Source organism: Temnothorax nylanderi, unplaced genomic scaffold, assembly GCF_030848795.1.
Source record: "Temnothorax nylanderi isolate EJ_2023f unplaced genomic scaffold, tnyl_v1.0 TNYL_tig0332_pilon, whole genome shotgun sequence".
Lineage (NCBI taxonomy): Eukaryota > Metazoa > Arthropoda > Insecta > Hymenoptera > Formicidae > Temnothorax > Temnothorax nylanderi.
The window spans coordinates 101,979-174,067 of record NW_027249394.1 but is presented as its reverse complement, the minus strand read 5'-3'; the positions used below and the strand labels follow the sequence as shown (position 1 = coordinate 174,067).

The window sequence follows — 72,089 nt, the reverse complement described above, 5'->3', positions numbered from 1 at the left end:
ATTCGTGGCAGTCCACTGTTTACAGTGTGGACACTGAAAAAACTTTTCTACGCGACCTACCAAATGTATATCAAGGCCCACCGAAAATCACAAGTAGGTGCTGCCAACGATTTTCGGCGTGGTTTTTGATATTGAATTTAGTTTTGAAATAGTATATTGTGCACCAAGGGGCGAAAGTAGCGTTTTTCAGACGAGTGTGAAGTTTGCCGCCCGAGCCGAAGGCGAGGGCGGCAAATCACACGAGTCTGAAAAAGCTTTCGCCCCGAGGTGCAGACGATATTTTTCACAATACGTTTACGGAAAGTTCGACTTCTATGCCTAGAGAGAGGCGAGAGTGGTCAATTTCACGCCAAGGCGGCATAGCGGGCGGAAAGTAACCACTTTCCTCCCTAGGGAGGAAAGTGACCACTTTCCCTGTTTAGCGGGTGGAAAGTGACCACTTTCCCTGTTTAGCGGGTGGAAAGTGGTCACTTTCCGCCCTAGGGAAGAAAGGGTTACTTTCCGCCCGCTATGCCGCCTTGGCGTGAAATTGACCGCTTTCGCCCCTCTCTACAGGCATGGAAAGTCGAACTTTCCGTGGAGGTGTTGTGAAAAAAAACTTGTGACATGGAAGTGTTTTTCAAAGAAGTTGGGCTCGGAGATATGCCGAATTAATTTGTAGGTGAGTTGGTTCAAGCCGTGTGACGTCACGCGGACCGACGCGGCCGTTGCACGCGGACCCTCCCCCGCGGCGCGGCGAAAACGCGAACGCGGGTCCCCTCACCCCGCGGCGCCCGAAAACGCAGTTTCCCCTTCCCCCTCGACCCACGGCGCCCAAAACGCGGTACCCCCTCCCCCTCCCCCGCGACGCCTGAAAATGCGAACGCGGGTCCCCTCACCCCGCGGCGCCCGAAAACGCGGTACCCCCCTCCCCCGCCACACGGCGCGGCGAAAACGCAAACGCGGTACCCCCTCTCCCCGGCGGTGCCCCCCTCCCCCTGCCCCGCGGTACCCCTCCACCCCTCACACCCTCTCAGGCTTCCGGGGTAGAACTAACATAGTTTACCTACTTTCTTGCAATACGGCTTACCGACCGCACGAGTGATAAACACGTGAATCTGCTGTACATGCAGGATTCGCGAGACGACAATGTTGGACAAGCATTGGACTTTGTGTGGATCAAGCACCTATCCCGTTTCGTTAGCTCGCAAATCAATAAATATGGACACACAAAGTACTTTTGCGATCGGTAAGTACCTATACTTCTTTTTAATAATATATAGAATATTTTATTTTTGTGTAAAAATTTACAATATTTGTGTTTTTTTTTGTAGATGTCTACATTATTTTAGTTCGAACGACAAGTTGCAGTCTCACACGGTAGACTGTGCAAAGATGAACGACTGCGATATCCGACTACCGAGCGAGGACGACAAGTGGCTCAGCTTCAAGAACCACAGCAGGAAAGAGCGACTTCCATATGTCGTATACGCCGACTTGGAGTGCGTGCTGAAGAAGACAACCGGAGACGGAACACGCGTCATACGCCTATCAACATCATCGGGTATGTAGTATAGGATACTACGTACAGTGCTCGTATAATGAAACGTTATCAGTGTATCCATTTCGTCGCGATAATGACTGCGTCGCGTGGTTCACCAAGGAACTGAAAAGATTGGCGCATCGCGTAAAGGCTATATTATCTGAGAATGTTCGCATGGTAGATCTAAAGCGAGACGAGTGGGAGACATTTCACAGCGCGGCGCAATGTCACATTTGCGAAAAACCGTTCGCGCCAGATGATAATCGCGTACGCGATTATTGCCACCTGACCGGTCGATATAGAGGTCCCGCACATTCGAACTGCAATCTGAATTATAAAGATTCTCACTTCATCCCAGTAAATTTTCACATTTTATCGAGCTACGACGCGCATTTTATTATCACGGAGATAGCTGCCGCGTTCGAAGGCTCGATCGATGTACTACCGATAACAAAGGAAAAGTACATCTCATTCACGAAGCATGTGAAAGATACAGCCGAAAGATCAGATTCGCGAAGCGACATAAAATTAAGATTTATCGATTTGTACAAATTTCTTAACACGAGTCTCGCAAAATTGGCATCCTTCCTCGATAATGATAAATTAAAAATTATACGTTCAAAATTGTCCGCGTTATCCGACCACGATTTTGAATTATTGACGCGAAAAGGTGCCTTTCCATACGAACACGTGGATTGCGTCGAAAAGTTGGAGGACTCGTGTTTACCGCCGCGCGATTCATTTTACAGTTTCTTGCCCGGTGACACCGTATCCGAGAGCGATTACGCGCACGCCGCGAACGTTTGGCAGCGATTCTCCGTTCGAACCCTAGGCGAATACAGCGATCTATACCTCAAAACCGATGTCTTGCTGTTGGCCGACATTTTCGAAAATTTCCGCAACAATTGTATCGCGAGTTATGGACTTGATCCCGCGTACTACTACACTTTACCGGGTTTTACGTGGGACGCCATGTTGAAACATACTCATGTCAATTTCGAACTGCTCACCGACATTGACATGGTCATGTTTATCGAACGCGGTATTCGCGGTGGCCTGAGTCAATGTTCAAACAGATACGCGCGGGCCAACAACAAGTACATGCAGTCGTACGAACCATCGAAACCGTCGTCGTACCTGGTGTACTTCGATGTCAACAACCTGTACGGCTGGGCGATGTGTCAGCCACTGCCCTACGCAGATTTTCGACGTGTCAAATTTCGACTTTAGCGCGATCGCTTCGGATTCGCCTACGGGTTATATTCTCGAGGTCGATCTCGAGTATCCGCAGGATAAACACGACGCGCACACTGATCTACCGTTCTGTCCGACGCGCGATAAACCGCCCGGCAAACGGCAGGATAAACTTCTCGCCACGCTGTACGATAAGAAGCGTTATGTCATCCATTATCGCAATCTGCAGCAGTGCACGCGCCACGGCCTTCGCGTCACAAAAATACATCGCGTATTGCAATTCGCTCAATCTGCGTGGCTCCGCGCTTACATCGAACTCAATACAAAATTTAGAACACTGGCCAAAAATTAGTTCGAGAAAAATTTATATAAATTGTAAAGTGTAAGATTGAGCGTGACTAATGATTAGATTACCGTGCAGATCGACCGGATTAACCTCTGCACGTGGTTGCCGGCTCCCGTTGCCGTGGATGCCGGTTCGCTTGTCGTGGCTTGCAGTTAAGATCGCGGACGCGTGGCCGGGATCGCAGCCAGGAAAATTAGTGAGGGCCCTCCTCGAAAGCTCCAAACGCGGTCGACAGTCAATCCGCGTTAATTGTCTAATGTTGCATATTTGTGAGTCGTTGGCGGAAGCGTGCCGCGGGCGGTGCGCTTCGGCAGATATGGTTGTATAGTGTTGCGTAGTTGTGAGAATCGGCGCTCGTCGTGCGCGGAGGAGCATCGTGCGTGCGTTGTGTCGAGAGCTTCGCGGATATTTTGCGTCGTGTGTGCGAGCAAGTATAGTAGGTATAGTAGACCAATTCCACCCCGGGGGCAATGAGGGGGGGGTGAGGGAGGGGGGGTATCGGGTTTCGCGGGTGGGGAGGGGGAGGGGGCGGAGTATCGGGTTACACAAGGGTATCGGATTTTGCGGGGGGTGAGGGTGAGGGGGAGGGGGCGGGGTATCGGGTTACACAAGGGTATCGGATTACGAGGGGGTGAGGGGGAGGGGGGGTATCGGGTTACACAAAAGTATCGGATTACGAGGGGGTGAGGGGGAGGGGGGTGACCTTGACATACCACCGGGATGACTCACCGGGATGACTCACCAGGATGACTCACCGGGATGACTCACTGGGATGACTCACTTGGATGACTCACTGGGATGACTCACCCGCGTTCGAGTTCGAGTTCGCGGTCGCGCCGCGGGTCCGCGCGGGGGGTCCGCGTCGCGCCGCGGGTCCGCGCAGGGGGGTCCGCGTCGCGCCGCGGGTTCGCGCGGGAGGGGTCCGCGTCGCGCCGCGTATATATCTAGCTTCTATCAGCATTGTAGATAGCAAATCATATATTTACACGCCGCGGGAAATCCTACCTTAGCAAGGCGGCGAATCTCTACAAACTCGCTACGCGGTTCGCGTAGACAATCAGCGCCTCGTCCACGAGGAGAGATCGGTCCCCCGTCAGGCGGAAGAGGTCTTCCCGCGCGCGGCCAGGCGCGGATATCGTGCCGAAAAACGGAAGCCGGGGCGCGGGAGGAGCGCCTTCAAACGTCTCTATAACGTCTTCAAACTGGGGAGCATCGGGCCCCCCCAAAATTTCACTGTCTTCTATGTCTTTAGGTATAAAAGGTTCGCGCGGAGACATCACAAAATCACAGAACACGTCGGAACACGCGTTCGTACACAAAAAAACTCGTAAAAAAACACGTGTACCACTTTGCGCTGACTCGATGCGACTGAATTCAATGACGGTTGCAGAACGGAGAAGTCGCCAGAGAAAAAAATATAATGGCGGTGTATAAAACTGATAGCAATACATCTCGCATTACACCTGCGAGCGTAGACGTCCGCTGGAGCATCGACGCGCGGAGCGGCCGGATTTACAACGGCGATGAACGATAGCAAAGCCGCGCGGCGTCAGCTGGAAGAGACGCAACGTCACAATCCACTATGGGACGTTTCGCCTATTTTCTGGCCAAAAATGGCAAAAATCAAAGTCGAAGTTCGTAATGTTTAACGATTGGAAAAGTTTCTATAAACATTAGTGAGACACGGGGAAAAATTTAAGATCATTTGTTCCACGCAAAGTATTTCTTCTGTCGCATTTTGTGTTCGAAAGTGTGTAAAAATGTACCTTGAAATCACGAAAGATTATTGTTACTTTGATCTTTTTTTTCTCCTCCAATGTTGAAGACGTACAAATCACTGCTTGAAATACTTTTTTAGCATAAGTTAATGCTTAAAAATAATAAGAATAAATTAAGCTTTGGCCATTCTGGAGGAGAAAACTTTAAACTTGAATTAGAAAAAAGTAATGATTTTATCAGTTTCTAATGTTTAAAAGACTAGAACTTCCGAATAACAAACAATAACAAGGCGATCTTTGGCTTGAATATTAGGTGGGACTCTACTCTTCCTAAAACCGTTTCGTAAATCACCGCCTAGAACCGCCTCCGGGAGATATAATTTTTTAAAGTAAAGACAATCGACTATTTTTTCCTAAACAAGTTCGTGATTATGCTAAGCGATATCACAGTGGGACGTTATATAAGGGTTTTTGAGGTTGCTGATTTTGAATATGACATTAAAAATTAGAAATACGAAATGGCGGATTTAATATGGCGCCCAAAAATATGAAAAACTGCTTCTTTGCATAAAAATGAAACCAGGGGGTTTCTAAGGGGTTTTCAAGGTCGCTGATTTTGAATATGACTTTAAAAATTATAAATACAAAATGGCGGATCCAATATGGCGCCCGACAAAATTATAAAATTGTCGATCAAAACTTGAAATTGAAAATGACTGTTAAAACTTATTAATTAATAACGACTTATTCAATATTTTTGTCTTCCATTTCTATATTAAGATCGTCTAAATAAAATACTATATTTTCAAGCTCGAAGTTGCACTCGTCTTCGTCTTCAGTTTCGTTAGTAACATCTAAAATATCATTATTTTTTAAATTAATGTCAAAGTCTGTATCATTAATAACTAATAAATCTATAACCTCTGGTGGAAAATGTTTACGCTTTGTTGTATTAATTCTTTTTTGTAAGCTAATACTTGAAATTATAATATCGGAACTTGCTAAGGCACGTTTAAACATATCTGTCAAATTATCAACTCTACTTGTTTTTCATCTATCTATCTATCTATCTATGAAACGTAAGCGGTGTCCGAGGGGTTTTTGAGTTCGCTAAATTCTAATTTGAAATCAAAATAAATGTATATAGAAAGTATATAGAAGAAATGCAAAGTATATAGAAGAAATGCAATCGTTATGATGTAAATATGTGTATTTCGTGCCATGTGGGTATGTCATCCATTCCTAATCTTTAAGATCTCCGGTAAAGGGCTACAGCCTACTCGTGATGATTCCTAAATGGAGGGTAAGGAAGAGCCCCGGTGCTGTAAATAAACCCTTACCCGATGAAATTTAGGATGAACGAGCAGCACTGAGGAGAATGGATGAATATACACACAAAAAACAAGTAGAGTTGATAATTTGACAGATATGTTTAAACGTGCCTTAGCAAGTTCCGATATTGTAATTTCAAGTATTAGCTTACAAAAAAGAATTAATACAAGAAAGCGTAAACATTTTCCACCAGAGGTTATAGATTTATTAGTTATTAATGATACAGACATTGACATTAATTTAAAAGATGATGATATTTTAGATGTTACTAGCGAAACTGAAGACGAAGACGAGTGCAACTTCGAGCTTAAAAATATAGTATTTTATTTAGACGATCTTGATATAGAAATGGAAGACAAAAATATTGAATAAGTCGTTATTAATAAATAAGTTTAACAGTCATTTTCAATTTCAAGTTTTGATCGACAATTTTATAATTTTGTCGGGCGCCATATTGGATCCGCCATTTTGTATTTATAATTTTTAGTCATATTCAAAATCAGCGACCTCGAAAACCCCTTAGAAACCCTCTAGGTTTCATTCTTATGCAAAACAAGCAATTTTTTATATTTTCCGGCGCCATATTGGATTCGCCATTTTATATTTATAATTTTTAAAGTTATATTCAAAATCAGCGACCTGGAAAACCCCTTAGAAACCCCCTAGGTTTTATTTTTATGCAAAGAAGCAGTTTTTCATATTTTTGGGCGCCATATTAGATCCGCCATTTTGTATTTATAATTTTTAAAGTCATATTTAAAATCAGCGACCTCGAAAACCCCTTAGAAACCCCCTAGGTTTCATTCTTATGCAAAACAAGCAATTTTTTATATTTTCCGGCGCCATATTGGATCCGCCATTTTATATTTATAATTTTTAAAGTTATATTCAAAATCAGCGACCTCGATAACCCCTTAGAAACCCCCCAGGTTTCATTTTTATGCAAAACAAGCAATTTTTAATATTTTTGGGCGCCATATTAGATCCGCCATTTTGTATTTCTAATTTTTAATGTCATATTTAAAATCAGCGACCCCAAAAACCCCAATATACAGACGTTCATCTCATAAAAACGAATCTTTGATATTTTGGCCAAAAAATAGGCGAAACGTCCCATAGTGCAATCGCGCCATGGAAGGTCGCGGACTTTATATTGCTCCATACAAATATGGACAAGGACTGTATCTCGGCCCGCACAAACGCGGGCGAGGAGTAGCGTTAAAGATTAAAAAGAAAAAAAAAACGTCAAAAAGACGTTAAATATGCCCACGGGTATTACGACTAACGTACAATTGAGTCGACTGGCAAGGCGAATGCGCGTACCGTTCTTCAGAGGTGTTTTCATGCGTGATTCGTTACCGATCGTCGATGGCATACGTCGAAACGAGAGCGGTATCGTGAATTTGGACGATGCAGCGGGCCCCGGCACCCATTGGGTAGCGTACGCCAAGAGGGGAGATCGAGTCGTATATTTCGACAGTTTCGGCAATCTTTGACCACCGAAAAAACTGGTGCGATATTTCGGACCGAGCGTGACGAAGATCGAGTACAATCACACGTCTTATCAGCGATACGATCAGAGCATCTGTGGACAATTGTGCTTGCAATTTCTCCGGACGATCGACGACGATCGACGCTAATTTAAAACCTGACGACGCGCCTTGCGGAGACTCAGTGTTCGTCGAACAGCTCCCGTCGACATGTCTATAACGTTCACACTGACCGGGAAGAGCAGCATCCTCGCGGAGCACTATTTTCCCGCCGTGGATCTGAGCGACGGTGACTACGAGCTAGGTCTAACGTGTTTTGAGACTTATCATACGATTCTGAACGTGAATTCATTGAATAATAAATTTTATTTCGACGAGGATGACACGGAAATTACGATTCCTGAGGGATCGTACGAGATACGGGCCATACACGAGTTTTTGAAACGTGAAATTTCACGGAAACGTCCGCGACGCGTGGTTCGTTCCAACGACGACGACGATCGTATGTCGGTCGCGAATATCGCGCGAGAGGAGACCGTTTGCGCGAACGGCTACGAAGACGAGGTCGCGGAGTACCCGATAGTGCTCCGCGCAAATTACAATACGATGAAGAGCGAGATCAAGTGCGCTTTCAGAGTGAACTTTAACAAACCGAACAACGTCGGATCGCTGCTGGGATTCTCGTCGACGCGTGTATTGCAGCCGGGACAGTGGCATGAATCGGACGCACCGATTAATATTATCAATGTAAACATTATCCGCGTGGAGTGTAACGTGACCGCGGGTGCGTACAGCAACGGTAAACGCGTTCATACGATACACGAGTTTTCACCGAGCGTACCACCGGGATATAAGATATCGGAAACGCCGGCGCAGATCATTTACCTGCCGATCATCGCGCGGAGCGTTACTGATCTGACGATACGCGTCGCTGATCAAGACGGACGATTGCTCGATTTTCGCGGAGAAGAGATCACCGTCAGATTGCACGTACGACGGCGAGAGCGATAACGCGCCAGTGTATGCGTGAGCGTGAGTGTGCGCGCGACATATGAGATGCTAGTGTTGAACGACTCGGAGCACGCGACAGATAACAACAATAATATCTTTACGGCTGCGCCGATCGACGATATCGTCAAGTCGACATTCGGCGGTGTTAAACAAGCGACGAGAAAGAAGCTCAACGCGTTGAACGTTAAATTTTTACAATCTCTGGGATTCGCGGTGCGAAACATCTGAACGATGACTGAAATTCTCAACATCGGAGGTAAGCCGGTCTTTGACGATCGCATCGTCAAAATCGAAACTCACACGTACAACCCGTACGCCAACACAACGTTTGACTATAGCGACGAGATACGAATACTCATACAACAGCAGGATCTGTATACGCTGCCGTGCGAAAGTTTTCTCTACGTCGAAGGAACATTGACGGTGACCAGAGCAGCCGGTCAAGTCGATAACGTGATATTGGGTACTAATTGCGTCGCGTTCATGTTCGATGAGATTCGATACGAGCTTGACAGTATGGAGATTGATCGCTGCAGAAACGTAGGAATAACCAACACGCTCAAGAACTACGTTACGGTATCGTCCGACAGAAGCGTGATCCTGAGAAACGCTGGCTGGGATCCACAGAATAACGCGAACGAATATTTCAATTTCTGCGTACCGCTCAACTTGTTACTGGGATTTTGCGAGGATTACAAACGTGTGTTGATCAACGCTCCTCACGAATTAATCTTGATACGATCGCGCAACGACAACGATTCCCTGGTGGGAAGTCTCGCGTTGGAGCCTACTATCAAAATACTCAAGATACAATGGCAAATGCCTCACGTGGTATTGAACGAGATCAACAAGCTGTCGATGCTGCGCGCCTTGGAAAACGGACGATATCTAACAATAAGTATGGGTTTCCGTTCGTGGGATCTGTACGAGTATCCCCTGTTGCAGAACACGACCAAGCACTCGTGGGCCATTAAGACCGCGACTCAGCTCGATAAACCGCGATACGTCGTCTTCGCTCTGCAAACGGGTCGGAAGAACGTCATGTCCGCCGACACAAGCCGATTCAACGACTGCAACTTGACCAACGTAAAACTCTATTTAAACTCGGAAGTTTATCCGTACGACGACTTGAATTTGGACTTTGATAAACACAGATGGGCGATTCTGTACGATATGTACGCGCGTTTCTGCAAGGGCTATTACGGATACGAATATCTCGAGCCGAGTCTCACCGTTTCGACTTTTCTACGTAACGTCCCGTTTGTAATCATCGATTGCTCTCGCCAAAACGAATCCGTAAAAAACGCCACCGTGGATGTCAGAATAGAATTCGATTGCATGGAGAACGTACTGCCGAATACCTCCGCGTACTGTCTCATCATACACGACTGCGTGATTAAGTACAACCCGTTGACGAACGTGGTGCGCAAAATAGTCTGAGTGTCTTTTTCACTCCCCGATACAATTATTTAGAGGGACAAGGGAGGGAGGGGAAGTATAAATCAGGGTGTCGCGAGACGGTTTGCAAAGTTGCGCGTCATTCCTCTAGATTGACGCATCGACGAGAGAGAGATAAAGAAATCTCGTCATGTCCGTACCAACGTTCGTGGACCTGCAAGGATTCCTCGTCGGGATGAAATTTGTCGTGAAAGAGGTGGCGGTACTGAGAAAAGGCTGCGTTCTGTCGCATCACATCTTTACGTACCCTATGCCGTGGAATCTCCTCACAAAATCCGACAAATCGTGCGCTACCTGGTTGATTGCGAATCACCATGGATTACGATGGGAAGACGGAAAGTGCCGTACAGCATGGTGAAACGCCTGATTACATCGGCCGTGCTTGGTGTAGAAGAAGATGATAAAGAAGAAGATGACGAGATGCCGACTCTCGTCAAGGGATGTCAGAAACGAGAATGGCTGGTGGATCTGCTTGAGAATTATGCGAGAAAAAACCTAATCGTCGAGACTCTGGATGCGCATTACGAAGCTATCGAATCTTTGAATAAACTAGATGTCACCAATACTATGCGCTGTGGAAAACATTTTAAAAATTGCGCATTACAAAATGTAATAAAACTATTTAACTGGTGGTCGCGCGCGACGCCATAAAGATTTGCCATCTTTTTAATAAATAAATAAATATATACATATAACTTTTTATAATTTTTTATTTCTTACTCCCCCTCCCCTCCCCCATAATTACCGTTAGAGTAGGCTTTACTTCCCCCTCTCCTAAAAAATTCCATTGCGCAGTTCTATAAACATTAATCTCCCCTTTTTTTCCCCCACCACATTATTACTTTGGAATGTCGCGTATACTTGATTAATTTTATATGATCAGTCTTGTCGCGATCGCTTGTACTAACGGTCAACTTCTCAGAGCCGAGAGGAAAAAATGTTCTCCTTTGAAGGAAGCAGCAGCAGCAGCAGCAGCAACAACAATGGTGGAAAACGCGTGAATTATTACGTGCCGATTCGCGACGTTGAAACTCAAACGTATGAGAACAGACGTAATAGGTAAGTTTCGTTTAAAAAAGAAACATATAGAGCTTCCCCCAGTTTTTATATCTTTGCAAATTGTAATACTGACGAAAAAAACTAATTTCATTTCTTTTATACAGCATTTCGTTGGACCGTCGCGCGGTTCGTATTGTTACGTGCGAGCAAATTTAACTCAATCTAAAAATAGTCAGGAATGTTATCGATATTGAATAATTATCCGATTTCCGATGGAGAGACGGCTCTCAGGCCGCAGCTCGCAGGGCATAGAATTACACTTATTGTTAAGACCTTCCTCCTTCTTTAAGATTCAAAGACAAAGAAGTGGTGAGAAGCTCGCGCGGGGGGTTCTTGCCACTTGAGTATAAATAAGCGCGAAAAATCATCGTCAGTAGTAGTTGTTGTTGGGAGTTAGTAGTTTGTTGTCAGTCAGTTAATCATTTTCTTGCACTCATAACTTAATCAACCGACAATCTTAATTCGAGCTAATACATTTAAATTCTGACTTCAGCAAATCTTAAGACAGATCTTAACAACAATTAAGTTGAAATCAATTAAACCAGATCTTAAACAATAGTTGTAAGAAAAATCTTCCTGAATAAAAGGTAATTTTAATCTTAATTCTTGAAACTAATTTTTACCAATAAAATCCTTTAAACCACAACTCTTAGCTGTCGCTGCCAATCAGCGTGGCAACAGTAATTTCCAAATATTCTTGTCGCTGCCAAAAAGTGTGGCAATAGGAAATTTCCTTCCCTTACCTGTCGCTGCCAAAAAGTGTGGCAACAGGATTTCCTTTAATCCTCATTCATGCCCAGAAAAGGGGGCAAAAGATTCCAACTCAAAAGGATTAAATTTCAGATTAAACAAATTATTCAACTTAATCAAGATCCTTTTCCATTATTTCTAAAGTTAAAGAAATTAGAAACTGAAATTCGAGATAATAAAATTCGAACCTTTATTCCATATAAATTAACCCCTTTGGATTTAATAATAGATTTTCCAAATTTTAATTTAATAAACAAATCTGACCCTCGTTTTAAAACTTATAAAATTCGTTATCTCTTCGGACTGGATTAATCGCACAACCTGGTCCAAATCCCGGGTAAATTACTTAAATGTTTTGACCCAAAAACGGACGAATTAGCTAAATTTTGACAGAACGTGACATAAATTTTTGGTGACAGCGGTGGGATACTAAAGGTTGTGTGAAAAGGAACAAAGTAAATAGTGACAAAAGTAAATTAAACTAAGATGAATCGTACGCTACGTACTCCACCTTCCGAAACGGAAACAGCAACGGGTACTGGGACAGGAGAGATGGACATCGAAGAGTTACGAAGGACCTTGGCTCACCAACAGCAAGTAATTCAACAGTTACAACAATCACAAAGTTCACGACCACTGAATTCAGGAATGCCGGTCATAAATGAAGGAACACTAGGTAATTATTTGCACTTTTCAATCAGAGATGCATTAGAAGCAGTACCAAATTTTGATGGAGGAAACATTCCTTTTGTATATTTTGTCAAGGGTTGTGAGGAAGCACTCAGCATGATCACGTCGACACAAGAAATAAACTTAGTTCGTGCAGTGCGTAACAAATTAAAAGGGGACGCACATAGATCAATTCTCGGGAAAACTTTCAATAAAATGCAAGAATTAGTAGAATTTTTGAGAACTAAATACGGGCCTAGGGAAACAGTTTATGAAACTCAGGGACGATTAGCTTATTTATATCAGAAAAAGGACGAAAAAGTAGTCGCGTATGCAAATCGTATCCGGGAATTAGGGAAGCGAATACTTGATGCACAAAGAAGAGAATCAGGACAGATAAGTCCAGAATTTCAAAATTCAATTGAAAGTCACCTAAAAACAAGCTTCTTACGCGGTTTAAATAAAGAAATTATAATATCAAAAGAAGGAATGTTCGAAGAGGTTGAGAGTCGCGCAATCGATGCTGAAAAGGAATTAGAGACAATTAAAATGATAAGGAGCGTTGTGCTTGCTGAGAATACACCCGGTGAAAAACGAGCATCAACACGACGTATAGAAGCTGAAATCGTAACCTGTCAATTTTGTCATAAGAAAGGCCATACAGCAGATCGGTGCTGGCAAATCAATAAATTTCAGGGAAATAGTAAGAACGGAAATCAAAATACATCTGGCTATCCGCAGAACAATATTAATAATAATAATGTTAATAATAATAATAATAATCAAAAACAACCAATAACTTCAGGTATACAACAAAACTCAAATAATCAAAATTTAAATTCAACAATAATATGCAGGTATTGCAAAAAAATCCGGGCATACATTAGAAGAATGTCGCAGGCGTATATATAATAATAATCTCCGCCAGAATTCACAAAATCAGGGAAACGAACAGATTCCCCTGAGGACAGGGGCGACCCCGGGAAATGCCAAAATACGTCCCACACGAGTAGTATCGGGGGAACCAGAATCAGACACAGAAGAGTAAATATAGCTGACATTGAAGATGTACCATCTGTGAAATTAAATAGTTCAAATTTTACAGGAAATTTAAAATTCTTAGTGGACAGTGGATCAGGCCCAAATATAATTAAAGAGAATTTTATTACACCTGAAACCATAGTGGACAGAAATGAAATTCTGAAACTTAGTGGAATCACAACGCATCATGTGACCACCTTAGGGCTGGCACAGATAGATATCTTAAGATGTCCAGTTGCATTTCATTTAGTCGAAGATAATTTTCTGATACCACAAAATGGGATTTTGGGTTCAGATTTCTTTAAACAATTTCAAGTAAAAGTTAATTATGAGCAAAATCAATTAGAATGGAATGATACTTATATTCCCTTTGAAGAAAAAGAAGAAACTTTCATTATTTTTCCGAGATGTATTTCACAAATGCATATTAGAGTCGCAAATTCAGAACTAAAAGAAGGATATGTACCGCAATTAAACGTGACAAAGGGCATTTACTTAGGAGATGCTTTAGTTACGGTAAAAGACGACAGGGCATATCTGCAAGTAATAAATACGAATGATAAAGAAGAAAGAATATATGTACCTACAATCAAAATATATGAGTTTGAAACAATTGAAAAGCAAATTTCTAATTCCAATACAAACTCGGACTACTTAGGTAGTTCCATTCATAATTCCAATTCAAACTCAAACTCGGACTGCTTAGGTAGTTCCATTCATAATTCAAATTCAAACTCAAACTCAAATTCTAACTCAAACTCTGATTTCAACTCAAGTTCAAACTCTGATACAATTCTAATTCCGAATTCTCAAAACTTTAACTCAAGTTCAAGATCTTGTTTTCACGTGAATAAAGAAGAAAGGAAAGCAAAAATAATTAAAGCATTAAGACTAAAACATTTAAATACTGAAGAACGATTACATGTTGAAGAATTAATTGAAAAAAGTTCAGATTGTTTTCACTTGCCTGGAGAAAAACTTGAACATACAAATGTTTTAAAACATCGAATTCCAACGGTAAACGAAATACCAATACATACACGACAATACAGATTTCCAATAATTCATAAAGACGAAATAAATAAGCAGGTAAATGAATTATTAGATCAGAATATAATTAAGGCGTCAAAATCTCCATATAACACGCCTGTGTGGATAGTCCCTAAGAAGCCAGACTCAAAGGGGAATAAACGGTGGAGAATGGTGTTAGATTTCCGCGACCTAAATGATAAGACAGTAGGTGACGCATATCCACTTCCAAACATAACGGAGATATTGGATCAGCTGGGCGGCGCAAAATATTTCTCAGTGTTTGACCTTGCTTCAGGTTTTCATCAAATCAAAATGCATCCAGCTGATAGTCATAAAACAGCATTTTCAACGCCATATGGACATTATGAATTCGATCGAATGCCTTTTGGATTAAAGAATGCACCGGCAACCTTTCAAAGATTAATGGATTTAGTGCTTACAGGAATGCAAGGTAACGACATTTTTGTGTATTTAGATGACATAGTATTATACTCAAGTTCTCTTACAGAACATGCAATTAAATTTGAAAAATTAATTAAACGATTACGCGAAGCAAATTTAAAGCTACAACCAGATAAATGCGAATTTTTGAGAAAGGAAGTTACTTATTTAGGACATATAATAGGGGAAAATGGAGTCCGTCCAGACCCTAAAAAGATAGAAGCAGTACAAAATTTTCCAATTCCAAAGAGTGCCGAAAACATAAAACAATTTCTTGGATTGGCTGGATATTATCGTAGATTTATTCAAGGATTTTCAAAAATAGCTAAACCATTAACTAATTTATTAAAAAAGGACATTGATTTTAAATGGGGGGACAAGGAGCAAGAAAGCTTTGATATATTGAGAAATGCATTATGTCACGAACCAATATTGCAATATCCTGATTTTACTAAACCTTTTCTTTTAACAACTGATGCATCTGGAACTGCAATTGGTGCAATTTTAAGTCAGGGACAAATAGGGAAAGATCAACCAATAAGTTACGCTTCAAGGGTATTAAATGAAGCTGATAAAAATTATTCTACAATTGAAAAAGAATTATTAGCAATAGTTTACGCTGTGCAACATTTTAGGCCTTATCTTTATGGTGTTGCGGCCCCAATTAGTATTACGAAATAGATTAAGAAATACTGTTTAAAGAAAAGAATGTAATAATAAAGAAGAAAGACCGAGAATAACAATAAGGAACGCGACCGCGAAAGTCCGATAGAATTACGCAAGTCGAATCAGAACGAGATGAGTTGCGCGATCGGCCCACATACGACTGAGCAACTCAGCGATAACGAAGGACAGGACGAGGATACAAAAGGAAGCGACAAAAGGAGACGAGAGGGCAATGTGAGTCAGGGAGCAGACCAGTAACGGGCAATTTCTGTAATAACGGTCAACCAGAGTTAATTATACGGTCAGTTTATTAAAAATGTCGTGTGTTGTAATCATTAATAATCCCGCCTCCTCCGTGGACCGAAAGAACCCGGTGCCCCTAGCCACAACGGGGTACAACAAATGGTGGCAACGTGAGGGATCCAGTGGCAAGAAGACGGGAACGGCAGCTGAAACAGAAAAATAAGTGAATCAGTGAGGCAGTGCGACATCCTCGACGGAGACACGGCAGCCAGATTCAAAAGCAGCGGACAACACGGTAGCGGCCGACGAGGGACAAGCGAGCAGCGTAACCCGAGAAGGCACCGACCTACCTCGACGGAGGCTCACCGACAGATAAGGCGGCACGAGCACCGACCAGCAACATGCGACTAGCGACCGTAATGTAAGTCGATTAATCAAATTATGTAAAACGCAATTACCGTAGATGTCGGAAAACAAAAATCCACCTGCGGAACTAAACCAATCGTGGCTCCATAGCGAGACGTCACGACGAGCGCGTAGAAATAGGCCGTTAAGCCCCGTGCAAACGACCGAAGAAGTCATAAGTGATAATCGCGAAACCGTGCGTAGAAATTTAGACGCGTACTACTCAAGCGAAGTAGCGTAATCGAACCGAACAGCGTAATCGAACGCGAACAATTCGACGATTCTGTTGTAATTTTAGACGCGAGAGTAATAGGACAAAATAACTGCCCCGACGAAGATAGACTCCACCCCTCACACGCGCACACACAATCCGAAGACGCGGACAGTACGACCAGTAGGCTAACACACAGACGAGAGTTTTCATTAACCTCGTATGATAGCAGCGTATTTAATCCGCACGAGTATTATTCTGCCTCGAGAAACGTGAACGTAATCGAGATGGCGGAAGCAACCAATAGCAACCACGACGCGAATAACGTAAATGACAACGCGCAGATAACTCCAGAAGACGTAAACGCAGAAATCGACCGCCTTAATAGAGTGTTATCTCAAAGGAGAACACCGGCGAATAATCGTAACCGAATTCCCGGATTACAACCGGACGATAGAGATGCCATTCTCGACGAGATATTAAATGGAATCCGCAACTTACAAGACCGCGTAAATCAACTAGAAACGGCGAATCCTGAACGCCGCGAATTTGTCGCGAGACGCGAGCCAAGTAACCTCCCGTTCGAAGTAACGCACGGACGAACGTCATACGATATCCGGAACCAAGCGGAACGCGCTATCGGATATCTACGTTTAAAAGAGGCACGAGATATGATACCCGAGTTCGACGGATCCTCGAGTAAGTTACAAGAATTATTAAGCGCCGCGTTATATGCAATAAAAAACATAAATCCTATGGAAGAAGGAACGCTATTAGAAGCAGTATTATGCACAAAGCTAAAAGGAAGAGCGATGATAGATTTTCAAACGCGAGAGATAAGAGATTTCGCACAACTAAAGAAAGAATTAGAAGTTTGCTATCTGAGCCGCAAAAGCACAACACACTTACAACTAGAGTTTAATACACTTAAGCAAAAACCCGGAGAAAATGCAAGAGCATTCGGATTAAGAGCAGATAAACTAGCAATGAAGCTATACGACTCCATGATAGAGGGAAGAAATCACACGATAGAAAGCAAGCGAACTATATTAGAAACGATTCAACAACAGGCATTACAGAATTTCCAATTAGGATTGAGAGACGAGATCAAGTTACTTGTCCGAGCTCAACATTTCGCAACCTTGCAAGAAGCGATTGCCGGAGCAAGCGCCGAAGAAAAAGTAAACGGGCCAAGTGGAATTCCGCCGCGTCCCAAAAATAATTATGCGTACTCGCCGCAACCGCGCGATAACCGAGCGATATTACAATGCCAAAAATGCGGAAAATACGGGCATCACGGAAGGGAATGCCGTACCAGTAGATATGCGAACCGTTTCTCCTTACCGAAACCCGATAGGACACCCCGCGTAAACGCGATAGATAAAGTCTGCAATTATTGTAAGAAAGCAGGACACATGCGCGAAGAATGTTGGCTGTTAAATGGTCGACCAAATAAAGAAAGAACAAACCACCACAAACCTAATAATCCGAGAGGACAAAACAAAAACTTTTATCCGAAAACGAATGGACCGAGAAAAAAAGACAGCAATTCAGCCGCGAATAGCGATGAAGAAGACAAAGAGGACACAAAGCAGCGCCGACCGGCGTTAGAGTATCAGGTGTCACACATGACAAACAAGCCGCGGAAGCATGCAGGGCTGGACTTGATCACTCTGCCCATGCGAGAAGCGAAGCGCGAAAAAATAAATTTACTGTTTGATACCGGAGCGGCCGTATCAATAATAAAAGTAAAACATTTGAAAGGCGAAACAATGATAGAAGAGGATAAAATGGCCCTTACAGGAGTAACAGGTCATAAAGCCCATACGATTGGAAAATTTACAGCGACTATAGATTTGAAAAATAGAAAGATCAAGCACACGATATATGTCGTCAAGGATGATTTTCCGATTGAATACGACGGGATACTAGGCGTAGATTTTATAAAGAAGCATCAAACGTCATATAGTTACGAGTCAAGCTCAATACGCATAGGGAAAAGCACATTAAAATTATATCCGTATAAGAAAATGGTTTTAAAACCGCGAAGCGAGACAATAGTACAAGTCGCGACCGATAAAAATTCACTAGGAATAATACAGGCAGAAGAGACAATGCCAGGAGTGTTCATAGGAAATTGCCTAGTGATGCCAGAAAACTTTCTATGTCCGGCAAGCATACTGAATACGACTGAGAAGACAGTCGAAATGCTAATGCCGCAGGTGACATTAGAGGAGTTAGAGCAAGAAGAAGCAGAAGAGATAGAAGTAAACCAAGTAAACAAGGCAGAAGAAACAATGCCGCGTAGCGAAAGAGTCGAAAAATTGATACGCACGCAACACTTAAATGAAGAAGAAAAAAAGCCATTATGGAAATTTGCAGAGATTACAGCGATGTATTGCATGTGGAAGGAGAGCCACTGACATGCACTGATATCGTCGCGCATAAGATTACCACGAAGGCGGGCAGCGTACCGGTCAACCCAGGCAGCATGCTGATATTCGCTGAATGTTCGTTTTGTGTTAAATATGTTTATTGTTTGATTCCAAACAGTCAGCTAACAGTTCGAAAAATTCTAAGTTTAAAGAGTTAGGATCCAAACGTTGGACGAATGTTACAAGTATATTACGAATGAATGTTACAAATATATACAATACTATATATATTTTTATTATTATTTGTGCTCGAATACAAATGTTTTCGGTACATTTTACTTCAATATTTAAAAGATAAGAAATGAGGCATAAATTTTTTCCAAAACGGAATCTAAGACTTTTAATAATTTACATGTATAATTAAAATCAAATATTTTTTAGCTATTTCATATAGAAAAATCTCAAGTATAATAAAAAGGTACTTAAAAGGTATATAAAATATTTATAATAATTTACAATAATAATAGCGAATTCGGGCGCTTGCACTAGTGCGCACTGAGTGCAATCTTTTTCGGTGTCAACTGTCATGTATTCGGATTGTGCTCTCTATCTATCCCAGTGCAATCAGATTGGTGTATTCGGCAAATAACTGCTCTAGTGTAGTGCCGAATTTACATTCGAGCAAACGAAAAGTGTGAGCGCGGCAAGGCCCTCACGCGATTGGTCGCTTGAGTTGCGACAGTCGCAATTCAAAACCGTCGTAAAGAGTAGCGAGACAACGAAAGTGAAAGACGTATGTCGAAGATACGCTGCTGTAAGCCGAATAATTTGTGTTAAAATACACTGGGTGCTGTTCCTGAAGAACTGTTATTATTTATTGGCTTTGCTAAACGCAATCGTAAGAGGATCTCGGATGCCAATAACCTCCCCTGCTCTCCGGTCACCTTGTACAACCGAGCCGTTTGCCAAGCTGTGAAGTGTCGTGTATATTTTAATTACTGAACAGTAAACCCTATATTATGCCAGGCAAGTTTGTTCTTTATTATTCTGGAATTTACAGTTTAGGAATTATCTTTTTCTGTCTTAATATTAAGTTACGATCCAGTTATAATTATAACCTTTAAAGGTTAGATTAATAGTTGCTTTCTATTTTCACAAGTAATTCTGACAATGAGGAATGTATTTTTTACTCAGACATTATTATTTGTTTATTTAAAAAATCAAGACAATGTTTTTACAAACATTACAAGTTTATAACCTCACTTTTAATGTAAGTCTATTACTTATTACTTATACTTATTAAAATTAAAATCTGCACACGGTCTTGAACAGATTATAATATATGGATTACGTATTTTAATATGCTTATATGTCAGTTATTTTCATTCTTGTATGCACACAGGACAGATATAACTGGCGTTTATTCTTTTTCTTTCTCCAGCAACATGCTACGCATATGAACGTGCAGTTATATATTGTAGATCCTTAGTTATATATTATCCTCAGTTATATATTGTTATATATTGTAGGTCCTTAGTTGAATTTTATTTTTTTTAATGAAAGAAAACGTGCATTTTTAACTGATTGTGAATTATAACATAACAAGTATTATCTGATGTTTTGTGTAAATGGAAAGCAACTAGTTAGAATTGTAATTATGATGATTGTTGTTACTACGATAATTGCTGAAAATTGATTTTTTTTAATGTTATATTAAAATAATTTCAGGTTAAAAAGTTCAGAAGCATCTGTTTACTTGATCTTTGAATATAAGTATCAGATTATAACAAATATTGTCAAAATGTTGAGAATATCGAAAAGAAAAGTTGTTGGTCAACGTCAAATTCAGAAAAGAGCAAAAATATCAATGGATTCGGTGCACATATCGGATGATGATTTCTTTTTGGAAGAGGGGACATCAAATTCTACTACCACTGTTTGTTCCTCAAATGTAAATTTTTCTCATGTTAGTGCTGTCTCGAATGATGAATCTACGATCTCTTCAATTACTGACAATTATTCTGTGGATTTTATCCAAACTAATTGTGATGCTGAGAATACATCTGTTTTGCAAATGCTCGAAACAAATGTAATATTACCTCCAACAAGAATAGCTGAAATGTTTAATGCTCATGATAGTAATTTGTCAGAATCAAATCCAGAATCAAATATTGAGCCGTTAGTTGTGCGACTTCGAAGGTGGTATTGTTCTTCTCATGTTAACTTGACTCAGCTGAAAATGTTGCTAACTGCACTCAAACCTGATCATCCTGACTTGCCTTTAGATCCACGGTGTATAGTACAAACACCTGTATGTGTGAATATGAAAATTTTGAACAATGGTAGTTACGTTCATGTTGGTATTAAACAGGGACTTGCAAAACGTATGGAAAGTGGAATCAAACCAAACTTTTTGCAATTAGGTGTTGATATAAATATCGATGGTTTGCCAGTTTCTAAAAGCAGTTCTATTGATGTTTGGCCCATACTGGGTGGATGCATCGGATTATATGACCAAAGACCATTTGTGATTGGTATTTTTTGTGGATCAAGCAAGCCGGAACCACTGAATTTGTACCTGACGGATTTTATTAACGAATTTAAAGCTATTCAGAATGATGGTATTAGTTACAATAATCAAATGTATAAAGTTTTTATTAATTGCTTTATTTGTGATGCACCAGCTCGTGCGTACTTAAAGCGTATTAAGAGTCACTCGGGCTATAATGCATGTGAGAGATGTATACAAGAAGGTGAGCATGATGGTGCAAAAGTATGTTATGATTCCAAATCTTCAACTGCAAGAACAGATATATCTTTTAATCTTCAAACAGATGAAAACCATCATATTGGCGTGTCTCCACTTACTGAATTATCTATCAAGTTTATTACTCAATTTCCTTTGTGTTCTATGCACTTGTTATGGGAAGGAGTGACGAAAAGATTCCTTAGCTATCTTATACTAAAAGCTAAATCAGGAGCAAAATTAAGAGCATCAGACACAAATAAAATTTCTTGTCTCCTGAAAGAGTTTTGTATTTTTATCCCAAGAGAATTTGCTCGTCAACCTCGTTCCCTACACTATGTTGCCCGGTGGAAAGCAACTGAATATCGGCTGTTTTTACTATATACAGGAGTAATTGCTCTTAAACAAGTGCTTTCGCAAGAGTTATATGATCTTTTTCTTCTGTTGCACGTGGCTACAAGAATAGTTTCTTGTGAACAACTTGTAGAGAAGCAAACTTATGTCGATTTTGCAGAAAAACTTTTTGCAGCTTTTGTTGAACATTGTGCGCACCCTACGGTTTTTGGACCTGGCTTTGTATCATATAATATTTATAGTCTTTTGCATTTATGTGATGATGTTCGTCGTTATGGTGTAATAGAAAATTTTTCTGGATTTCCATTTGAAAATCATCTGGGAGTGATCAAACGCTTGATTCGGTCTGGTGCAAAAGTTCTCCAGCAACTTGCTCGACGGTTGGCTGAAAGAAACTATTTGTATGATTTTCAACAAATTCCACTTACGTCATGGTTGCCTTCAGGTTACAATTCAATCACACATGAGTATAAGACATTGTCAAACAAAAATTTCACTCTTTCTACAAATTTAAAAGACTCATTTTTTTTCTCAAATGGGAATGTTGCACAAGTGAAAAAAATTATCAAATCTGGGAACAGAATTGTTTTGATTGCTGATGTTTGTGAGGATCTTCATGATTTCTTTGAGAATCCAATTAAATCTAGCAAAATTGGCATTTGGAAATTAAATAGTTGGACTCATCGTAATGTTTCTATTTCACTAGAGACAGTTTACGGAAAGTGTATAGTTCTTCCATTTGAAAATGAACGTATTGCTCTGAAATTACTTCATACATGTTAAAAGGTGTTTGCATACTGTTATACTTTTATTTCACTTTTTTGATATTAATTTGTTAATGTTTAGAATATCTTTTGCAAAAATATGGCTTTTTCTTTTTTTTTCCTTTTTTTAAATCTTTTTTGATGTTTTAAAATTAGACTTTTTCGGCTAAATATGTTATTTTTATTTTTAGATTGTTTGTATGCAGTGGTAGAATTTCCACCTGACCATACAGGTGAGAAATCACAAACTGCAATTATACTAAAATCGTGGCTTTTACCAGACAAGAAATGCTGGTGGCCTGCTCATCTGAAAAGCGACGTTGCAATTCAGAAAGCTTTAATATCACAGCAAGAGCCTGATGAAAATTATGTACAGTGTACTTTTTTACAAATTCTTCATGAGTACCGTATGTATAACTATATTTGTGCTTAATGGTAATATAAGTTGTTTTTTAAAACATTTAGCTCAGTATCAAATCATTAATTTATTTGGTTTAAAGATACGTACAAAGATGCTCGACTTGGACTCCGTAAATCTGAAGTAACAACAGACTTGGAGACAAGCAAGGAAGAGTCTGCCAAATCTTCAAGAGGACGCCATATTAAAAAAAGAATAATTCATGAAGATTCTGAGGAAGATGATCCTCCACCCAAAAAATCATCTGTTAAGGCACCTCCCGTTTTTTCATTTCCAGAGAGTGATAGCGAATCAAGCGATCAAGTGCGCTCTGAGATTAAAAGTCAGGCATATCCGGTAGCTAAGAAAAGTGTTGAAAAAAAGATGTCAAAGAAAATATCTAATCTAAATGTAACAAAGAAAAACAATGTATTTAAACATAACTTTCAAGTGAATAAAAACAAGCAGTTAGAGCAGAGCTTACCTCTGCATCGAGACTGAAACAAAGTAAGTTTTTAATAAATTTATTGCATTACATTTATGCCATGCACATCATGTTATTGTAATATTACTGAACGTGTTTTTTTAGAACTACTTGAAAAATGCTATACAAGCATGAAATTAGATAAGTTTCCTTCTCTCTAACAAATCTCCACAAAGATATCTTGTAAATCAGCTTCTGCTTTTCTTTCAGCGATGCAAAGGACTTCTAATCAAAAAGATAAAGTACACTCTGCTTTATCTTTAAAGCAGAGTACTGAAATTAAGGAAAAATCTTTATCAGTTACACCTTCGAAGAAACACAATAAAAAAACTTATTCACCATCTTCTCCTTCAAAGCAGTGGATTTGTGACCAGAAAAGAGCGCACTCTACTTCATTTTCATTATCTAAACAAAGTAAGTTTGAAAATGCTGTGCTCAAGTAAATGTTATTTAAATTTTTATTTAAAAACCTATAAAGTTTTTTAATGTATTTTTATTTAATTATTCTTTTTATTCTTTTTAATGTGTTTGCGTTATACAGTTTGTGTAATTCAGTACATCTGTTTTGTTTGTTACTAGATAATACAATTGCAGAAATTAATATGAGTGAGTCTCCAGTCTGTGGTCAATCCTCCAATGACTCAGATGTTGAATCTTTATCTTCATTTCTTAGTAATAATAATAGTGTTGAGTCTAACATGAGCAAATGTGACATAGGAAACAGCAATGTTGAGAATTCACCAAAGAATAACCATAGTGATGAATGCGTTCATAACAGCAATGATGACAGTGATGTTGAAAATTCAAAAAAAAATAACTACAGTGATAAATCTGTTTCTAGTAGCAGTGATGACAGTAATGAAGATTCCGGTCATGTTGATGAAGCACCAGGAAAGATCTCTGGCATGGGTACAATCCTATACTTAAGTGCCTCTTTAATTTTTGACATAGAATGGATTAAATTTACTCTCCCTTATCACTGTTATCATTACAGATATGGTAAAAAAATTAGTTTATATGATGAAGGTAGTAAAGAAAACTCAACGTAACCATGGTATATTATTGGATGAAGTGGTGCAACGACTTAGAAACAAAGGAATAATTACATCTCATCCTAAAGGAATGCCACAAATACCTCTACAAAACATTAATGCCGCAGAGGAGATGGAAAAATGTTTAGCTTCATCCACAGCAAAAATGGAGTACCTAGTAAGTACAGATTTGAAGTCCGTTCACTACTTTCCACGGCAAAAGATAAGATATTTCTTTACAATAAACTTTTGGGATTAAAGAAAGTGTTAACACTTACAGACTAAAAGACTTTCCATCGAAGGTGGGACATCAGTTGAGGAATGTGTTAACCGCATTATGAATAAACTGATCACACGCGCAGTTGGCAGTTTATACAGTTACATGGGGAGAAAACAAAAAGGGAATGCACAGAAACTTGCTTTTTCTTCCACAAACATGTGCAAAGTTGTCAAAGGTAATAATTGCTTCACAATTATAGTTTATATATTAAAATACTATAAAAATGTAATAATATATATTATAGAATTTTTCTCTTTATAAAACGATTACAAGATTTTTTGGTTAGCTGAAATTGTGTCATAACTGTGTTAAAACAAATTAAATATTGCTTAATCTTTTTTTTCAGATGCAGTATTACTCATATATCCAGATGCTAATGGGAGAATTATTGACAAAGCAATAATGGATTATTTGCGTTACTGTCCTTTTAGGAGTAATAAATAAGTTTCTAGAAATATTTTCTTATATAATACATATATACACTATATATAAAATGTTTTTATATATATAAAATATTTGTCTTCGCAATAATACTTTTTTTTTAATTTAACTTTAATATGTCGTACATATAATATCTAATGGTAATTTGTTATAAAAGCATAGTAAGAAATTTTATTGATTTAATGACAAATCAAAAATATTATGTTTTATTATAATTATTGGTATTTAGTTTTTATTTTTTATTGTGCAAGTCACATAATTATTAACATATGTTAATTAGTGTATGTTTCTTTCAAACTGAAATGTGATATGTGCCAAATTTATTTTGTATTAAGTTATAATTTTCTATTTAATTTAAAAATTTTTTAATTTAAGTATGAAATGTAGAGTTCAATTTACTTATTCAGTCTAGTAAAATACAACTTAAATGCAAATAACTTACTTGTTTTATTTTGCCATTTCTGCAGTAATGATAATACAAAGTGTGAGTATAAATGACAAATCCAAGAAACGAATCCATATTCGAATATTTGATGAATGTTCTCTAAACGTGATACCGTAATGTTTCACGAACATTTTCCGAACATTCTCCGAACAAAAGTTATGAGCGAACTCCTAACATTTAGATAACTGTTATTTCAGTAATATTATAACATTCAACGAACATTTAGCGAATATCAGCATGCTGCCTGGGAACGTCCGACCGTACCGCTTGCCAGAAAAGCACAAGGAAGAAGTAAATAGACAAGTGAAAGAGATGTTAAAAAACGGAATAATTAGACCTAGCACGAGCCCGTGGAATGCGCCGTTGCTAGTAGTACCGAAGAAAAGAGACGCATCAGGAAAATTAAAACTGAGAGTGGTAATAGATTTTCGGTTTGTAAACGATCTAACGGAGGGAGATTCCTTCCCGTTGCCAAACATAACCGATATCCTTGACCAACTGGGAAAAGCAAAATATTTTACCACGCTAGACCTCGCCTCGGGATATCATCAAATCCCGATGGAAGAAGAAGATAAAGAAAAAACAGCGTTCTCTACACAATACGGACATTACGAGTATAATCGAATGCCTTTTGGACTGAAAAATGCCCCAGCGACATTTCAACGAGCGATAATAGCCGTTCTAGCAGGACTAGTAGGATTACAATGCTTAGTATATCTAGACGATATAATAATATACGGAGCAAGTTTACAAGAGCACAATAAAAGGTTAATAGAAGTACTAAAAAGACTGAGAAAGTACAATTTGAAATTACAGCCCGACAAATGCGAATTCCTTCGGAAAGAAGTGACGTATCTCGGACATGTAATAACAGAAAACGGAATCTCGCCAGATCCTTCAAAACTAGAAGCAGTAAAAAGCTTCCCGAAACCAACGAAGGTAAAAGACATCCAGGCTTTCGTAGGATTAGCCGGATATTACCGAAGATTTATTAAAGATTTCTCAGCAATCGCCAAGCCACTCACAAAAATGACCAGAAAGGATATCAAATTCGAGTGGAACGCAGAACAACAAAACGCATTTAAAATACTTAAAGAAAAATTAACTACAGCACCGGTATTAAAATACCCGGACTTCTCCCAAGAATTTGTAGTGACGACCGACGCGTCAGACTACGCAATCGGAGCCATACTGTCACAGGGAAAGATAGGTCAAGATCAACCCGTGGCGTATGCGAGCAGAGTACTATCAAAGGCCGAGCAAAATTACAACACTACTGAGAAAGAATTATTAGCGATAGTATGGGCGGTGAAACACTTCCGACCATACGTTTATGGAACAAAATTTACCATAGTGACAGACCATAAATCATTGGTTTGGCTATTTAACGTAAAAGACCCCGGATCCCGATTAATCCGATGGAGGTTAAAATTAGAAGAATACGATTACACTATCGTACACAAGGCCGGTCAAGAGAATAACGCCGATGCGCTGAGTCGACATGTGCCGACAGATATCAACAAGATAGAGAAGGAAGAGAACAACGAAGAGGAGAGCGAAAGAAAATACACAGAAGAAGAGAAGCAACGTATATTATACGAATACCATGATGCACCTGTAGGAGGACATCAAGGTGTGGAACGCACCATAAACCGAATAAGGTTGACGCATAATTGGAGAAGATTAACTCGAGACGTCGAAGATTACATTAATAAATGCGAATTGTGTCAGAAGAACAAGTTATCGCGGAAAAATAAAGCACCCTTAGTAATCACAGACACCGCGGACAAACCGTTCGAAAAATGTGCTCTAGATATAGTAGGACCACTGACGGTGACCAAAAACGGAAATAAATATATCCTCACGTTTCAGGATAATTTATCAAAATTCAGTAAAGCGATACCCGTACCTAATCAAGAAGCGAATACAATCGCGAAAGAATTTGTCACAAAGATTATCTTTGAATACGGTATCCCCGACAAAGTACTGACAGACCGAGGAACGAATTTCCTTAGTGAGATATTTAAAAGCACGTGTAAATTATTGAAGATCGAAAAAATTTAAACAATGGCGTACCATCCTGAGAGCAATGGAGCATTAGAACGCTCTCATAGGACGTTAGCGGAATACTTGAGACATTATATTAACGCGGACCAGACAGACTGGGACGAATGGACGCCATACGCAATGTTCGCGTATAACACGACGCCACACATGGCGACCGGGTTTACACCCTTTGAATTGGTATACGGGCACCGAGCGACACTACCGACGGCACTGTCGCAACCACCCAAACCAACGTATACTTACGACGATTACGCGCAAGAGCTGAAAGAAAAATTAAGAGCGACACAAAGAGTTGCAAAGGAACATTTGCGGAACGAAAAATCTAAGGCCAAGGAGACGTATGAGAAGAAGACAAAAGAAATCAATTTCCGAGTGGGAGACAAAGTTCTCTTGCACGACGAAACGGTGCGTAGAGGGAGATCGAAAAAATTAGAATCCCCGTGGATAGGACCGTACGAAGTAATTGAAAAACACTCAGACGTCAATTACACGATCAAAAAAGGACGGAAAACCACGCGAGTACACGTAAACCGATTAAAGCCCTTTATAGAACAGTAAAAAGCGCAAAAGAGCAAGCAATAAAAAGTAGGCGATAGAAAGTAGACGAGATTAAAAAATAAGATAAATAAAATAATAAGTACCTACCAAACATCAAGCACGGCGAACCATCCGCACCACCCGTCGACCGGTGGCCACATCCACCGAGACTTCCAAGGGCATGATGGGCACCCATGTGCCCGGAGGTGTTAATAACACTTCCGCGTAGGAGGGAGGGGGCGACGTCGGCCCCGAGCCCAAATTCGCCGCCACCCGCGCACTAGGCGCGGCACCCACACTCACGGCACCCGCACGAGCAGCGCGGAGCCAATACGTGCGCCAGCACGCATCGCACGTGGATGGAACAAAAAAACGATCGCAGCATATGCACCTCATCTTGCAATTAAACAATTTAGCGCAACAAATTTAGCAAACAAATACTGCTCAGCTCTAAGCGTCAAGAGCGACTAAACGCGCGATGAAAAATTAAGGAGAAGGCATAGCAAGGCCAAGAAAAAATTCAAAGAAAAGTAACACGAGTCCTTATCTTACAGGACGCTGATCGTCGTCCAGCACTTCGCGAAAAAAGCGAAACTTGAGACAGCACCATCGTACGAGATACGACAATTCAGCAGCGAGCCGGGAATATACTTTGAGAGAACCGGACAATTACAACAGGTAGAAGCTACATGGAAATTAGCGATCAAAATAGACATAGCAACCCTAGGAAACCGATATCACCAACTTCAGGAATTTCTACGGCAAACCGAAGAGTTATGCGACACGATAATCGCAAAGGACACGCAACAGGCGTGCAAAAACATCCTCCATACAATAGAGAAAGATAACGAAAAATTAACGCAATTACTAACGCGATTACAGTCTATATATAGAACAAACGATAATAAACGTGGTTTAATAGATGCGATCGGCACGATCAGCAAAACGCTGTTCGGCACTATGGATGCCGACGACGCAAAACACATACAGGAGCAGCTTGAACTGATACAAAATCAGCAACAGACTCTACGGCACACCGCAAAAAGTCAATTAAAGGTGATAAATGCCACAATAGGCCACATGGAGGCCTTAGAAAAATCGTTATATCATAACGAGCAACTGCTGACGAACGTCACGACACGGATACAGGTGGGCACAGCACTGTACGCCAAAAGAGAAGAAGTAGACGAACAGTTATTAGTACTAACCACAATTACAGAAGAGCTAATAGAAGACGTGAAAGACATGATAGATTACCTCACCTATTCGCGAGAAGGAGTCATCCTCACTCGCTTATTACCGATAGAAAAGATAATAACAGAATTAAAAGAAGCGACGTCACAACTGACGCGAGGAGCACATTTCCCATTTAAAGTTAGACTGGAGAATTGGAACGACATACAAAACTACGTAGAAATTAACGCGTATTACGATAACCCGAACATTTATACGATAATTAAATTTCCCGTGGTAGCTTACCCCGTGTATGAAATAATAAAAACGACACCACTACCTATCCACAACCACGCGAATATTTTTACATTCTTAAAGATTACTCACAACATTTTAGCGATAGACAAAGAAAATCATAATTATATAACATTAGAGGAGCGCGATTTAGATAAGTGTAAAAGAAACGGAGTAAAATACGTATGTAACCAGATTTACCCGATATATTTTATAAAAGCCGACGCACCATGCGAGGTGCAAGTCTATGTAAAAACGCCAGGGTACGTAAACACCTGCGAAAAACGCCAGATACTATCTAATGTAACCCTACGGATAACAGTAAGCGAACCACAAACGTGGCTGTTCTCGACGCCGAAGAAACAAAAGCTAACAATCCAATGTAACGACCAGGCGGAACAGAAAGTAGAAATCGAACGAACAGGAAACCTAAGTATAAACGAAAATTGTAAACTAACCACACCCGACGTTATTATAAAAACAAAAAGACAAACAACGATGAAACAAATAGAAGTGCACTTAGCAGATTTTAACCTAACACTAACAAACGAAAATAAAAATACTAACGAACAAGCGAAAAAAGAAATTAAATTAGAACCTGTAATTAGAAATCCGAACGAACTAATGGAATTAAGCCTAGACATAAGCGACATAAATAAAGAGTTGGAAAAATCCCAAGACACCCTAATAAAAAATCCCTACATCATATACCCCGTAGGATCGACACTCACGATAATAATAATACTAAGCGTAATAGGAATAAGTATCTATGTAACAAAAAGAAACAAGAAACGAGCAAGAGCCCAACCGCACATACAGGGCGACCTAGCGATGTTATACTAGAAAATAAGAAATTGTAACCCCAGAAAACAATAAGGAAAATAAACCACCCTAATAGAAATAGGAGTAGGATATAAGCAACAAAACATTGTCACGAAAACTACAGACCGTAGTTTCCTTCTCTCAAAGGGGGAGGGATGTTGCGGCCCCAATTAGTATTACGAAATAGATTAAGAAATACTGTTTAAAGAAAAGAATGTAATAATAAAGAAGAAAGACCGAGAATAACAATAAGGAACGCGACCGCGAAAGTCCGATAGAATTACGCAAGCCGAATCAGAACGAGATGAGTTGCGCGATCGGCCCACATACGACCGAGCAACTCAGCGATAACGAAGGACAGGACGAGGATACAAAAGGAAGCGACGAAAGGAGACGAGAGGGCAATGTGAGTCAGGGAGCAGACCAGTAACGGGCAATTTCTGTAATAACGGTCAACCAGAGTTAATTATACGATCAGTTTATTAAAAGTGTCGTGTGTTGTAATCATTAATAATCCCGCCTCCTCCGTGGACCGGAAGAACCCGGTGCTCCTATCCACAACGGGGCACAACAAATTATTACCTAATCTGGGTGGTCCCGGCGGGCACGTGCGTCGCCTCTACGCGACGACGGTCCACTCCGTACTACTGTACGGAGCGTCTGTATGGGCGGAGAGGATGGTGGAAAACCCCGCCCTCTGCAGGCGGCTCGTGGCTATCCAAAGACACATTGTGAACCGGGCAGCCCGTGCATATCGGACCGTCTCGCACGTGGGGGTGACAGTCCTCGCCGGTATCCCGCCGATAGACCTCCTCGCCGTAAGTCAGGCGAGGACCTATCGGCGACTAAAGGAACTTGAGGCCGAAATAGGCCTCATTTTGCCTAGGGCGAGGGCTGCGCTAAAACTGCAAGAGAGTGAGATCCTTCTTCAGGAGTGGGAGGACAAGCTGTCCGATCCACGTCTCGTCTCCGGGATGAGGATACGTGAGGCCGTTCAGCCAGTCCTGCGGGACTGGATCGCCAAGAAGGGGCGCGGACTTACGTTCCATGCGGCGCAGGTGTTCTCGGGACATGGATGCTTCGGGGAGTACCTGTGTCGCATTGGGAGGGAGCGCACCACCGGCTGCCACCACTGCCCGGAGGAGGTAGACTCGGCGCAACATACCCTAGAGTTTTGCCCGGCGTGGGAAGAGGAGCGCCGAGTCCTCCGGGCGGAGATTGGGGATGACCTCTCCCTCTCGGCTGTCTTTTCGGCGGCGGTCGGAGTTCAGGGGGAGGTCAAATGGAGAGCGTTCACCTCCTTCTGTGGCCGAGTCATGGCGCAGAAGGAGGCGGCGGAACGCGTCAGAGAGGGGGCAGCCGGACTCCCCCCCTCTGACAGTGAGGATAGCGGCGGCGGTAGACAGCCACCACCGCCGCCGCCGTCACAGCCGCGGAGAAATCCTCACCGTGGCGGTGACGGCAATGCGGGGGCTAGGAGACATCGGTCGTCTCCGCCGGCGCGTCCGCATTTGCGGCGCGTGGGCGGTGGCGCCTCCTCCTCCGCTGCCGTCTCCCGCCCTAATACAAGGGCGAGAGTGGACGGTAGTAGTGACGACGAGGGGCCGCGGCGGCCGCGCAATCGTGGTCGTCGCCCCCTTGTCGGGTCCTCCTCCCCCTCTCCGGAGGGGAAGGATAGATGACAATGGGGAGCGGGGACGGGTATCCGCCGATTGGGACGTCGTGGGTTTGGCTGCGGGTCTTTCAAGGCCCGCCCCCCATCCCCCTCTTGGGGATGGAAGCTCTGCGGCGGTTACCGGGTGGCTCTGCCCCCACTCCTCCCCTAAGATGACGCTTGCTCCAAGGGGTAAGCATCGGAGCCGCGACGAATTGGTTGCTCCACGTTAGTGGGCAATCGGTCGAGGTGCGGGCGTATGGGCGGGGTAACCATGCGCCCGCTGTAAAAGACCCCGTCACGAGGAGTGGCGGGTTGGGGTTAATGCCCCCTCAACCCGCAACGAAGAGATTAGACAGGCGATGGCCTAAGGGCCATGGGGGGATTATCCCCAGAGACAGACGCCTAGCTACAGGCGCGGCGTGGAGGTGGTGGCGGACGAATCATCGCGTTTCCCGCTGCCCCCTCACCGCATGGTAAAGCACGCCGTGAGGGCATTCGCGGGGTTTTAGCCGGTAAGAATCCGGCACTCCCCTCGTCCCTTTCCCCGGAGGGCGAGGGGGTCTTCCCCCTCTTCGGAGGGGGCTACTGGGGGGCCGGGCTTTGGTCAGGTCTCCCGGTAGTCGAAGATTTCCCCGCGTTAAAAAAAAACGGTAAAATACGGTGAAATAAAATCAAATACGGTAAAATATGGTGAAATAAAATTAAATACGGTAAAATACGGCGAAATAAAATCAAATATGGTAAAATACGGCGAAATAAAGTAAAATACGGTGAAATAAAATCAAATACAGTAAATACGGCGGAATAATATCAAATACGGTAAAATACGGTCAAATAAAATCAAATACGGTAAAATACGGCGAAATAAAATCAAACACGGTAAAATACGGTGAAATAAAATCAAATACGGTAAAATACGTTGAAGTAAAATCAAATACGGTGAAATACGGTGAAATAAAATCAAATACTGTAAAATGCGATGAAATAAAATCAAATACGGCAAAATACGGTGAAACAAAATTAAATATGGTAAAATACCGTCAAACGAAGTAAAGTACAGTAAAAATTCGTGAAATCCACAAAAAAGACATTAAAAATGTAAAAAAAACGCCAAGTATGTTTCACGCAAAATAATTTAATGAATAATATTAGAAAAATAAAGAAAATATTTACTTAAAAAACACAAAAAAAATAAATATAATGGCATGAAAAAGAAGTGAAATCAAAGTATTATTCCAAGTATATTTATTAGAACAAGTAATATTATTTAAAAAACACAAAAAATAAATATAACAGCATGAAAACGAAGTGAAATTAAAGTATTATTCCAAGTACATTTATTAGAGTAAGTAATATTTCGCAAGATATATATTTTGTGCGTGAATTAAAGGAATACAATATTTTATAAACCATCTCTCAAAATTACAGTAGACCTAATGTAGGATGCAGAAGACATTTAAAATGTATGAAATACAACGGCATGATAAAATAAAAATATAGAATATAATAGATAGCGTAACGAGAGGTGCAGAAATTGAAAAGGGTTTAGTTACATCGATAATAAGCAGAGACAACAATCGAAAATGGACATAATCTCCAGCAGCATCCTTGGCGTGCCCGGATGCTGCTGGAGATTATGTCCATCTTCGATTGTTGTCTCTGCTTATTATCGATGTAACTAAACTTTTTTCAATTTCTGCACCTGTGACGTCACGCAAATTAAATTTTATTCTCTTTTTCAAAAACTCCTCGGAATCAATTATAATTGCCTTGTCCCTGTCATATTAATTTTAACCTTCGCCACGACTCTATCCGAACTAAGATGGCTAAAACGTTACAACCGCCCCTTACCATACGATCAATGATGATTCAAAAACACACCCCGGTGGCACCGTAATAGCGGTAGGAATCAAAGGACAGAAAAGGATTTAGTTTCATCTCAGCGAAGAAACGTCAGACTGATAACGCGAGAAAAATACTCAGGTTACCAGTCGCGCACTATTGTCGCATGACCTAAGTGTCCTTTGACTCCCTCCAAAGCTTCCTTAAAACTCACTGGAAGGGAATTAATCCTAACCAATGACAGTCGGAGAAACCTCCCAGAATTACCACCTCTATTCGCTCATTAGCAAATCAGAACACGGCAAATTCGGCTAGCGTTCAAAATTTCCACTATAAAAACCACGTACTCAGCCGGAGCGGCGCGCATTTTTTTTGCATAATTAATCGAATCTTTGTCTCTCAAACTAACGTCAGTGGGCTTTCCGTACTAAAACTGCTCCGGCTGGTTGACGAGCTTGGGGCCTTCCGTTCCCGAGGATTGATTGGCGAATCCAGGAGGTGCTCCTTCCGTAAGAGCCAGCGTGATAATAGTAAATTTAGTTTTAATAATCGAGCGAATTAATAATTTTGTACTCCTTATTCTTATAACTTGTGGAGACCGTAATAAATTCAATGTTAAACTTTAGCTTCGCAAGTATTATAAACTACCCCCTGTTCCGTTCCTTATCTACTAATTAAAATAAACATTGCACATGAATCAAAGTCAATAACAATTTATTCCTCAGAACCCCATACTATAAAACAACAGCCGGTTCCCGGCTACTGAATAAAGATACAATAAAATGTTCCCAATTACTCCTGTTTGAGACGTTATTGTAGAATAAGATTCTTGCTTCCCTTTCCACGCACCGTTCCAATAACGACACCTCTCGCCAGTCCCGGGATACAGTCGGTGTATGCAGACTTTCCCGAAATAACAAAGGAGAGGCTTCTTTTCGCTACGCCGAGGTAGTAGTGCTAAAAGAGGAAAAAACAGTGTTATATCGCGGTTAGCACCAATTCGAGCATTTGTCCAAAAACCGTGACGTAACAACCTCTCGTTACGCTATCTATTGTATTCTATATTTTCATTTTATCATGCCGTTGTATTTCATACATTTTAAATGTCTTCTGCATCCTACATTAGGTCTACTGTAATTTTGAGAGATGGTTTATAAAATATTGTATTCCTTTAATTCACGCACAAAATATATATCTTGCGAAATATTACTTACTCTAATAAATGTACTTGGAATAATACTTTGATTTCACTTCTTTTTCATGCTGTTATATTTATTTTTTGTGTTTTTTAAATAATATTACTTATTCTAATAAATATACTTGGAATAATACTTTGATTTTACTTCTTTTTCATGCCATTATATTTATTTTTTTGTATTTTTTAAGTAAATATTTTCTTTATTTTTCTAATATTATTCATTAAATTATTTTGCGTGAAACATACTTGGCGTTTTTTTTACATTTTTAATGTCTTTTTTTTAGTGGATTGAATTTTACAACTAACCGAAGCAACTTGCAAAGTCGCCGAGAGTCACTTTCCGATCGCGCGACTTCGGGTGACACTCATGCCTAAGCTATTGATTTTAGAGAAATGCCTTCCCGTACTTTTTTATAGGAAATTTAATTCTCTACAAAACTGTGCTATTTTGCTGTATCTCGAACGGTTTTTCAGCGTTTTGAGTGAAAGGCCAATTTTTTATGGTTTTTATTTTTTTTGCAAAAACGAGCGGAGTTGACGAACGAGTTGACAAAACTGATATGTTTTTATCAATGCCATTTACTATCGAATGTCATATAAACTAAAAGCCCAAATTTAAATTCAATTTAAGCCCCAAATAATCCGTAACTTGACTGGTCTAATAGATATCATGCACGAAGCATAGACGACATATGAACCACCCGTGGTATAATAGAAATACATGGCGCAACACTTTGTTTTTTTCTATTTAGCGCCATAATTTCCGACAGCGATAAGTAGGTATACGTGACGAATTCTAACTCGAGAGCTTCGAGGAGGGGTATCAGGTTTCAGCGAACATGTTTGAACATGTTTCGCGGTTGATGTCATGCGGAGGGGGAGGGGGGGGAGTATACGTCTTAATAAAGAAAAAACATCCTACCTTAGCCCCCTCTCCTAAATTCCAGAGCGCTGATTGCGCGTTCCAGAAACATTACTCCCCCCCTTTCACCATAGTTTTGGAAGTTACCGCGTATATTCGATTAATTTTACAACGACGATCAGTCTTGCATCGGCCGCTTGTATCAACGGTCCGCTTCTCATAACCGAGAGAAAGAATGTATTCCGTTGAAGGAAGCAACGACGGCGGCAACAGTGGCAGTAGACGTATGAATTATTACGTACCGATTCACGATGATGATGAAACTTCAACGTGTGAGAACAAGTAAATTTTGTTTAATTTATAGAGTTTTATATTTTTATATCTTTTTGTGAATTGTATTATTTTGAAAGTAATCTCATTATTTTTTTCTACAGCATTTTGTTGGAGCGGTTCGTATACTAGGCATTGACACCAACAGCTTATAAATATTTGAATATTGGAATCAGCGTGAAACCTGTGTTCTTTGTGGAACTACTTCTCGGTGATAACCGAGGAAAACAGATGGTGTTGGCTCATACAACGTGGACAGCGCTAATTGAAAGATGTGCTGATATCAAACGATTCCTGCAGTCAACCGCACCTTCATCAATGGCGATTCGAGATCTGGTTATAAAACTCGTAAAAATACGTGATGCGAGTGTTGTAAAATTTACATTACATAATAATTGCATGTATATGAAATCATCGACCGTACTTTTCTTATTCGAACTCGAGCACTGCGTCGAACATGAATATTTCAAGCTGTATTAAAATACAAATGAGGTAAATATTTGTAACCATTTTACGAAGAAATTGTATAACCGATAAATGTGATGCAGCTAGAATCTTGCGCGACGTTTTTGATAAAAATTCGATTATTGATTACGAATTATTAGCTTATGCTTCAGATAATATTGTATACGATGCGACACATAATAAATAAATTAATGTTTATATGATAAAAAATTTATTATCTTTCTATTCCAATTATTTATTATAAAGGAAAAGCGATGCCTTCGATAAACATCAGCTCGTCGATTGTGAGCTTCCAGCTTTATTTTTAAGTGCGCTTCTGTAGTACGTAAGAACAAAAAAATATGTAAAAGAAAAAGAATAAAAATGTATTTTTTAAATATAAATTACTACATAATTTCTTCGCACGCATTTCCATTCGAGCCGTATATGCGACGTCCGCCAGAACTCCGGCTGCTTGAATTTACAAACAAATATCGCATATTGTAACATAGAAGCGAGGCGCCGATGCTCCGGCGGACGTCGGCGCTCGCCTTTGTAGTACGAGACGTATATTGCGACATTATATCATTATATTTTTATACACCGTCATTATATTTTTCTCTGGCGACTTCTCCGTTCTGCAACCGTCATTGAATTCAGTCTCGTCGTGGCTGTGAGCATGTTTAAATGTGTTTCGTCCGGAAATATTTTTTTAGGATTGGTGACGCAGTTAGTCGCCTTTGTTGCGTTTGCGATTCATCAAACTGATTCCGTATTACATTCCGTCAATCAATAGTGAAAAGTTCTCGAACGTGACATTGTTTTTTGTGATTAAACTAAGTTTTCTGTGATGTCTTCGCGCCTTCCCCTGCAAGACGCAAAAGACATTGAGAAGAGCGATATTCAGAGGGGAGGTATTTTCGAGTTTGACAATTTAGATTTTGACGACTCTGATAGTGATCAGGGGGGGATGCCCGCTGCTCAGCTACCCGGCATCTCACGCGGGCGGGCGCTGCTGAACGCTGCCGGCCTCACGACCATCGGATGCAGGCGGGACGCGATCGTCGGACGCGGGCGGGCGCAATTTTACGCCGACTACCTCGCGCAGGGTCGCGGGTATCGTCCTACAGCGGAGGACAAAAGATTGGCGGACGAGGCGTTTGACGCATTCGAATTTAATCACCGTGTGGCTGTGGCTCCCGTCAACCGCCCTGACCGCCAAAATCAGCGAGAAATACTGTTAACCACATTCAGATTGCTGACGAAGGGCCGTGGCCGCCTAACTCTGCGGGAAGCTCTATCGGCCGCGAGAATGAGGATGGAGGGCCGCGGCCATGGGCCCCCCCCCCTCCTCGCCGAAATTAAGGTAGGACCGCGACTGGCGCGACCGCGCACCCCTACGCGGACTCCGCGCCGCGCGGCGCGCGGCGCGACCGCGACCGCGGACTTCCCCTCCCGCGGACCCCGCAGCGCGGGTGAGTCATCCCGGTGAGTCATACCGGACATGAGTCATCCCGCCCGCCCCGCCTTTCCCCGCGTAATCCTATATCCATGAAATCCGATACTCCGCCAGTAGGTATAGAAGGCCGCTTCCACCCGGGGGCAATGAGGGGGGGGGGGGGAGGGGGGGTATCGGGTTACGCGGGGGGGAGGGGGCGGGGTATCGGGTTACACAGGGGTATCGGATTACGAGGGGGTGAGGGGGAGGGGGGTTTTGGATTACGAGGGGGTGAGGGGGAGGGGGGTATCGGATTACGAGGGAATGAGGGGGAGGGGTGGTGACCTTGGCATACCACATTTATGACTTACCGGGATGACTCATATCCGGGATGACTCATATCCGGGATGACTCATCGGGATAAATTTTTTGCATAACGCATAACCTCTGGTTTTACCGGGATGACTCACCCGCGCCGCGGGTCCGCGCCGCGCCGCGGGTTCGCGCCGCGCCGTGCCGCGGGTCCGCGCGGGAAGGGTCGGCGTCGCGTCGCGGGTCCGCTCGCGGTTGCGCCACGGGGTCCGCGTAGCACTTAATTACACTGATGTGTGTACGATATCCATGTTAATTTTAATACACTTTGTTGATGTAGACACTAACGCGTTTAAATCAATTAGACGTAAATTTCTCCACCGTCCTCTATTCTTTTCCAATATATTTGGTAATTGAGAAACATCCAGTTCGACACCGTCTGATACTACAGATGATACTCAGGCGGCAAACGGAGTATGCCATTGTCGTCTCTATCCAAGCTCGCTCGCCAATCAGACGTAAAATCGCCGTCCTCAATTCTTTTCAAATATATTTGGCAATAGAAAAACCTCCGGTTCGATTGGCGATCGGGGATTCCGATTTCGCGACGGATCAGATATCTCGTTACATCGACTCTCCACAAATCCGATCTGCAACAATTCCTCACGAGTGGTTCGCTGATTTTTACAATCGGTTTCCTGATTTTAGGATTCCACACCGGTTTGCACAATTCTACGTACTCGTCGCTCATATTGATTTTTTATAACAACCCCACTACAAACTCGATACGCGGTTTGCGTAGGCAATCAGCACCTCGTCCACGAGGAGAGATCGGTCCCCCGTCAGACGGAAGAGGTCTTCCCGCGCGCGGCCAGGCGCGGATATCGTGCCGAAAAACGGAAGCCGAGGCGCGGGAGAAGCGCCTTCAAATGTCTCTATAGCGTTTTCAAACTGGGGAGGATCGGGCCTCCCCAAAATTTCACTGTCTTCTATGTCTTTAGGTATAAAAGGTTCGCGCGGAGACATCACAGAATCACAGAACACGTCCGAACACGCGTTCATACACAAAAAAACTCATAAAAAAACACGTGTACCACTTTGCGCTTACTCGATGCGACTGAATTCAATGACGGTTGCAGAACAGAGAAGTCGCCAGAGAAAAAAATATAATGGCGGTGTATAAAACTGATAGCAATACGTCTCGCATTACACCTGCGAGCGTAGACGTCCGCTGGAGCATCAACGCCTCGCTTCTATGTTATGATATGCGATATTTGATTGTAAAATTCAAGCAGCCGGAGTTTTGGCGGACGTCGCATATACGGCTCGAATTGAAATGCGCGCGAAGAAATTATAGTATAATTTATACTTAAAAAACAATCTATCTACGCAGTACGTAAAAGACAAAGGAAGAAATGACGTCATCGGGACGATGATCTACCCGATAACGCGTCGAACCTGTCGGAACATGTTCGTCGTAAACAACATTTTTCTAGAAAAAGGGGGTGTTATCGCGCGTAGACTAAACAATTTCGCGCTATTTTTTTACAACGCAGTACGCGAGACAAAGGAAAAGATCTTTCAAAAATCAGTTGGAGCGAGAGAGATAGCAAAGGGTATATAACGAGGGATGAAGCGCGTCGAGCCGCAGTAGTGAGATTTGAGAGCTATACATCGATCGAAAAGTAACGCGGTTTCTTCGTTATTGTATGGTTGAACATTATCATGTGCAAGTACTCTGTAAAAGAGATTCTTTTATCGCTCAGTCGCAAAGATGTTCGTCCTGCTGTCGAGACCTTCAGACATTCGCGATTTTAGCGTCGAACAGCTGCAATTCGTGCCGAAAGCCGTTCTGTTGCAAATGTGCGGCGATCACATCCACTACGTGTGGGACAAACTTCCGGAGCACATAAAGGTGGATTTGGAGGTTCAGACCTATCGTCGCTGTGACGAACATTGGAATCAACCGTGGCAGGAAACGCACATCGACGGTCCCGCTCCAATGATTAAGGATTGCGGCGAATGTCAGCGAAAATAAAAACATTAGCTTTTTCGCGACGTGAACATTTTTTAATAACAGTGAACAAGAAGAAACGGTGCTTATATTTGTGTGAAATAGATCAAACATGGATCAAGAGAATTTTTAAGATTGTGACAAAACTATATATACGTAAAACTTTTGATTTTTTTTACTTTACATTGTAAACGGGGACAATTGAAATGGAAGAAATAATGAATAAAATGACTATGTATGCGTCCGATTCCGATTCCGATGACTCGCTGCAAAACAGAGCGACTCCATCACCGAACTTATATGGTGATATGGCGGGGGAGCGGAATCGCTGGAGTCAGGAGATGAAGGAGGACGCTCGCTGGAATCTGACGACGTACTCTCTGCGAAGGGCGATCGGAAATCCATGTGTGCGGGAAGAACTGTGGATACGAACAATAATAGCTTTCGGTAATAGATCGGAACGGTATATGAGTGGAGTTGCGATGAAAATTCCAAAGAGATTCCGTTACATGAGCGCTGAAGACGAAGAGGCGTTTCGCGATAAACTTTGGAATCGGTGGGATAGAGTTAAATTCGAAGTACCTAGGAACAGTGAAGGTGATTACGCCGTATGGTCGGAATACTATCGCTTGAATACTCTACAAGCACGAGCTGCATTGCGCGAAATGAATGAAGATTCGAGCAAACAACTCGAAGAGAAAGAACAATAATGATGATAGCGAGTTTGAACTGAGTTTGTGCGAAATAGATCAAACATGGATCAATTTGAGCAAACCGAACGCGATCTATTGGAGCTGTCCGACCAAGTCGCTACCTTGGGTGAATATTTCATATGGGCGCTGCAATGCACGGAATTCGTCGAGCTGCTCGAAGAAGGTTGTCGTGCCAAACGTCCGCGGCTCTCAATCGGGCAGAGGCAAAAGTTGGTTGCCAGAATCGCGCGACTCGAGGGTGCGAAGACGCGATTGGAAAGACAATTTATCCGTAGCGGTGGTGATTATGCGAATGCCGGTAACAGTGGCGACACACGCGCGACAAAACTCGTATGGCGAGAAATCGACGCCGCGTTCGAATCGCGGATAATGACCGGTGCGGTAATTAATACAGACCATGTAGAACCGCGGCAGTTTTTGGAAGACGCCTGCAGCGTAGTGTGCAAGCGAGTGCGAGACATTATAAAAAAACATAACTGTGTCAAAGTGAACACCGCGTTCAACGGGGAGTTTGTGGCGGGTGATAAACGTGCCAATAAGAGTTTTAATACAAATAACAAAGAACTCTGTCGTACATCGCACTTGCGCGAGTGGTACGAGCGGCACGTTATCGAGCCCACATTAGCGAAACTCGAGGAGTTCCAGGAACGCGACAGTGGGTGGGCGTTGACGCGAATCCTCAATTTGACGGTGAACGTCAACAGATACAATCCTTTGCGCGCGGGGTGTCACTTGAAATTGCCTCAAGACATTAAAACGAAGAATGCGGTAATCAATGTACTGTCTATGGACAATGCGTGTTTTGCGTGGTCAGTGGTAGCCGCCTTGCATCCAGCCGAAAGACATTCAGAACGGGAATCATCATACCCGCATTATTCAACGGTATTGAATGTACGAGACATTGAGTTTCCAATGACGTTGAGTCAAATTAAAAAGTTCGAACGGCTCAACAATATATCCGTCAATGTCTATACCATCGAGGGACAGAAGACGTCAACCGTTCTTCCAATACGGCTTACCGACCGCACGAGTGATAAACATGTGAATCTGCTGTACGTGCAGGATCCACGAGACAACAATGTTGGACATTTTGCGTGGATTAAGCATCTATCCCGCCTCGTGAGCTCACAAATTAACAAACATAGACACACAAAGTACATTTGTGATCGGTAAGTGTCTATACTTTTTTTAAATAATATATAGAATATTTTATATTTTGTATATAAAAAATTTATAATATTTGTGTTTCTTTTTTGCAGATGTCTTCACTATTTTAGTTCGAGCGACAAGTTGCAGTCTCACACTGTGGAATGTCGAAAGGTAAACAACTGCGCCATCAGACTACCGAGCGAGGACAACAAGTGGCTGTGCTTCAAGAACCACAGCAGGAAAGAGCGACTTCCCTTCGTGGTATATGCCGATCTGGAGTGCGTGCTGCAGAAGACACAACCGGAGACGGAACACGCGTCATACGTCTATCAACATCATCGGGTATGTAGTATAGCATACTACATACAGTGCTCGTACGACAAAACGTTATCAGCGTATCGATTTCGTCGCGATAATGACTGCGTCGCGTGGTTCGTCGAGGAACTCAAAGGATTGGCGCATCGCGTAAAGAATATCTTGTCAGACAATGTATGCATGGTAGACCTAACGCGAGACGAGTGGGAGACATTTCGCAGTGCGGCGCAATGTCACATTTGCGAAAAACCGTTCGCGCCGGATGATAATCGTGTACGCGATCATTGCCACCTGACCGGGCGTTACAGAGGTCCAGCACACTCGACGTGCAATCTGAATTATAAGGATTCTCACTTCATCCCAGTAATATTCCACAATCTGTCGGGCTATGACGCACACTTTATTATCAAGGAGATAGCTGCCGCGTTCGAAGGCTCGATCGATGTACTGCCTATAACAAAGGAAAAGTACATCTCATTCACGAAGCATGTGAAAGACACAGCGGAAAGATCAGATTCGCGCAGCGACATAAAATTAAGATTTATTGACTCGTATAAATTTCTGAGCGCGAGTCTCGCAAAATTGGCATCCTTCCTCGACAAGGATAAATTAAAAATTATACGTTCCAAATTTTCCGCGTTATCCGACGACGATTTCAAATTATTGACGCGAAAAGGTGTCTTTCCATACGAATACGTGGACAGCGTCGAAAAGCTGGAGGATACGTGTTTACCGCCGCGCGATTCATTTTACAGTTCCTTGACCGGTGAAACCGTATCCGAGAGCGATTACGCGCACGCCGCGAACGTATGGCAGCGATTCTCCGTTCAAACCCTGGGCGAATACAGCGATCTATACCTGAAAACCGATGTCTTGCTGTTGGCCGACGTGTTTGAAAATTTCCGCGACAGCTGCGTCGCGAGTTACGGACTCGATCCCGCGTACTACTACACTTTACCAGGCTTTACGTGGGATGCCATGTTGAAACATACGTGTGTCAATTTCGAACTGCTGACCGACATTGACATGGTTATGTTTATCGAACGTGGTATTCGCGGCGGCCTGAGTCAATGTTCCGGCAGATACGCGCAGGCCAACAATAAGTACATGCAGTCGTACGATTCATCGAAACCGTCATCGTATCTAATGTACTTCGATGTCAACAATTTGTACGGCTGGGCGATGTGTCAACCATTGCCCTACGCGGAGTTTCGATGGGTCGAAGACGTGTCGAATTTCGACTATAACGCGATCGCTTTGGATTCGCCTACGGGCTATATTCTCGAGGTCGACCTAGAGTATCCGCAGGATAAACACGACGCGCACACTGACCTACCGTTCTGTCCAACGCGCGATAAACCGCCCGGCAAACGGCAGGACAAACTTCTCGCCACGGTGAACGATAAGGAGCGTTACGTTATTCATTATCGCAATCTACAGCAGTGCACGCGCCACGGTCTTCGCGTCACAAAAATACATCGCGTATTACAATTCGTTCAATCTGCGTGGCTCCGCGCTTACATCGAACTCAATACAGAATTTAGAACACAGGCCAAAAATGAGTTCGAAAAAAATTTATATAAATTAATGAATAACGCAGTTTTCGGGAAAACGATGGAGAATGTACGCAATCACGTCGATGTAAAGTTACTGACGAAGTGGGACGGACGATACGGCGCGGAGGCAATGATCGCGCGACCGAATTTCCACAGCAGGAGCGAGTTTTCGGAAAATCTGGTAGCCGTCGAAATGCGCAAACTCGAGGTGAAATTCGACAAACCGATCTACGTCGGCATGTGCATCCTCGACTTGTCGAAGGTATGCCTATACGAATTTCACCACGAGTACATGTCTCCCCTGTACCGCGACTCGTGTAGAATCATGTATACCGACACGGACAGTTTGATTTATCATATCGAGTGCGACGACGCGTACGAGACGATGAAACGTGATATAGCCAGGTTCGACACGAGTGATTACGCGGTAGATAACGCTTACGGTATACCTCTCGTGAATAAAAAAGTGCCGGGCCTGATGAAGGACGAAAACAACGGCGCGATCATGACCGAATTCGTTGGACTTAGGGCGAAAATGTATGCTTTGCGAGTCGATGGCAAAAAAGATTGTAAAAAAGCTAAAGGTGTCAAAAGCAACTTTATCGCGCGCACCATTACGTTCGACGACTACACGCGGTGTCTGAACGATGAGATCGAAATGACTCGACCGCAGTCGTGCATAAGATCGAAAATGCATGAAGTCTACACTATCAGCGAGACGAAAATCGCTCTGAGTCCGTACGACGATAAGCGATATATCGTGCCGGATTCGACAGATACGTTGCCGTGGGGACATTATCGCATACCTTTATATGATAAGGAACAGTGAAGATTCATGTATGTAATGTATGTATGTATGTATGTACATAGGAATATATGTATGTAATGTATGTAGTAGTATAACACGACATATGTATGTAACGTAATATAATATGTAATGTACTAGTATGAATGTATGTATATGTATAATGGAAGGAATATTAATCACGTATATTTTTATATTTTATATTATAAAACATTTATTCAATAAAAAATTTTTTATACAATATTTCCATTTATTACTTCCCTAAACATTTTGTTCCTAAAGTACGGCATGTCATCGTGCGTGAACGTTATCTTCCTGCTTGCACAGACGTATTCGGCGAACATGCAAGAGAATACACCACAATCGCTGCCGTTCGTCTGTTGCGGAATATTCTTGGCGGAATAAAATGTCCAATCACTCATATCATAAGGTTGTTTCTTTTTGTCAAGACTTTCATCTTGTAAATATAGTTTTAGCGCAGCCAGACATTTCGGATTATCACTGCCCATACTGTCGTAATAAACAATTGTTTTATCGCGGAAATCTACTATTGACATACACCAGTGCACGTTCAAATGTATTGGGATAATAATGAGATCCTGCGCAAAGATGTCCACCTTCTTGGTCCATCGCTTCAGAGACGAGTGACCGCTCGACAGAAGTTTTGGGTAAAAGAACGTGTTCATCGCATGTACTTTCGGATATTTGTTCGAAGATGTACCTCTGGCGATCAGTAGATTCATATAAAAGTTAATCACTTCGTCGTTGAGCCAATTTAAATCGACCAGCGTGTGAAGATCCTTTTGCGTGAGCTTCAGACCGAAGCCTTCCACCACCATCTCCATACTGCGATTTTGTCAAAAAAACCTTTGACAAAAAATATATCATAAAAATTGTACCACATCACATTCCAATAATTTTAAATAATAATAATTTGCAAATTTACCAGATGAACTGTTGCACAGATGAATCGCTGCACCATAGATTGTTAACTGTTTCGATCGCTCCGCACAGATTTTAACTGTTTCGATCACTGTACACAGATTTTAAATGTCTCAATCAATGCACAGATGTATCACCGAGGTGTTTAAGCTCTCAAATCATACTACTGTAGCTTGATGCATCCCTCGTTATATACCCTTTGCTCTCTCTCTCGCTCCAACTGAATCTTGAAAGATCATTTTTTTCTTTATTTTGCATTTCTTCCTTTGTCTCGCGTACTGCGTCGTAAAAAAATAGTGTGAAATAGATACGTATACGCAATAACAGCCCCCTTCTTCAAGAAAAATATTTGTTTATAGCGCCACGATGAACACGAAACCCGCAATAGTAGATAACGTATAATATTAGAAAGGATATTAATAAAGATATCGTATATGTATTTCAAACATTTTATATGTTGCATATGTCGTTACATATTTTTTATGACATATTATTTGTCAAAGGTTTTTTTGACAAAATCGCAGTATGGAGATGGTGGTGGAAGGCTTCGGTCTGAAGCTCACGCAAAAGGATCTTCACACGCTGGTCGATTTAAATTGGCTCAACGACGAAGTGATTAACTTTTATATGAATCTACTGATCGCCAGAGGTACATCTTCGAACAAATATCCGAAAGTACATGCGATGAACACGTTCTTTTACCCAAAACTTCTGTCGAGCGGTCACTCGTCTCTGAAGCGATGGACCAAGAAGGTGGACATCTTTGCGCAGGATCTCATTATTATCCCAATACATTTGAACGTGCACTGGTGTATGTCAATAGTAGATTTCCGCGATAAAACAATTGTTTATTACGACAGTATGGGCAGTGATAATCCGAAATGTCTGGCTGCGCTAAAACTATATTTACAAGATGAAAGTCTTGACAAAAAGAAACAACCTTATGATATGAGTGATTGGACATTTTATTCCGCCAAGAATATTCCGCAACAGACGAACGGCAGCGATTGTGGTGTATTCTCTTGCATGTTCGCCGAATACGTCTGTGCAAGCAGGAAGATAACGTTCACGCACGATGACATGCCGTACTTTAGGAACAAAATGTTTAGGGAAGTAATAAATGGAAATATTGTATAAAAAATTTTTTATTGAATAAATGTTTTATAATATAAAATATAAAAATATACGTGATTAATATTCCTTCCATTATACATATACATACATTCATACTAGTACATTACATATTATATTACGTTACATACATATGTCGTGTTATACTACTACATACATTACATACATATATTCCTATGTACATACATACATACATACATTACATACATGAATCTTCACTGTTCCTTATCATATAAAGGTATGCGATAATGTCCCCACGGCAACGTATCTGTCGAATCCGGCACGATATATCGCTTATCGTCGTACGGACTCAGAGCGATTTTCGTCTCGCTGATAGTGTAGACTTCATGCATTTTCGATCTTATGCACGACTGCGGTCGAGTCATTTCGATCTCATCGTTCAGACACCGCGTGTAGTCGTCGAACGTAATGGTGCGCGCGATAAAGTTGCTTTTGACACCTTTAGCTTTTTTACAATCTTTTTTGCCATCGACTCGCAAAGCATACATTTTCGCCCTAAGTCCAACGAATTCGGTCATGATCGCGCCGTTGTTTTCGTCCTTCATCAGGCCCGGCACTTTTTTATTCACGAGAGGTATACCGTAAGCGTTATCTACCGCGTAATCACTCGTGTCGAACCTGGCTATATCACGTTTCATCGTCTCGTACGCGTCGTCGCACTCGATATGATAAATCAAACTGTCCGTGTCGGTATACATGATTCTACACGAGTCGCGGTACAGGGGAGACATGTACTCGTGGTGAAATTCGTATAGGCATACCTTCGACAAGTCGAGGATGCACATGCCGACGTAGATCGGTTTGTCGAATTTCACCTCGAGTTTGCGCATTTCGACGGCTACCAGATTTTCCGAAAACTCGCTCCTGCTGTGGAAATTCGGTCGCGCGATCATTGCCTCCGCGCCGTATCGTCCGTCCCACTTCGTCAGTAACTTTACATCGACGTGATTGCGTACATTCTCCATCGTTTTCCCGAAAACTGCGTTATTCATTAATTTATATAAATTTTTTTCGAACTCATTTTTGGCCTGTGTTCTAAATTCTGTATTGAGTTCGATGTAAGCGCGGAGCCACGCAGATTGAACGAATTGTAATACGCGATGTATTTTTGTGACGCGAAGACCGTGGCGCGTGCACTGCTGTAGATTGCGATAATGAATAACGTAACGCTCCTTATCGTTCACCGTGGCGAGAAGTTTGTCCTGCCGTTTGCCGGGCGGTTTATCGCGCGTTGGACAGAACGGTAGGTCAGTGTGCGCGTCGTGTTTATCCTGCGGATACTCTAGGTCGACCTCGAGAATATAGCCCGTAGGCGAATCCAAAGCGATCGCGTTATAGTCGAAATTCGACACGTCTTCGACCCATCGAAACTCCGCGTAGGGCAATGGTTGACACATCGCCCAGCCGTACAAATTGTTGACATCGAAGTACATTAGATACGATGACGGTTTCGATGAATCGTACGACTGCATGTACTTATTGTTGGCCTGCGCGTATCTGCCGGAACATTGACTCAGGCCGCCGCGAATACCACGTTCGATAAACATAACCATGTCAATGTCGGTCAGCAGTTCGAAATTGACACACGTATGTTTCAACATGGCATCCCACGTAAAGCCTGGTAAAGTGTAGTAGTACGCGGGATCGAGTCCGTAACTCGCGACGCAGCTGTCGCGGAAATTTTCAAACACGTCGGCCAACAGCAAGACATCGGTTTTCAGGTATAGATCGCTGTATTCGCCCAGGGTTTGAACGGAGAATCGCTGCCATACGTTCGCGGCGTGCGCGTAATCGCTCTCGGATACGGTTTCACCGGTCAAGGAACTGTAAAATGAATCGCGCGGCGGTAAACACGTATCCTCCAGCTTTTCGACGCTGTCCACGTATTCGTATGGAAAGACACCTTTTCGCGTCAATAATTTGAAATCGTCGTCGGATAACGCGGAAAATTTGGAACGTATAATTTTTAATTTATCCTTGTCGAGGAAGGATGCCAATTTTGCGAGACTCGCGCTCAGAAATTTATACGAGTCAATAAATCTTAATTTTATGTCGCTGCGCGAATCTGATCTTTCCGCTGTGTCTTTCACATGCTTCGTGAATGAGATGTACTTTTCCTTTGTTATAGGCAGTACATCGATCGAGCCTTCGAACGCGGCAGCTATCTCCTTGATAATAAAGTGTGCGTCATAGCCCGACAGATTGTGGAATATTACTGGGATGAAGTGAGAATCCTTATAATTCAGATTGCACGTCGAGTGTGCTGGACCTCTGTAACGCCCGGTCAGGTGGCAATGATCGCGTACACGATTATCATCCGGCGCGAACGGTTTTTCGCAAATGTGACATTGCGCCGCACTGCGAAATGTCTCCCACTCGTCTCGCGTTAGGTCTACCATGCATACATTGTCTGACAAGATATTCTTTACGCGATGCGCCAATCCTTTGAGTTCCTCGACGAACCACGCGACGCAGTCATTATCGCGACGAAATCGATACGCTGATAACGTTTTGTCGTACGAGCACTGTATGTAGTATGCTATACTACATACCCGATGATGTTGATAGACGTATGACGCGTGTTCCGTCTCCGGTTGTGTCTTCTGCAGCACGCACTCCAGATCGGCATATACCACGAAGGGAAGTCGCTCTTTCCTGCTGTGGTTCTTGAAGCACAGCCACTTGTTGTCCTCGCTCGGTAGTCTGATGGCGCAGTTGTTTACCTTTCGACATTCCACAGTGTGAGACTGCAACTTGTCGCTCGAACTAAAATAGTGAAGACATCTGCAAAAAAGAAACACAAATATTATAAATTTTTTATATACAAAATATAAAATATTCTATATATTATTTAAAAAAAGTATAGACACTTACCGATCACAAATGTACTTTGTGTGTCTATGTTTGTTAATTTGTGAGCTCACGAGGCGGGATAGATGCTTAATCCACGCAAAATGTCCAACATTGTTGTCTCGTGGATCCTGCACGTACAGCAGATTCACATGTTTATCACTCGTGCGGTCGGTAAGCCGTATTGGAAGAACGGTTGACGTCTTCTGTCCCTCGATGGTATAGACATTGACGGATATATTGTTGAGCCGTTCGAACTTTTTAATTTGACTCAACGTCATTGGAAACTCAATGTCTCGTACATTCAATACCGTTGAATAATGCGGGTATGATGATTCCCGTTCTGAATGTCTTTCGGCTGGATGCAAGGCGGCTACCACTGACCACGCAAAACACGCATTGTCCATAGACAGTACATTGATTACCGCATTCTTCGTTTTAATGTCTTGAGGCAATTTCAAGTGACACCCCGCGCGCAAAGGATTGTATCTGTTGACGTTCACCGTCAAATTGAGGATTCGCGTCAACGCCCACCCACTGTCGCGTTCCTGGAACTCCTCGAGTTTCGCTAATGTGGGCTCGATAACGTGCCGCTCGTACCACTCGCGCAAGTGCGATGTACGACAGAGTTCTTTGTTATTTGTATTAAAACTCTTATTGGCACGTTTATCACCCGCCACAAACTCCCCGTTGAACGCGGTGTTCACTTTGACACAGTTATGTTTTTTTATAATGTCTCGCACTCGCTTGCACACTACGCTGCAGGCGTCTTCCAAAAACTGCCGCGGTTCTACATGGTCTGTATTAATTACCGCACCGGTCATTATCCGCGATTCGAACGCGGCGTCGATTTCTCGCCATACGAGTTTTGTCGCGCGTGTGTCGCCACTGTTACCGGCATTCGCATAATCACCACCGCTACGGATAAATTGTCTTTCCAATCGCGTCTTCGCACCCTCGAGTCGCGCGATTCTGGCAACCAACTTTTGCCTCTGCCCGATTGAGAGCCGCGGACGTTTGGCACGACAACCTTCTTCGAGCAGCTCGACGAATTCCGTGCATTGCAGCGCCCATATGAAATATTCACCCAAGGTAGCGACTTGGTCGGACAGCTCCAATAGATCGCGTTCGGTTTGCTCGAATTGATCCATGTTTGATCTATTTCGCACAAACTCAGTTCAAACTCGCTATCATCATTATTGTTCTTTCTCTTCGAGTTGTTCGCTCGAATCTTCATTCATTTCGCGCAATGCAGCTCGTGCTTGTAGAGTATTCAAGCGATAGTATTCCGACCATACGGCGTAATCACCTTCACTGTTCCTAGGTACTTCGAATTTAACTCTATCCCACCGATTCCAAAGTTTATCGCGAAAACGCCTCTTCGTCTTCAGCGCTCATGTAACGGAATCTCTTTGGAATTTTCATCGCAACTCCACTCATATACCGTTCCGATCTATTACCGAAAGCTATTATTGTTCGTATCCACAGTTCTTCCCGCACACATGGATTTCCGATCGCCCTTCGCAGAGAGTACGTCGTCAGATTCCAGCGAGCGTCCTCCTTCATCTCCTGACTCCAGCGAATTCCGCTCCCCCGCCATATCACCATATAAGTTCGGTGATGGAGTCGCTCTGTTTTGCAGCGAGTCATCGGAATCTGAATCGGACGCATACATAGTCATTTTATTCATTATTTCTTCCATTTCAATTGTCCCCGTTTACAATGTAAAGTGAAAAAAATCAAAAGTTTTACGTACATATAGTTTTGTTACAATCTTAAAAATTCTCTTGATCCATGTTTGATCTATTTCACACAAATATAAGCACCGTTTCTTCTTGTTCACTGTTATTAAAAAATGTTCACGTCGCGAAAACTAATGTTTTTATTTTCGTTGACATTCGCCGCAATCCTTAATCATCGGAGCGGGACCGTCGATGTGCGTTTGCTGCCACGGTTGATTCCAGTGTTCGTCACAGCGACGATAGGTCTGAACCTCCAAATCCGCCTTTATATGCTCCGGAAGTTTGTCCCACACGTAGTAGACGTGATCGCCGCACATTTGCAATAGAACGGCTTTCGGCACGAATTGCAGCTGTTCGGCGCTAAAATCGCGAATGTCCGACGGTCTCGACAGCAGGACGAACATCTTTGCGACTGAGCGATAAAAGAATCTCTTTTACAGAGCACTTGCGCATGATAATGTTCAACCATACAATAACGAAGAAACCGCGTTACTTTTCGATCGATCTATAGCTCTCAAATCTCACTACTGCGGCTCGACGTGCTTCATCCCTCGTTATATACCCTTTGCTCTCTCTCTCGCTCCAACTGATTTTTGAAAGATCTTTTCCTTTGTCTCGCGTACTGCGTTGTAAAAAAATAGCGCGAAATTGTTTAGTCTACGCGCGATAACACCCCCTTTTCCCATAAAAATGTTGTTTACGACGAACATGTTCCGACAGGTTCGACGCGTTATCGGGTCGATCATCGTCCCGATGACGTCATTTCTTCCTTTGTCTTTTACGTACTGCGTAGATAGATTGTTTTTTAAGTATAAATCATACTATAATTCCTTCGCGCGCATTTCTATTCGAGCCGTATATGCGACGTCCGCCAAAACTCCGGCTGCTTGAATTTTACAATCAAATATCGCATATCATAACATAGAAGCGAGGCGTCGATGCTCCAGCGGACGTCTACGCTCGCAGGTGTAATGCGAGACGTATTGCTATCAGTTTTATACACCACCCATTATATTTTTTTCTCTGGCGACTTCTCCGTTTTGCAACCGTCATTGAATTCAGTCGCATCGAGTCAGCGCAAAGTGGTTCACGTGTTTTTTACGAGTTTTTTTGTGTATGAACGCGTGTTCGGACGTGTTATGTGATTTTTTGTGATGTCTCCGCGCGAACCTTTTATACCTAAAGACATAGAAGATAGTGAAATTTTGAGGGGACCTGATGCTCCCCAATTTGAAGACGCTATAGAGACGTTTGAAGGCGCTCCTCCCGCGCCCCGGCTTCCGTCTTTCGGCACGATATCCGCGCCTGGCCGCGCGCGGGAAGACCTCTTCCGCCTGACGGGGGACCGATCTCTCCTCGTGGACGAGGCGCTGATTGTCTACGCGAACCGCGTAGCGAGTTTGTAGAGATTCATCGCCCTGCTAAGGTAGGATTTCCCGCGGCGTGTAAATATATGATTTGCTATCTACAATGCTGATAGAAGCTAGATACATACGCGGTGCGACCGCGGACCCTCGCGCGGACCCGCGGCGCGACGCCGACCCCCCCCTCGCGGACCCGCGGCGCGGCGCGGACCCGCGGCGCGACGCCGACCCCCCCTCGCGGACCCGCGGCGCGGCGCGGCGCGGACCCGCGGCGCGGCGCGGACCCCCCCCCCCCCGCGCGGCGCGGCACGGACCCGCGGCGCGGGTGAGTCATCCCGGTAAAACCAGAGGTTATGCGTTATGCAAAAATTTATCCCGATGAGTCATCCCGGATATGAGTCATCCCGGTGAGTCATCCCGGATATGAGTCATCCCGGTGAGTCATCCCGGTGGTATGCCAAGGTCACTCCCCTCCCCCTCACCCCCTCGTAATCCGATACCCTTGTGTAACCCGATACCCCCCCTCCCCCTCACCCCCTCGTAATCCGAAACCCCCCCCCCTCCCCCTCACCCCCTCGTAATCCGATACCCCCCCTCCCCCCTCACCCCCTCGTAATCCGATACCCCTGTGTAACCCGATACCCCGCCCCCTCCCCTCCCCCTCACCCCCCCGCGTAACCCGATACCCCCCCTCCCCTCACCCCCCCTCATTGCCCCCGGGGTGGAAGCGGCCGTCTATACCTACTCTCAGGTGTCCCCGACGTCCCGCCAACGTAACTCCCGACGGCCACGGTCCCGCGAGGTCGAGCACGCTCGGCCTCGTGGCGAGTACTCTCACCACTGCAGCCCCGGGCTCCGAATCCTAGATACATGCCTTCGAGGCACCGCATATTCCCGCCGGTAGAACGCCCGACACGGTAAACGCACCGCGCTATCGTTTCTCCGTAGATACCGCGTTCCGTGCTTCTGTAGATACCGCGCCGAGTGCACCTGCACTATCGTTGTAAATGCCGCGATCCGCTATTCTGTAGTATCGCGTCAAGTGCACATGCACTATCATTGTAAATACCGCGATCCGTTATTTTGTAATTCGGTAAGACCGCGCCGAGTGCACCTGCACTATCGTTGTAAATACCGCGACCCGTTAGTCTGTAATACCGCGCCGAGTGCACATGCACTATCGTTGCAAATAACTACCGCGATCCGTTATCCTGTAATACCGCGCCGAGCGCACCCGCACTACCACTCTATGTCAATCCCGCGTGCCGTCGTTGTCTTCATGTATCATATCGAATAAAACATCAAGTGTGCATTACAAGCTGACTGTTGTCTCTGGGCCTTTCAATCGAACTCCTGATCCGGCGAGCTAGTCCGCGTTCGATTAACAAAGTCAGGCCGTTACAAAATATTGCGTATTCAACATTTCCGCAATCAGCCTGAATCATTTCGGCGAAATATTACAATTGTATGTCTCTGTAGTATTTCTGCAATATTACATTGTAACTTAAAATGTTGCAACGTTTCTGCGACGTAACTGAAAACTTTTGTGCTGTATGGGTGGCGGTAGAGAGGGCGAAAGCTGTTAAGCCCATCCACGGGGAGAATTTTGGAGGTTTCGAGAGAAGAAAGGAGAATTTTGGAAAGCGTTTTGAAAAAGGAGATAAGAGGGACGACGCGCATGGTAAAAATGAGGAAAAGCTTGAGGGAAAGAAGTAGGAAAATGGCCGCAAGGGATTCTCGCGTAAAAATCAGTTCCGCGCTTCCTCTAAGGAATGTTGGCTTTGTGGAAAAGTCGGGCATTTCCGGGCGGAATGCCCCGGGAACACGAAAAAGGGAAACGCGGATTAGTTACTCTCGGCGGGGGAAGAGTGACCTGCGCGAATAAAACCCCGGATGTAGAAATACGTTCCGTTAGCAATAATAAGTGTAATTCTTTTAATTTCTGTTACAAAGGGAAATTAGATGAGAAGGATTGTAATTTTAAAATTGACACGGGTTCCGATGTCTCCATTCTAATTGTAAGTAGAAAGTTCCTTCAGAAGATTGAAGGAAAAATTCGGGTAGAAAATTGTTTTCTACGCTATCCTACCGGGGAGAGGGTCCCTGTGGAGTTCAAAGTTGAGGTTGAGGTTCAAATCGGAGAATTCTCGGAAAAGGTTTCGATATTCGTGGTCGAAATTAGTGACGAATGTCTGTTAGGAGGAGATTTCTTGAAAATCGTAAATTTAGAGGGAATTTTTGATTCGGCTTTTGGAAAAATGAAGCCGAGTGATGGGAAAGTTTTGAATTGCTCGCGGGTAGAGAATTTTTCCGAAAACGTTCCCCTCTTCTTAAGGGAGCTTTATGAAAAAAATTCTGAGAATCTAGATAAGGAACAAGGGAAAGTTTTTGCTGAATTTTTAAATAAATTTCAGGATGTCTTTTCTGAAAACATAGTTGCGGGGAATTGTGGAGTCGTCAGTCATGAAATTAACCTGGAGGAAGGAACTACTCCAATTAAACAAACTCCTCGACGTATTCCTTTTCGTATGCGAAAGGAAGTCGACGAAATAATTGAGGAGATGAGAGAACAGGGCGTGATAAAGGAGTCATATAGCCCTTGGATTTCACCGGCTGTTCTTGTAAGAAAGAAAGACGGTTCGATCCGTTTTTGCATTGATTTTCGGGAAGTAAATAGGGTAACTAAAAAGGATTCTTATCCCTTGTCCAGGATAGACGATATCTTAAAGATCAGTTATCAGGTTACAGTTCGTTCTGTACTCTTAATCTTAAGAGCGGTTACTGGCAGGTTAAGATCCGTCCGGAGGATCGCGAGAAAAATGCCTTTTCTATCAGAAAGGGACTTTGGCAGTTTACAGTAATGCCCTTTGGACTGTGCAACGCCCCTGCCACATTTCAACGATTAATGGAAAAGGTCCTACGAAAATTATTATCAAAGATTTGTTTGTTATACTTGGACGACATGATCGTTTTTGGTAAAAGTTTCGAGGAGATGGTTAAAAATTTAAAAGAAGTATTTTCTCAATTACGTTTGGCTAATTTGAAAATTAATCCAAAAAAATGTGTGCTTTTTAAAAGAAAGGTTAAATATTTGGGACATGTAGTTTCGGCAGAAGGCGTTGCTACGGATCCCGATAAGATTGCTGCCGTAAAAGATTGGAAGATCCTTCATTCTAAGAAGCTGTTGCGCAGTTCTCTCGGTTTTTGTTCATATTACCGGAAATTCGTGAAAGGTTTCTCTTCCATTGCCAAATCCCTTTTCACGTTGACTGGAAATCAAGTTAAATTCATTTGGGGAAATGAATGTCAAAATTCTTTTGAGAATTTGAAACGAGCGTTGACGTCTCCCCCGTTACTTTCTTTTCCGAAAGGGGAGGGTGAATTCGTCTTGGACACAGACGCCTCTAATATCGGTATCGGTGCGGTGTTATCGCAGATTCAAGAGGGGCAAGAAAAGGTCATTGCGTATTTTAGCCGTGTGTTAAGTAAGACGGAGAAGAATTATTGTGTCACTCGACGAGAGTTACTAGCAATAGTGGATTCGGTCAAATCTTTCCGACATTATCTTTTGGGTCGTAAATTTATTATTCGTACAGATCATACTTCCCTTAGATGGCTCATGTCCTTTAAGGATTTAGAGGGACAATTAGCTCGCTGGCTGGAGAAGCTCCAGCAGTACGACTTCGAGATTGTCTACCGAAAGGGACTTTTGCACGGAAACGCCGATGGACTATCCAGGCGTCCACAGTGGGGCCAAATCCTAAAAAGCTGGTCAAAAGTCGAAAACGTTTTTCAATTTGGATGAAACTCAGTACCCGGAAGTTTTTGGGCTCGCTGATTACGAATCCGAAGTCAAAATTTGAAAAATCAAAATGGATGGTTTTAAATATAGACGATTTGTATAGAAAAAACGTTTTATTTAGGCTAAGATTTAAATTCTGTCCTTTTCAATGATCATTAATTAAAACTCGATTTCTAAATAACAATAGAAAAATGAAAGATTAAGAATGCTGTCAAAATTCTAATATCTAAATATAAAATTATTATAAAAAAAATTTTTAATGTTATTTATTACATCAACATTAAATTTCTTATTAAATATGTAATTGTTCATGAAGGAAGAAAGTGAAATAAAAAGTGAGAACTGCAAAATAAATATATATTTAATAAAACAAGATTAGTCGGTCTGACTGGCAGTAATTTATTAGTATAACGACATTTCAACCCTTACTTTGGGTCCTTATCAAATTAATTTAACAATGCTGAAACAACATAAATTACCGATAATCAACACATGCTACAAGAATGCAAATTAATAGATCGTGATACAAAGTACAATAAATATTAAATTTACATAGATCATTGTACGTTAAAATTATAAAAATATTTGAGTCATACTTAAAAATTGTGTAAACGGGCGGTGAATAAATATATATTTATTAAAATACAGTCAATCAACAACTTTATGCATCGTCATCAGAAGAATAATTTGATTCACAGTCAGTTGATTCAATTGTAAGATTGCTGGAGCTTTCCTCACTCTCTGTAATACTTGACGCAATTAATAATAAGGCTGTTTCTGGTAGCAACGATTTTAATTTAAAAGTATAATATTTATAGATAAATTGACAATTACACATTCAATCTTATAGTTACTATTATTTATTCCAATATATATATTATATATTTTTAAATTATTTATGAAAGTAAATTGCGTATCTTAAAACTCAATACAATAAAGACCACAAGAAAATAAAAAAAAACATTAATTTAAATTTTTATCCGCACGAATAAACCGGGCTAAGTAAGAACCAACGCGGTAAATGATGCGCGTAAGTTTTATTTATATTTTTATTTTACATATTTTCCAACCTTTGACTGCGTGTTGACAAATCTAGTCGGCACGCAGTTAAAGGTCGGAAAATATGTAAAATAAAAATATAAATAAAACTTTCGCTTCAAATTTTAAATTTTTATTTTTAAAATATTCTCCACAGTGACAATAAAAAATTATTAATCCTCATTTTTTATGGATTATAATTCTACGCTTTAAATTAGAAATATTTTAGCAGGTACCTAATTTTTCGCTAAACGCCTTCCTAAAGGCCCAAAATTTTGGGCCTTTTGGAAGGGGCTTAGCAAAAATTGACTTGATACAAAATATTTTTATCTTGAACCGTAGAATCAAAATGCGCAATAAAAAATGGGGATTAATATAATAAAAAATTGACTTGGGCCTGACTGAGCCCATATAGGGCCCCGGGCCCACAATGTGAGTACACTCCTGAATAGATATTTCAAAACCCTACAACTTTTATCAGAAACATTTTTTCAATATTTTGCGTTTTTAATGTTTAAAATTCAATTCAATTCAAAAGAAAATTGTTTTTCATTACAAAAACTTGCACCAATAGCAGGGTAGCAGCTAGTAGCAGCAGTTTTTTGTTGTTTTCATTAAATAATACTTGAATCTACAACATGCAATAGGTCTGGTCGCAGAACTCTACAGAACTCATAAACTTTTCTCTACGTTTCTTAAATTTTCCGTTGCAATTTTACGTTCATTTTCGTAAAACTCATTTGTTTATTAATATCACATAAATTATTATTATAAATTTTGTAATACGTGATAATATTCTACTTACTTCCAGCTGTCGAATCCATTTTGTAGATTTAAAATTGCTTTATTTTTATAGCTTTGGCGTCCTCCTGAATATAACGTTTAAAACTCGGCTCCGAACACGACACGTCTTGTTCGAGCGAGCGTCACTTTTGAACTGACGTGTACGAGCAGGTATAAGGGATAGGACGTTTTCTAGTCTAGAATCCGACCTTCGGAATATTACTCAAACAAACCCACCACTTTAAATCCTCGGAATCGAAACTTTATTTTTCGACTTTTGGCCAGCTTTTTGCGATTTGGCCCCACTGTGCGTCAGTGTGAAGAAAACGGCTGTACATTTTGCAATAGAATAGAGGAGAAATGCTGAAGAGTTGGAAAAGACAGTCGCACGAATAATTTTAGAGGGGGAAACTTTGGAAAAATGGAGAAAGCAGCAGCAGGAGGATCGGAGTATCGCAATAATTTATCGAGGCAAGGAAGTGGGGGAACGTCCGACTCGATCCGAGATCTTCGCGAGAGATGTTTCAGCGCAGATTTATCTATCTTATTGGGATGCCCTTGTTTTGAAGAATGGCGTTCTCTATAAGAGGTGGGAAGCCCCTAGTTTAAAATCCAGGATATATCAACTTGTGGTGCCACGGAGTCGAATTAAGCAAATTCTGGAGGAGGCGCACGATTCTTCGTCAGGAGGACATTTTGGGGTAAACAAGACTCTTGAGAAAATTCGAAAACGATTTTACTGGGCAACCTGTAAACGGGAGGACTGGTGTAGGTCTTGTGAGATCTGTGTTGCAAGGAAGGGCCCCTCGGGGAAAAGAATGTCTCCGTTGCAGATCTACAATGTAGGAGCTCCTTTCGAAAGGGTTCAGATGGACATACTTGGTCCTCTTTCATTTACTAAGTCTGGAAACAAGTATTTGTTAGTAATTGTTGATTGCTTCACTTGTAAGTGTGTGGAAGCGTATTCTTTGAAAAATATCAGGCGAGAATAGTAGCCGAAACTTTTGTTAGTCAGTTTGTTTCTCGACATGGAGTTCCTTCTGAAGTCCATACGGATCAGGGGATAAATTTTGAGTCAAGGATTTTCGCGGAGGTAGTAGAAATTCTCGGGATTAGAAAGACGAGGACTACCGCCTTGCATCCTCAGTCAGATGGCCAAGTCGAAAGACAGCACCAAACAATCATAAATTACTTAGCTAAGTATATCTCCAAAAATCAGAAGGATTGGGATCAGTGGATTCCCTTATTTCTTTTGGCTTATAGATTTTCGAAACATGAGGTCACCGGAGTGACTCCTGCAGAGATGTGTTGTGCCTGAGATCTTAGGTTACCCTTGGACCTGTTACAAGGAAGCCCTCCGGTTCTTCAGGAGGAGAAGCCTGGATCGGAAGGCGGGTTCGTCAAGGGATTGAGAGAAAAGTTAGAAGAGATTCATTCCGAGGTTAGAGAAAGGATGAAAGTTAAGTCTTCTAAAGTGAAAACCTGGTACGACCGAGGTACTAGGAAAAATCTTTTTCGCGAAGGGCAGAGAGTATGGTTCTTTAATCGAAGGAAAAAGGGGAAAGCCCCGAAATTGCAGAGCAGCTGGGAGGGTTCTTTTTTAGTTGTGAAAAGATTAAGTGATGTGGTGTTTTGCATCCAAAGAACGCCTAGACACAAAAAGAAAACAGTACATGTGGATAGGTTAGCTCTTTTTTCGGAAAGAACGGTGGGGAATTCTTACAATTAGAGAATCGGAACCCGGAAAGCTATTTGGGAATTTTCTTTTAAAGTTTACGTTCTCTCAATGTTGCTGCGTGTTATGTTACTGTTTTTGTTAAAGGAAAGTCTTCGTTCCTGAGGAATAAGAGGAGTTTCCTAAGGGATCAGAAGCGGTTCACCATCCAACCGAGACGTTCTTCTTAGAAGAAGCCGCTTGCCCACGGTTTTAGACCCATGGTTTTCCCGTGGGCCATAGGGCGAATGCCGGGCGGGGACTAGGGGAGCCCTGCGGGGCGCCGGGTCCATGGGAAGTTCCCTCCCCTCTTGTCCGAAGAATTCAGGAGCTGCGTCGTAAAGAGGACGGCGACTGCGACCACGGAAGAGGAGTGGCGCGAAGAAAGAAACGGTTTCTTCTGCGAAGAGGATTGGGAGTCGCCCGAGAGTAGGCTTTGGGGGGAGTCTGGCCCGCTCCCTCCAAAGAAGAAGCTGAAAGGGGACTAGCCCGAAGAAGCGGATTGGGACAAAAGGATGGAGCCCGGTAACCCGTTGCAACAGCTCGGGGTAGGGCGAGGTCCATCCACGTGCCCTGGAATCCGCAGCAGGAACAGCCGCTGGGACGCTGCTCTCCAGGATTGTCGGGACCACAATCTTAAAGAAGAGGAGCAGTGTTGCGCCCGTGCTGAGTCGCTCGATACATAGCGGCGAATTGCAAAGCGTCCCTGACGACCAGCTGTTATCGATTTATTGATTGACGGCGTGTTGTTGTTGTTTGTTCTGGGCCTCCGTCTCTGATCGGACGTGTCGGCTCGAATCTATGTTTAATTCGTTGTGTTCTAATAAACGAGTCTTTCAATTCCAACATTGTGTCGCCTCATTGACCGCGAGTGCCGGTTGCGCGAGTGAGTGAGAGTGTGTGAGCGGTGAGACGCGAACGCGGACTCGGCGAGCGCAACAATACACTCATCACTCTCTTTACTCAAAACAAATAATATTCTGAATTCTAATTGTTTAATTCTTTAATTAAGAATATAAAATTAAAACAAAAATTCGATTTGCTTATTATTTTAACTTTTCTTTGATAAAATTTTATAATGTTCTTTGAAGGAGTATAAATTCTTTTTTCGAGTACATGATAAAAACTTTTTCTAAAATTTGTGATGAGTACATTTTAAGATTATTATCAAGAAAATATTCTTTCTTAAAGACAACCGTTACTTACTAAAAGAAAAAAAGTAATTCGAGAATTACAATTATGTACATAATAGAAATTCAAGAATTAAAATTGTGTACATAAGTAAAATTCGGGAATTACAATTATGTACATAATTTTAATTCCCGAAAAATTTTTATGTCATAACATAAAATAAATTGAAAATTAATATTTTGTCTAGGCATAATTTTAATTCTGCATTTTCAATTATAGCTTAATAATAATTCGATGAATTATAAGTATGTCTAGACATAATAATAATTTCTTTTCTTTGAGTATCAATTTAATTTGGTAGAATTTTTATGATGGTATTAAATAGCAAAAACGGCGTGCCGTATACGCACACGCAAAAAAAATATCATTCTAGTGCTAAAAGAACCAATTACTCAGTTTTCTCTTTTTTTAAGTAACAATGATCTTTACAAAAAATGTTTTCTTGATAATATTACTTAAAATAAATAATATTCTGAATTCTAATTATTCAATTCTTTAATTAAGAATATAAAATTAAAACAAAAATTTGATTTGCTTATTATTTTGACTTTTCTTCGATAAAATATTATAATGTTCTTTAAATAAGTATAAATTCTTTTTTCGAGTACATGATAATGACTTTTTCTAAAATTTGTAACGAATACATTTTAAATAATACTATTATCAAGAAAATATTCTTTCTTAAAGACAATCGTTACTTACTAAAAGAAAAAAAGTAAATTAAGTAATCGCTTTTTTAAGCAGTAGAATTGATATTTTTTGTGTACATACATGTATGCATGTATAATAATAATAATAATCTTTATTTACGGGTAAAAAACCCTTTAGTATATACACGAGAGAATGTAGTTTATAAAAATTAAATAAAATAAAATAGATAAAAAATACAGTCAGAAAACAATAAGTAATGTTAAGAGAGTAAACAAATGAGTTTCCGCTTAAAAGTAGACACATTGCCGCCGAAGAAATCAACCAAGTTGGCATAATTATTTGCCGAGATAATCATCCTATTCAAACATGAGTTTACGCCATATAAAGTACGGTGATATTCAACATAAAAAATGGGAGATTGTCTTAGGTTCCTGATTGGAATATTTAAATAAATATTTTTTAATAGGTCAAGACTATCGATAAAATTGTTTAATAATTTAAAAATTAATGTTAGGTCAAAAATTAATCTCCTGTTCTCTAGAGTGATTAAATTAAGTCTTCTTGATATTGGATAATAGTCATGGCAGGTAATAGCCATAGGACTTCCCATGCGGTAGGCTACCGTGCGTAAGAACTTATGCTGTATGCGTTCAATCTTTTCAATATGACATTTATAATAGGGAGACCATACAGTGGAGCAATACTCCAATTTCGGGCGAACCAGCGCGCAATATAACAGTTTTAAAGTGGAGATATTTACAAAATACTTTCCCCACCGGAGGATGAAGCCAAGTGTTTTATACGCAGATGAAACAATAAGTTGAATGTGATTGTTAAATGATAAGTCGGCGCAAAACAAAACTCCGAGATCACGAGCATTATGCTTTATTGAGAGTGGTAAACCATCAAGAATGTAGTCATACAGAAGTGGGTTATGTTTGTGGGTTTGTGGCAGAAGAGCCGACATCGAAGGATCAAAAAGCGACGTCGTTATGAACGCTTGGCCGCCACAAGCCAGTTATCCCTGTGGTAACTTTTCTGACACCTCTTGCTGAAAACTCTTCAAGCCAAAAGGATCGATAGGCCGTGCTTTCGCAGTCTCTATGCGTACTGAACATCGAGATCAAGCCAGCTTTTGCCCTTTTGCTCTACGCGAGGTTTCTGTCCTCGCTGAGCTGGCCTTAGGATACACGTATGTACAGGGTGTATCAAGACAATACAGAGCGGTACGACGGGTCGCGCGTCTGCCGGCGTCAGGGGCACGCTGGGGCACGCTGCGTAGTCGTAAATTATGTAAGCTGACATTACCGACTTATCGAGTAGGTCGCGCGCTTTTCTCTCTTAATTGTGAAAAAATATTGATAAAAATGTTAAGCGCGAACACTCTTGTATTAAAAATATCTTTATTTTTGAAATGTTAAGTATTTAAATGAGATTACATATGTATTGTAGGTTAGGAGTATTTAAATCTCATTTAAATACTTAACATTTCGAAAATAAAGATATTTTTAATACAAGAGTGTTCGCGCTTAACATTTTTATCAATATTTTTTCACAATTAAGAGAGAAAAGCGCGCGACCTACTCGATAAGTCGGTAATGTCAGCTTACATAATTTACGACTACGCAGCGTGCCCCAGCGTGCCCCTGACGCCGGCAGACGCGCGACCCATCGTACCGCTCTGTATCGTCTTGATACACCCTGTACATACATACGTACGCACAAAAAATTTTTTTATGCTGTTAGAAAATTTTATTTTTATTTAAAAAAGGCGAGAAACTATCATCGCTCAGGACGGGGGTCCAGCGTTACGCGCCGCTCGTGCGTAGCCATCGCCGCTTGTAATAAACAACTGCCCGCGCGCCGATCGCGGGGCGGCCGCATCTCGCCGCGCGCTTGCATTTCGCGGTGGGCCGGACTAATACGGCGATTTTTAATCATTAATAAGTCATCAACCATTGCGAAAATTGCAAAATGGTACATGACTTTTCGACTCACAAGGGAACGGTCGGGGGTGTCCGAGACCGATTTGGATGCGCTTTGGATATGTTGTTGAGCATCAAAAAATATTAGACTCGTATTTTTTTTTGCGGCTTATCTCGACGTTTATTGGTCGAAAAAACCCGATTTAGAACCTACCCGATTTGGATGCGCTTTGAATATGTTGTTGAGCATCAAAAAACATTAGACACGTGTTTTTTTTTTGCGGCGTATCTCGACGTTCAGGGGTTGAAACAACCCTTCGAAAATAACGGATTTTATAGTTTTTAGCGAATATCTTCGAAAATATAAGGCGTATGAAAAAAAGTTTGGTACAAAAGGTTTATGGCTTTTTGTGCTCTTTACAATGGCGTAATCAAATTTTTCAAATTTGTCACATTTTTTAATTTAACCCCACCCCCACCTATTATTTTTGCCAAATATAACAATTTTTCCAACGCAAATTTAAGAGCGTCAAATGCCAAATACATCCATGTGTATTTTTATTATGATACCATTATTAGATTTTTGGCAAGACGAGATGATATGTGGTATAGGCGTCGCGCTGTAGGTAGGTGTTGCGTTATTTCTGTTCAAGTTGCGCCGTACGCTTAAAAATTTCCATTTCAACTCCGGGATGACCGAAAGCGCTGATGCGAAGGCCAGCGCAAGGCTATTTCGAGAGTCCTGGACTAGCAACGGAATGTCGACTCCGACATTATAAATACCGCCGAATTGTATCGGGCGGGCAGTCGCAAATTGGAAAGAGACGGTATCAAACCTAACAAAGACCACTCCATTAATTATAAAGTGCGTATTTATTTATATAATTAAAGTTCGAGACAAATATTTAATTTTAATATCTTTCAGAATGAAGTTTAATCCATACAATGTAATAATGCTACTTTCTGCAACTTTCACTGCTTTCAACTATTCACCAAGTCCGACAACTTCGGAGGAAGAAGAAGTAAAAGAAAACATTGAACGTATACTGCTTGACATACAAAACCAAGAATTTGACGTAGAAGAGGAAGAAACTTTAGGTTTTTATGATATATATGAGATTCCAGAACCGGAAAGAGTTGATTTATTTGAGGAAGATGATGGTAAAGTATATCTTCCGGAAGAAGTTACTTGCAGCTCTGTTGAGGCAACAATATCAAGTGACTATAAAAGGCAAGCTGTGGAATACTGGAGTGGTAAAACAAGGGAAAGATCGCTTGAAGGAGTTAAACGAAGGTACAAAAAAGTTACATCAATACGACAACTAGAACGATGGGAGAGCCAAATTAGTGAAGGTGGTAGTAGAATGGAAAAATTAGAAAGAATTTCTGCATACACATTAAATTGTTTTAATGAAGCTCTTGAAAGAGGAATTATTATTCATGATATTGACATCGCACGATGGGCTTCTCGGGCACAAGAAGAGGAAAATGCGGCAGGATTCAAAGCTTCAGAAACGTGGGTGAAAAGATTTAAAATTACACATAATATTGTGTCTCGGAAAATAACTAAATTTGTAACAAGAAAATCTTTGCTATCAAAAGAAGATTTGGAAAATAAGTGCGACACATTTATTACTAACGTAAAATATTACATTGATCGATATGGAGTGGAAAATATTTACAATTCGGATCAGAGTGGATTCCAGTTAGAATTACACTCCGGTCGTACTTTATCACATAAAGGTGTAAAAAAGGTAGAATCTGTAGTACAATCTATATCAGCAACCACACATAGTTACACTATACAGCCAACTATTTCCGCTGATGGTAGATTATTGTCGCCTCTTTTTATTACATTGAAAGAAGTTACAGGAACGTTTGGTCCGAGAGTGCAAGAAACATTATTCAACGCGCCTAATATTTTTATTACGGCTTCAAAATCAACACCTACCTACAGCGCGACGCCTATACCACATATCATCTCGTCTTGCCAAAAATCTAATAATGGTATCATAATAAAAAAACACATGGATGTATTTGGCATTTGACGCTCTTAAATTTGCGTTGGAAAAATTGTTATATTTGGCAAAAATAATAGGTGGGGGTGGGGTTAAATTAAAAAATGTGACAAATTTGAAAAATCTGATTACGCCATTGTAAAGAGCACAAAAAGCCATAAACCTTTTGTACCAAACTTTTTTTCATACGCCTTATATTTTCGAAGATATCCTATATAAAAAAAGGCATGTTAAGTCGATAGTCGAATTTATTGTTGCCGCTTTTCCGCGATGCTGATTGGTTTTCTCGCTGCGCTTACTTCATTTGCAGCTGTCATCGTATATTTTGACAGTTGTGTGTATCAAGAAATTAATAGTGTAATAGTAATAGCATAATGTTAAAGCTAAATAGCGCGCGCGAAGCGCGCGTCTGTGGTGCTAGTTCGCTAAAAACTATAAAATCCGTTATTTTCGAAGGGTTGTTTCAACCCCTAAACGTCGAGATAAGCCGCAAAAAAAAATACGAGTCTAATATTTTTTGATGCTCAACAACATATCCAAAGCGCATCCAAATCGGTCTCGGACACCCCCGACCGTTCCCTTGTCAGTTTGGTCCGCTCTATCTGGATACGAGCAAAGTACCAAACATTCAGGGACACCCTGTATATATATGTTGCGGTAATGTCTTTTTTAATTATATAAACGATTTATTATAAATTTAAAGAATTAATAAAATTATTAAAATATAGATAAAAACTTTTATCTAAAATGGAATAATCTCATTACGGCACGTACGAACTTGTCCGTTCCTGTCTTTCACTCCCATTTCCCCACTACGGGGACTCTATAGTTTTCAGTTATGTAAAATATGGTTTTTTGTTGATATATTTTTTTTTTGGAACGCAGACCTAGAAAAAAAGGTCTTCGACGCCATCTCTTCCTGCGTTCAACTCTATAGTTTAAGTCACATAAATTTTTTTTTATTAAATAATTATATTAATTAAATTAGGTTATAAATAATTAAATTAATTAAATTAAGTTATAAATAATTATAGGGTTGTGTGGGGTGATGTGCAACATGGGGTGATGTGCAACGTTTCCGATTCCTGGTTTGCATGTTGACATTTGACAGAACCGCATACTGCCATGTGTTTGTGTCGACAGTACCTTGTTTTAGATAAATAACTCGCGAGATAGCACGCACCCTGGTTTGCTGTACGAAAAGCGAGTTAAATTTCTCGAGCTGAAAGTTTTTTTTGCTTTTCACATTCATAGTAATTTCGTGAATTGGTTTTAGTCATCTTATAGGTAAATATTTTTATATTGTTAGTTTTTCAAGTGCTTTTGATAATCCAAAACGATTTTGTGATTTCCTTACATTGTGTTGGTGTCACGCCAGTCCGCGCAATATAGCGTGTTTGGAGTGATGTGCGACACTATCATTTGAAATGTGTCGACATGCAAGGTCGCAACTATTTTACTTGTGACAACTGCGATTCAGATGATAAAAAATAAAGTTTTTTGCGTTTTTCCTTTCATTATATTAATTTTTAAGCGATAAATAAATAAGAAATCAAATAAAATGATTTTGTGAAATTTCCATTTGTCAGAGGTCGATTACAACACAGTGAAATTTTTTGTTCACCAGATTTCGATTAATTTGTATTTAAGAAGCCCAAATTTAACATTTAAGTCTATTGATGTCGATAATCATGCATTTTTTACCTTAATTTTACCTGTGTTGCACATCACCCCAAGAAAATAAAAAAATGCTAAAACAGACGTTTTTGAAAACTCGAAAAATTTTTAGGAAAAATTTAAAATTTTGAAAATCTAATCACGCAGAATTTTAGTATTTTCTTTCCTCTACATTATACAGCCATGATATATTCAAGAATTTGATTTTTGGATATGTTTTCCGAGCAACGAAAAAAAGTGTTGCACATCACCCCACACAACCCTATTAATTTATAGGTTATAAATAAGGCGGCAGTGTGGTCTAGTGGTAGAGCGCCAGACTCGTAATCTGAGGAACCAGGTTCGAGTCCACTAGAGCCATGTAACATGGAAAGTTTTTTCCGAAAAACTGTGCCCTCCGTGCAAGATGTGCGGAGCAAACTGGGCTCCGTCTTTCGGAAAGAGACGTTAAGCCGTTGGTCCAAAGAGTTAAGTGAGAGGAGAAAGGGTAGTATTGGATGAGAATGGAATAAAGGGTTGGGAACGTCCCTACAAAACGCCTTGCAACCCTGAGGGGAGTCAATAAACGTATTTATCTAGGTTATAAATAATTAAATTAATTGAGTTAGGTTATGATTAATTATAACCTAATTTAATTAATTTAATTATTTATAACCTATAAATTAATATAATTATTTATAACCTAATTTAATTAATGATGCAAACACGCCGTCATCCCCCTCCACGCTGATGACGTCATCCCCCCACCACGCCGATGACGTCATCCCGCCCACCACGCCTTGATCCAGAACTCCCATACCTTATCTACTCGCTTCCCCTCTCTTGCCCCGCGGACCCCGCTCCCATCGGGCATGGAGTACCCCGCGCCGCGGACCCCCCTGCCCCTCTCCCCCTTCGGAGCTCCCGGCCTAGAATCCTCATATTATTCCTACTGATGTGGCGTCTTCAGCAACCGTGACGACAGATAAACGCATCGTTAACTTTTATTTATAAAATTAAAGAAAAATTAAAGAAGATGCCTGGTCCCACAAGTCAATTTAAGAGAGGACAAATTATAGCGTTGAGAGATGCGGGCTTGAGACCGATAGAAATAGCAGCGCAGTTGAACATAAGTGTAAGTATGGCCCGAGGTGAAAATAAATCGCCAAAAGGCCGATGTTTCGAGTCCTTTATGTCCGAATGTCATTAATTCAGAATTTGCCTCGCAAGGACCCCGCATTATTCCACTCTTTCATTTATACCATTTGCTTTTCTTCGCACTTCTTCAGAGAAGTTTCACTTTTTCTACTACATTGCTTGCGATTCAGTTTTATATAGAGCTTTATACAGCTCTATAAATTTATACAGTCAATAGACTGTAAAAAAACAATGCCGATTGCATTTCTAAACAAAACATCTTAAGAATGTGAGATTGTGTGAATTGTATGTACATAATAAAATATGAAGAAATATTTTAAACTCAATTAACGTGCGCGTGTGCTTCTTTAAAAAAAATATCCATTATATATTTTTGTTAGAATAAGAAATGAGAATTATAAACCGCGCTGTTTATCCACTTCAGGGTATAGTGTTTTATTTTTTCACTAGAGTCAGGTCGATTCGCAGATCGATACTATCGATAAACAGATATATCGCGCGCTGTAGTAGTCGTTGCTCTCTCTCGTTCTTGTCGCAGCTGTTACGTTCACACAGCATGTAAACCTTGTTCAATAATAACGTAATAGAAGGTGTACAGTAATAAATGCAAGCTTGTTTCTTTCCCGGTGTTCTCTCCAGTGTACCTGAGGAATGTATGCGGGTTGTAAGTCGTGCAACACTGTAGGTTACATAGTGAGTTGTCGAGCCAGCCCGTTAGAACAATAACAATTTTATATAACAATTGTTTAACAATATTAACAATCTATTAATTATGTAACAAATACTAATAATAATTATTGTATATAATTAAAAAACATGCAAAATGTAACATGTATAATACAATTCGTTCTTGCAGGAAAAAACGGTTCGTCGGATAACGAACTGGTATGACACGATGGGGCATGCCAATCCATTCCCAATACCAGAACGACCGCGAAAAACAGTCCCAGAAGAGGACGACGGAATTTTGAATGCCATTGCAGAATGTGGCTTTCAATCGTCGCGTCAAATAAGGACGAATTTGAATTTGACGTGTGGTGATTGTACCGTACAACGCCGTATGCATGAGCGCGGCTATCACCACCGAATTCCCGCGCAGAAGGAAGTATTTACCAACAACCACAAGAAGCAACGGATGGCTTTCGAGTTGGAACACTTAGGATGGCAGGAAGAATGGATGAATACTATCTTCTCAGACGAGAAGGTATTTTCAACTGCTGAGTCTGGTAGAGTGACATTGTGGAGAACGAGAGGAACGAGCCGAACGAGGTATGCAAAGGAAAATGTTCGTTTTCGTGCACGAAGTGGACACATCACGTTAGGATTCTGGGGATGTATGACCTCGCATGGCCCTGGGCCGCTTGTTCACATAACACCTCACATGAACAGCGAGGAATACATCAATGTATTATCTGACGTGATGATGCCATATGTCGCGGAGACTTTTCCTGGCATACCGTATGTGAATTTCGTTCAAGACAATTCAGAAGTGCATCGAGCGAGAATTGTCCAGGATTGGCTGGCTGAACAACTCAACCTCAGGACGTTGAACTGGTCAGCCAAATCCCCAGATTTGAATGTGATAGAAAATATTTGGGGTATTATAGTACAAGAGTGGGACCCTCAAATTCAGAGAACACGCGAGGCACTTGCGCAATGTTTTTGAAAAGTGGGAGGGTCTCCGCGCAAGGCCTGCTTTTTTTCAAAATTTAGTAGAATCAATGCTCCGAAGATTGAATAGCGTGATTGAGAATAATAGGTGTCACGCGATATTGAGTGACCCTTCAAGAATGGCGATGTATGAATGTTGCGTGAATGTAAAATGGACAATTCTCGATGAGTGATTGAATTAATCATATTGCAATAACTACAGTTATATGATTTCGCAATATAATTGTTATTGCAATATGATTATAAGTGTATGCGTGTGAGAATCAGGCGAATAAATACTGAATGAGTGATGAAGTGAACAAAGTGAAAGCCATCCATTGCTCCTTTGAAATCACTTATGATCGCGGTGAAATATCCCAGATAGCCACGTCTGCTAAGAGCAGGCTTAAAAACTGTGTGCCGCATGCGATACTGGCATAATTTTGGCGGTAGCAAAGCATGATCTACCGTGTCAGATAACATACGTATAAAAATGAAATAGAAATCTAGTAGAATCTGACATCGTGATATGATCGTGACGACACGTTGTGCATGCCGCGGTTTCTTCTGCGTTTCTGCGATTACATATTGTAGCAGCAAATCGTGCTGCTAGAAAATAAGCTTAATGAGGACAGGAATCTGCTGCACATTCATGATTGGATCTGTTGGCATATTGCCGATATTCTGCTAGCATTTGGCTGTTAGGGATAATTTTTATGCATCAAAGCGGGTAAATTTGGCAAGTTGGGAAAATGGTTGTTCAATTTTGTATTTATCAATGTAAAGAATAGACGAGTAAAGCACAAATATGCGCGCTAATACGAGAATAACATTATGCGAGCCATGGTGGGCTATGTCAAACTACGCAGCCACAATAATGTGAATGCGTATAATGTATGTAATAATAAAGTATAAATCCTTACAAATATTCCTTTATATATTAGTAATATATAATGTTACTTTGTAGGTATTATGGCTTCCCAAATATTTTCTCGTTGTTTATTGCAGCTAATCGTCTTT

The 72,089-nt window shown here is 41.4% G+C and overlaps 5 protein-coding genes, 1 long non-coding RNA gene and 2 pseudogenes across 6 annotated transcripts; 6 read left to right on the top strand and 2 right to left on the bottom strand.

Moving 5' to 3' along the window:
- Positions 1-8,844: 8,844 nt before the first annotated feature.
- On the top strand, positions 8,845-10,053 carry LOC139781374 (uncharacterized). Its single transcript, XM_071720238.1, has 3 exons — positions 8,845-8,869; positions 9,026-9,444; positions 9,559-10,053. The coding sequence occupies exons 1-3, from the start codon at positions 8,845-8,847 to the stop codon at positions 10,051-10,053; spliced, it is 939 nt and encodes a 312-aa protein (XP_071576339.1).
- Positions 10,054-21,874: 11,821 nt separating this feature from the next.
- Positions 21,875-24,448, top strand: LOC139781373 (uncharacterized). The gene is made up of 3 exons (XM_071720237.1): positions 21,875-23,731; positions 23,919-24,122; positions 24,288-24,448. The coding sequence occupies exon 1, from the start codon at positions 21,875-21,877 to the stop codon at positions 22,844-22,846; it is 972 nt and encodes a 323-aa protein (XP_071576338.1). The 3' UTR covers positions 22,847-23,731; positions 23,919-24,122; positions 24,288-24,448.
- A 299-nt stretch (positions 24,449-24,747) lies between these two features.
- LOC139781366 (uncharacterized) lies at positions 24,748-25,455 on the top strand. The gene is made up of 3 exons (XR_011720516.1): positions 24,748-24,917; positions 25,020-25,194; positions 25,366-25,455. It is a non-coding gene; the product is annotated as an uncharacterized lncRNA (long non-coding RNA).
- Positions 25,456-43,644: 18,189 nt separating this feature from the next.
- Positions 43,645-45,457, top strand: LOC139781372 (uncharacterized). The gene has a single exon (XM_071720236.1). The coding sequence runs from the start codon at positions 44,051-44,053 to the stop codon at positions 45,455-45,457; it is 1,407 nt and encodes a 468-aa protein (XP_071576337.1). The 5' UTR covers positions 43,645-44,050.
- A 209-nt stretch (positions 45,458-45,666) lies between these two features.
- On the bottom strand, positions 45,667-46,278 carry LOC139781371 (sentrin-specific protease 1 pseudogene; annotated as a pseudogene).
- Positions 46,279-46,900: 622 nt separating this feature from the next.
- On the top strand, positions 46,901-47,512 carry LOC139781370 (sentrin-specific protease 1 pseudogene; annotated as a pseudogene).
- A 209-nt stretch (positions 47,513-47,721) lies between these two features.
- LOC139781369 (uncharacterized) lies at positions 47,722-49,534 on the bottom strand. Its single transcript, XM_071720235.1, has one exon. The coding sequence runs from the start codon at positions 49,126-49,128 to the stop codon at positions 47,722-47,724; it is 1,407 nt and encodes a 468-aa protein (XP_071576336.1). The 5' UTR covers positions 49,129-49,534.
- Positions 49,535-65,171: 15,637 nt separating this feature from the next.
- On the top strand, positions 65,172-66,766 carry LOC139781377 (uncharacterized). Its single transcript, XM_071720241.1, has 2 exons — positions 65,172-65,452; positions 65,513-66,766. The coding sequence occupies exon 2, from the start codon at positions 65,514-65,516 to the stop codon at positions 66,633-66,635; it is 1,122 nt and encodes a 373-aa protein (XP_071576342.1). The 5' UTR covers positions 65,172-65,452; position 65,513; the 3' UTR covers positions 66,636-66,766.
- Positions 66,767-72,089: the final 5,323 nt, after the last annotated feature.

Coding starts and splice junctions, on each gene's coding strand:
- LOC139781374 (XM_071720238.1), top strand. CDS start 8,845: ATGACTGAAATTCTCAACATCGGAG. Junction 8,870..9,025: donor TGAAATTCTCAACATCGGAG/GTAAGCCGGTCT, acceptor TCTACGTCGAAG/GAACATTGACGGTGACCAGA. Junction 9,445..9,558: donor AATGGCAAATGCCTCACGTG/GTATTGAACGAG, acceptor CCCCTGTTGCAG/AACACGACCAAGCACTCGTG.
- LOC139781373 (XM_071720237.1), top strand. CDS start 21,875: ATGCACTTGTTATGGGAAGGAGTGACGAAAAGATTCCTTAGCTATCTT.
- LOC139781372 (XM_071720236.1), top strand. CDS start 44,051: ATGTTGAAACATACGTGTGTCAATTTCGAACTGCTGACCGACATTGAC.
- LOC139781369 (XM_071720235.1), bottom strand. CDS start 49,128: ATGTTGAAACATACGTGTGTCAATTTCGAACTGCTGACCGACATTGAC.
- LOC139781377 (XM_071720241.1), top strand. CDS start 65,514: ATGAAGTTTAATCCATACAATGTAATAATGCTACTTTCTGCAACTTTC.